Below are 72089 nucleotides of genomic sequence, written 5' to 3' on the forward strand. Positions count from 1 at the left end.
TTTGGCAAAACAAAAAATGGTGAGTGAGAAGCAATCATATGTTCTGATCACCAACCCATTGAAGTTAAGTAGGGAATTTATCTCAAGTCCTACAAAAAGCCCTAATCTTATTTTTATGCAACAAAACGTAAGAAATGACTGTTTTGATGAAAATGCACTGGTCCATCAACTTTGGAGGCTTGGTGTGACCAAAAGATGAGAAATTTTACAAGTTTCTTATTTTTTCCATGTGTAGTAGGACTTGAACTATAACCTCATGAGAGGATTTTACAAAATGAGTGGATCTACTATGGTTTTGGAGGTTTTTTTCAAAACCCTGAAAGGACACTTTTATGTCCTGTTAGGTTACCAACCTAGTGTTAAGGGCTACCAGGATGAAACTGCAATTGGCAGATGGGTTCATGGAGAAGCCTCTAGGACTCTTAGAGAAAGTGATTGTCACTTCGTGCGGAATCGAGTATAGCATACATTTGCAATAGTCGATTTCGACAAAAAGAACAATTATCATATCATCTTGGGACGACCATTCATGCGACAATTGAAGATGGTCCAAGATTGGGGTTATGACCACATATACCTCAAACATGGCGAGAGAACAACTAAAATACACCTGAAAGACCATAGTTACAAAGATGTGAAGCAAACACCTGTGGAAGAGTTTTATTCAGCTATAGTAGCAGGATCAGAACTCCCAGCATGGTTAGGGCAACCAAAAGAGCTATGGATGTGCAAAGCTTCACATTGTGGAAGCGTAAAAAGAGAGGAATGCATCTTAGAAAGAGAGATAGAGGACAAGGAGTATATTCTGGAACCTTTCCCTGAAGATGCCTTGGAACCTCTAGATGGGAACACATACTAGCAACACTGGATGTCTGTACCATTACAGATAGTCCAACAACAAAATTTTGCGATAAGGATGGCTATGATGTGTTACCCTATAACATGGTAAGCGTTATACCAAGAGAAAAAGAGACGGTAGAACCACCAGAACAAGAAGAGTTTTACAACTCCTCTGAACATTTGGAAGTAAATGATGATGTAGATAACGAGTGTTCAGACACCTCAAGTGAGCGTGGAAATGAAACCGACAATATCAAGTTTTATGATTTTGCTAATCAACACCCTAGACGCCAGGAACGCTATAGGAGGAAACGGACAGGAAACAAAGCGAGAGAGAACCGGAAAGGTAAAACTCACTATTTGATGCTTGTAAAAGTATCCTCTATACCAAAGCAAAAGCAAAAGGAACTCCCTTCAGTACAAGCAACAACGGAAGGCAGACAACTGCATTTCAAAAAGGAAAACCAACTTATGTGGATGCCAATCAACAACAAACCAGTGGGAAACAAGAAAGTGCCAAACCATCTACAAAAACCGGTAGCAACAAAGTACCAATGGAAAGCAAAGGCAATACGGCCCAACCAATTCTCTCCTTAGACACAACTACGGCTCTATCAACAGTGTCGGCAAAGCCAGTGCCTTTTGCAAAAAAGACAATTAAACAGAGAGCAGTAGAGTTACAACTGTTACTTGCAAAGAAAACAGGAAACCTCGACGACGAATGCCAATAAGCATCTTGCTTATTCCCTTCTCTTGCACATCATTAATTTTTCCATGCATTGACCGAGTATGCATAAAGTAGGGCCACATTAATCGGCCAAGCATTAGCACATCTTTTCAACTTATGCACGACACATACTCCGAGGCGATACCTTGTCGTCCGGGAGGACTCCGGCTAGGAGGGGGGGAGGCATTCTCAAATGCGGAACCAATAACAGAAACAAAAAAAAAGGGCATGATTTTCGACTATTTTAAGGGTTGTTCTTTGATTGCAAACTTTTTTGGAGTAACCCAAGTATAGATGCCCTTATATAGCATGTATCTGCAGGTATATGGGGCCAAAATCCAAATCAAGCCCCTAGGTGTGTGTATATAAGTAGAAATAGCCATTTTTCGAGCAAAATATTGGTAAAACAGAGAAATCCGGCCATAAAATTTCATGTGAGTGTATATAATGTTTTGCGGTGATGTTTGTGATGTATTATGATTTTTGGGAATTTTTTGGGTTCGATTTTCTATTTTCCTTTTAATTTTGCTAATTTTCGGCAGAGAAACTTCAAAAATACAAAAAACAGGTGAAAAACAGTCGTAATGAAAAAAAAATGGGGATGATCAGTGACTATAGGACAACTTATAGTACAATGGGGGTGCAATTATGAGACTGGAGCGGAAAGCGTGTTCTGGCAAGGTTTTGACCGAAATGCAAAATTTCTAGTAAACAGAGCAAATGGAGTCCAAATCAAGAAATTTTTGAGCCTAAACCGCATCTCGCAAGAAGAAAGGATCACATGTCAAATTTCATGAAAAGTGGTTTGGGGACCTCCATTATAGGAAATTTTCACCTCATTTTTAGCTCATTCTCACTATTGACTTTGTGGAGAGAGCTTCTGCCACCTAGAGCGGATCGACCTTCCAGCAACTTCTACGACGCGCACGACTACCCGACGATCTCCAGACATGAGAGGTAGGCTCACCACCTTGAGCTTTTCGCGCATGTTTGTCATTATGTCGCGAAAACTAGCGTAGGGTTCACCACAAGGCGGGCGGTAGAGACCTACAAGTAGAGACGGCGGCCTAACGGCTAACCCGAAAGCAACAAGACTTCATCGGCGGCTTACCCTAGTCTAGGAGACCAGTTCTAGATGTCCAAAGGCAGTAGGAAACCATCGGAAAAAACCCTAATTCCCAGAAACCCGCAAGAGGCCACCAAATGGGAAATCGGTGAAACGGCGACCAAATGCTACCAAAATTCATGGGTAGGAGCATCTCGACATGCTCGACAAGTCTATATGACCCTCATGACCAAAAAGTGACCCGAAGCGGCACTAAACTTCAGAAACGGCATCAGACACACAAAGCGTCAAATTGCTCTTGCGGCCAAACCGCAAGCCCGTTTGCCACCAAACTTCACGAGCGGCTTTCCTAGACCATCAAAAACCAAGTCCTATGGTGGTAGACCACCACAAATCATCGAAGGTATGTAAACGCAACCACGGGTGCTTCTAGAGCGACAAATTGCCAAATGAAGCTCCGGTGAAGCCAAAGTCGACAAAAACCATACGGCAAGGATCCCCAAGGGATCGGGAAGCTATGGAGACCAACATCAGGAAATTTCATCGCCAAAAAGCACTCCAAAAGTCAGAAAATGGCTCGGAGGCTCTGAAGTCCACACAGGGAGTTATTCTCTATCCATCTGACTTTTTTGTTGAAATTAGGCTCAAAAGGGACTCAGGGGGGCCTGCATGAAAAAATCACCAGGAGACATTCTACGTGTAGGATGTCTCAAGGGCACTGCTGGGCACAAACTCCAACATTTTTCATCATGCAATTTTTCTGAATGACATTTACAAGCTATCACCAAGTCTCATCACATTTGGACCAAAATTGACCTCATATGCATGAAAAAACGCAAAGTTAGGGCATAGAGGCAATAATGGACCATAGACCTACCAAATCTGGTCCAAATCCAATGAAACTTGCACAACACATTCACCAACACATCAACAACCAATCTGTGTGGTCGGAAGGAAAAAATAATGAAATAGACATCTTACGCGTAGGATGTCTATTTGACTTTTTTGACATGCAGGGGATGTTTGATCATTCCATCCAATCACCTCATCATCAAGAGCTCATATATCATGTTTGAAGCCATTCTAATCATTTTTGACCCCCAAGATCTTCAAGATACACTTTTTGAGCCCAAAAACACCACACAGGCCCTTACAAGCATCAAATCTTATCCAAATCCAAATCCAAGAACATGGCCAAGTTCCATAAGCCAAAGACTACCCACAGGACAAGTTTCATGTCATTTTGATGAAAAAGACATCCTACGCGTAGGATGTCTCCAGCATAAATTAAGCGTTATGTGCAAAGAGTGACATCATGGGAGCCAATACCATGGTGCAATAAGCCCATATACCAATTTTCAACCCATTTGGACATCAATTGCTACCTATGATGGACTTTCTCCCCAAATTGTGACCTAAAGCCTGAATCAGCCCAAAAATCCACTTTTTGACATCCAAATCCAAATCCAAGAATATAGCCATGTTCCATGAGCCTTACACTACTAGCATGGCAAGTATGAACCAATTCTGATGAAAAAGACATCCTACGCGTAGGATGTCTAGATGAAATTTTTTTGCCAGATTTGCACTATGAGCACATGCACAGCTTCACAAGTTCCTTTTAAGCTTTATTTTCAATTTTCAAGTCATTTGGATAGTTAAAACTCAGTTTCGCAGCTAATATGGAAAAATGCTAACTTCGGACTACTGAGTGCAACAGGATCTATGGCAACCTCGAAGTCACCCGAAAAGAAGAAAAGAATGACCATCAAGGATTATCTGGAAGAAGTGGAACCCTTCGTCATTCCAGAAGGAACACTAAAGCCCACTAGCACATGGATACAAGAGGATCTGTTAGAGTCCAATGACCTAAAGATCTACCAAGGAGTGTTCAAAGACACTGAAGGCAATGTTATAGAGCTACCAATGCTGCCGCGAGAACTCAATGAGTTCGTACGAAGCAAGATGGCCGGATACTTGGAGAAGATTGATCTCCATAATTACTTTGAAGCAATACCGGCAGGGGTGGACATCAAAAGAGTCTAGGAGTTTGTGACAACCATCAAAGAGGATGGAGTGGCCAAAGTAACAGATCTACAAGGCAGGCCAAAAACAGAGATAATAATCACTAAGCGGGTTGTAGCAGATGCACTAGACCTCTCCAACGAGGGGGATAGTGTAGCAAAAAGAAGGGATGAGGTAAAGGTGTACCATGAGAAAAAGGGGAATTACACCTTTGAAGACATTGCCAACCCAAGAGTGGCAATCATGAGCCATCTATACAACCAGTACTTCCACATGTGCACGAAGAGGCCACAGAAGTACAGAATGCCGCCAGGTGTAATTTCCACTACATTCACTTGGGCAATGACGAAAAGGCACCCCAAAGATAATCAACTATGTGGCATATATACATGACAACCTAGTAAAGATGGGTAACAAGAAGTCGACCTATATAGTGCCAGGAGAACTAATCACCGAGGTGATTTATGGGGCACTACACGCAAAAGGAAGGTGGCCTGACCCCCCGTCTCAGAATGATTGGCTGAGGCTAAAAGAAGACAAGAAAGATGAGCCGCAAAGAGCACCAAGGGTGGCAACAAGATTGAAAAGAAGACTAGAGACAGTTCAAGAGGAGCAACCCGAGCAGAAGAAAGGGAAGAAGGAATTTGCTCAAGTGCCGGCCAAAGAAACAAGGTCACAGAAAGCGGCAAGACTAGAGAGACTGATGGAGAGCTTCCGAGCAAAGAGAGCCCTCAAGGGTGATTTAAGTGAACTCTAAAAGCCTTCTCTAGAGTCTATGCCAGGATCATCCAGAAGAGTGCAAAGGGACCGATTTGAAGACTATATCAAGAATTTTGAGATTCTTGATGCTGCATCAGAGAACATTCCACATGTCCCTTTCACAGAGGAGGAAGTACAGCAAATAAGGCAGAAACTGCTAGATGAGCAAGAGAGCCAAGAAAGAGAAAGAAAAACTAAAGCAGACAGGGATTTAAAGGGCAAGCCAACATCTCTACCGGCCAGCCCTAAACCCAGCCCACAGCCCTCACCACCACCCTCCCCACCTCCTAGCAGCCCTCCACAAGAAGATAAGGAGGCTGAGGACAAACATGAAGAAAGGCAAGGAGATGAGCAGGAGCAGAGACAAGAGCCGAAGCCAAAAGAAGAGGCTAAGCCTCAAAGTGAGCAAAAGGAATTAGAAGATTCTTATTATGCATTTTTGGACCTGCTAGCTGCAGGATATACAAAGGAAGAAGCCGCCACAGTCGCATTTGACTTGGCGAGGAAAGGGCCTAAAGAACAGATGCAAGGCATCAGGCTAGTGGAGTTAAAGGAAATTGCCACAGATACAGTGGACCTGCACCCGCCCTCCAACGACTGGGACGTGGTGATGACAAAGCTAACAGGATTGAGAGCGCAATCCATGGCTTCAGAGAAAGAGATGACAGCTCTCAAGGCCACTGAAGAAAAGATCAAAATGGAAGTAGATGCTCTGCAAGGACAAAGCCAGAGGCAAAAGGAGAGAGAAGCTGAGCTACAGGCCAGCCTAGCAAGGGCACTACAAAACTACCAAGCAATGGAGGAAGCCAATCAAGCAACCGCTTAAGAAGAGTGTCAGAAGCTCAGCAAGTCATTGCTAGATGCCGAGAAGGAAAGAGATAATCTGACACTACAGCTGGCAGAAGAATCTAAAGAAGTAGAATCCATGAGGAACGCCAAGGAAAGAGCAGAGATAGATCAAGAAGCAAGCCAAGATGAGGTCCTTGAGCTCAAGGACCAACTCAAAGTAAAAGACCAGACCATCCAGAGGCTGCGAGCATCACCTGCTAGAGTCAGAGCTACTAGCTCGACTCAAGTCACGATTGAGGGTCAACTCTATGAAGAGCAAATGCAAGAACTTCAGAAAGAGCTGACTCTAGAGAAAAAGCAGAGATTGATGATGGCAGAAGGATCTATAGTCATGCAAATGAGAATGGAAGAGGGCCAAAAAGCCCTGCAAGAGGAAGTGGAAAGCATGAAGAGAAATCTCGAGGAGGCAGAAAGAATAAACACCGAACTTAGTAACCTCCTCGTGAATATGGGCGAAGAAGCTGAAACGGAAAAGCAAAAACTCATCAGGCAAATTGAGGAGTTGAAAGGATAGCAAGGAGGAGAGCCAGAGAGCACACCAGCAGCCAATGAGGGCATTGACCTAGAAAATGTGGCAGATCTTGTGGACACGACTATGCAAGAGGAAATCCTAGAAGGATCCTCTCAAGAGCCACATGATCTAACACAAGAAGAGGAAGAAAAATTGTGTAAAGCAATAGAGGTGGAGCTCAGAGAAACCACAAAGGAAGCCTTGGAGTGGGAGTAGAGGGTCTTCAAGTCTATGACTATTCAGAAGATCGACGCCAACAACCTTAGGCGCGAGTGGATTCTACCCTCTCTCCCATATCCATTGCTGAAATATGAAGGAGCTACCATAAACAAGCGGATCAGAGAAGAGCCAACCGTACCCCTTTACAATGCAGATACCTCAAAACCAGAAGGGGTCAAGCTCATTGCGGATTCTCAGCCAAAGTGGAGGAAAGCCTGGCTTACAAAGTACCCACAATACCTAATCCACTTGGTAGAGGCACCGAAAAATATCAAAGACAACCTCAGCTTTTGTCCTCTACCAAGGATTAGGACGTGGAAGGCGCAGGAAATATTGCAAAGAAGCCAACCCACTTGGCTGAACTACCCTAAGCTGCCAGGCTTGAAGGCAGGTGAGAGAATAAGTGTCCAATACATGGTGAAAACCCTAACGGGCGCCATAAATTTGTTCACTGGCTCACCTGACCTTACATGCATTATGATGAGGAAAATCTCAGAACCCTCTTAGCACTGTTCGAGACTTTCAAGCCAGTCCAGGTGACTGGCAGCATCTTCTTCTTCCAGGATACATACAGATGCGCTTATGATCTGTCTGGTCAACCTTCCAAGGAGGTGATACATGCGCTGTATCAAAGGATAATGTTTCTACCATCCTATCACCTCGAGGCTTTTGAAGAAGCATTCTACACAAGCTTCTTCACCATAAACACTGACTTTTTTGGCCCGACAATGATGAACCTGCATGCTAGATACGAATCTCTGCTAAAGATGTGAGAAACGATACGATAAAGAAGCAGATCAACGGCCATGTCGGGGACGACATGAGCAAGGAGGGGGGGAGTGTTAGAAGCTAGACACACCCCACGGCATCTAACTATTCGGAAGATTATTATTTTTTGTAATTATTCATTCATTGAGGAAAACCTGATTTTTCACCTTGTAAATATTGGGACTTACAGAAGTTTCGAGATTGTATCCCAGTTTTGATAGTTAGATTGAGTAGATGGTTGATTTTGGAACTTTAGGGTTTGAGAAATTGTAAGGTATATATACCACTTTTTGACCTTAATGAAAAAACCTTTTGTCATTTTAAAAACAAAGTTTTGAATTTTGTGAGTGAGTGTACTGTGTACGAGAGAGAGAGTGTGAGCTTCATCTTGACGCTATGTGTGCTCCGGTGGTCAGAATCGAGTGCGGAGAAGTGCAGCGTGTTGCCCCCGACGAGAGCTACGCGCCGATACCTACATTGCGCGTATACGGTCCGGTTTTGCGAGATCCTTCTACGAGCTTCATCTGGTGTTTGGGTGAGCATACGTTGTCCGATTTTGCATTGCAGCATATCCATGCGTTCACATTGAGTAGAACTATACATCAGGCACTTTAGATTTTTGAAACGAAGACCTGCAGATTTCGGCCAGACATCCTACGTGTTTTTGCACCAGGTGTTTTGGGTTGGGATTTTGGTTCATAGACCTTAGGGAGAGTGACCTATCGGTATTAGTAGGGTCTCCTTCAAGTTCTATGGTGTTTCGAGATTGTTTGATGGGTGTTCGGATCTAAAAAGCGTTGTAGGAAGTTTCCTCTTATGCACTCTTGAAGGCTGTGACTTAGACAATTGGTAGAGACCTTTGTAGTAATTAGTTAGGAGTCGGTTGAGTGTAGGTTGACGCCTTATGCTTGCTTCCACACACCTGCGGGTCGAGCTTCGTCCTTAACTGACATTACATGTTAGGTGAGTTCTCGTTGTGCTGACGTCCGTCGCGGCGTATCCGTCCAACACCTCCTCAATGTTTTCTATTGAAAACAATACTCTCTAGAACTTTAAGGTCTCTTTCTATAGTTTCCTACAACGTTAAAACTCTCTTCTTCTTCTTCTTCTTCTTCTTCTTCTCTCTCTCTCTCTCTCTCTCTCTCTCTCTCTCTCTCTCTCTCTCTCTCTCACACACACACACACACACACACACGCATATACATACATATACATAAAGAGAGAGATATATTTATTCATTTATTGATTAAAAAAAATTATATATATATACATATAAAAAAATATATATATATACATACAAATATATAAATATAAATAAATATATATATATTTAGTAGACATATATATATATATACACATATTTATTTATATATATACACATACACACACACATATACATACACATATACATATATATACATACATTTATATATATACACATACACACACACACATATACATCGTGTGTGATAAACAGTGAATCTCTCTCTCTCTCTCTCTCTCTCTCTCTCTCTCTCTCTCTCTCTCTCTCTCTCTCTCTCTCTCTCTCTCTCTCTCTCTCTCTCTCTCTCTCTCTCTCTCTCTCCTTTTCCAACTACAACGCATGCCAGTTTTGTTGGGGAGAGTTTTAATGTGTGCATGCCAGTTTGGCGGGGGAGAGCATAGGGAGGGCGAGTTGTCGTTGACTGCTAGCGGTCTAACGATGCCTGGATTAACGTGGGCTTCATGCAGCAAAAAAAGGAGCAATAGCGATATCTCTATTGCTGCCTCTTTTTGGCTTTTTTTAAGACAAAAATAAAGGAAGCAATAGCAATATCGCTATTGCTCCTTTTTTCTTTTTGTCTTCTCTGAGCCCTTCTCGCACGCCTCCGTCGGCCATCACCTTCGCCCGCTGGTGAGCCGTTTCCTTCGACCGGTGCTCCGCCATTACCTTCGCCCGATGCTTTGCTCCGCCAAGCCCTTGCATGTTTAGAATAAGCAATAATATTGCCTGTTCCATTTACATTCTCCAACCCTCTGAAAAGGTTTCATTTCCATCTCTATAGAGAAGTTGAATCCCAACTTGTAGACTAACTTCTTTTTGAACTGGCAGATACCGTTGGCAACAACCACCCCAAAATGAATGTACTTACTGCAGACACCGTACCGTGTCATGGCCGTCAAAAAGCAATGGTTGTCATATGAAGCGTCTCTTTCAATCCGCTAAGAAGACCACCTCAATTTAGTGTTAAGTGAAGCCTCTTTATAGGAAGTGAAGGTGCCAAGAGAAGATCACGTGCTGGGTGAGACAGATGGGGGAGGTGATAGTGTGTGTGTGTGTGTGTGTGTTTGTGTGTGTTTTATATGTGTGTCTCTCTCTCTCCCCTCTCTACAGTATAAAAAGAGGAGTAAAGATTGGGAGGACCATTTGATGTTGTTGCTGCAGACAGGTATGGTACTCCCTTCTTTCCTCCTCCTCTCCCTCTATCCCCTTCCTTCTCACCCTATCCTCCCCTCTTAGCTATCCTCTCTCTATCTCTCACCCCCTCTACCTCTCTCCTTTTCCCTCCTCTTGTATCCCTCCCACCAATTTTCCTCTCTCCTCTCTCTCCTCCCTTCTTTCTTCCTCTTCTTGTCCCTCACCTCCCCTCCTAGTCCTCTATCTCCCTCCCTGTCTCCATCCCTGTCCTCTCCGTCAGCCATCCTCTCTCTCTCTCTCTCTCTCTCTCTCTCTCTCTCTCTCTCTCTCTCTCTCTCTCTCTCTCTCTCTCTCTCTCTCTCCATCCATGTCCTCTCCGTCGACCATCCTCTCGATCTCTCCCTCTCTCTCTCTCTCTCTCTCTCTCTCTCTCTCTCTCTCTCTCTCTCTCTCTCTCTCTCTCTATGTTGATGTAAGTCTAAACAAAACCCATGTTAATGTGTTGAAGGTGTTGGAGGATTGGAGAATATCTCATCTAGAGGACATTTAACCGCATTCAGCTGTACAAGTCATCCCTTTGAACAAATGCCGAAGCATTCTATTTTTATGGGATTTATTATTCACATGCAATCTAGTATAGTAGTGTTGGTACAGTTAATATCTCCCTTTCTCTCTCTATGAATAAATGATTTATTTCATATATCTCCATTGCTTCATAGGATATGTGCACTTATGACATTTTATGATTAGAATGTAGCTAACCATGATCTCTCTCTCTCTCTCTCTTTTCGCAAGGCTTTCATCTGTGAAAATGAAACTTATGTGAGTATCAAGAAGAACATCACAACCTAAGGGATGTATGTGTAATAGTATTGAGATATTAAGATTTCATTTCAATTTCTTGCGCGAAACAAATGGCTACAAAAAATTTGTCTTTTAGCAAGAATGAGCACGTGGTGCTCTTAAGAAAGGGCAAGGAAGTTGGGAAAGGAATCGTGATCCAGTCTCTACCCCACGAAAAGCTACATGGAAGAGAGTTGCCTAGAGGCACATTGGGAGTAGCCGTCCAATCGGCATTGAGGCGGTCCGGGCTGGGCAACAAGAAGAGTGGCCTCTAAGCACTCTTCTAGGCTCCCGTGCTGCTCAATTGGGTTGGGGTTGGAAAAAAACAACAACACACACACAAACCCGCAACCTAACCCTACACAAATTTGGGGCACCACTTAGTTTTGGATGCGAACTAGGACGCGTAAAGAGAGAGAGAGAGAGAGAGAGAGAGAGAGAGAGAGAGAGAGAGAGAGAGAGAGAGAGAGAGAGAGAGAGAGAGAGAGAGAGAGATAGTGCTCGGGCTGCTTTGAAATGTATCGGCAGTGAGATCAAGCAAACACAATTATATATGTAAGAAAGAGAGAGATGAGGGAGGGGAAGCTTGTTGCATTAATACCTTCTTACAAATCTGTCATGACCAATCAAAGTGAGATTAGTATTTGTTCAACATAGCTTGAGTAAATTACACCACAACACATCACAAGAAAAGACACCCCAATCACTGTCTTAAGGCTAGGGGAGTCCTCTCCACCCTGTCGCCCTCTTACAGTATGTGGAATGTATGGCTAAATTGATGACAACACCCAGAGACAAGCTATCAAGAACTTTAAAAAATTCACCAAGACACTTACACATCATTGTTGTCCATTACTTCACATTGGAAGAGAGACAAAGTGTCCAAGCTTAGTCCAAATCCACCCTCCTTGATTCAGCAAATGTTGGGCTTACACTAGTAGGAGAAATGATAGATTTCCTACTCTCAATTGATCATCACTCTCTCTTACAATGTCATAGAGCTCCCTTGCTCATCACCCCTATTACAACACATGCACATGCATAGAAAATGAGCTTCCACTCAAGAGCTCCTTCTAGAGAGGTTGAGCTTGCCTTCTCAAGCTATAGCATAGTGCTCTTGCTTATGGCTCCCCCTTTTTTGTGCTAGCTACACTCTCCTTTTATAGAAATTTTGAGGGCTACGGTTACTCCTCTAACCATGGTTGGGTTAGATTTTGAACACTTATCTAATTTCTTTGGCTTGGAATTATCAAGAAATTGGTGTGGATAGATGAAGAAGAGAGAGAGGAGAGAATTGGAGGTGATAGGACTTTTCATAGTAGGTTAGTGTTAGTAAGTTAGTAGAGTTAGTATTTTTATTGATTTACAAATGGAATTGGATATTTACAATGGGAGTATCTATGTAGGATACAAATAAGGAAGAAAAAACTCTTAAGGTAAGAAAATATGGATTTCTTACAATGTTGATGCTCCAAGTGTCTTGAGTAGGGTCAATTTTGACGCTTGTTGACGGTCCACTAGCTTTGACGGTACGTTTTTTCTCCATTCTTGACCTTCCTTGGGAGTCAAAGTAAGTGAACATGAGTAATCAATCACTATGATGTTGTCTTTCAAGACAAGAGGCTGAATTTTGTGGTTTTTTTAATAGATATGGATAATATGGATGAGGAAAAATGAGACTAGGTGGTCAATTTTGGAATGGAAGTGTGTGTAGGAGACATGTGTTCACCATGGTTTCTCTTATTCTTCAAGGTTGGGAAGAAGGTGAGTAGGGTGCAAAGAGGAGTGGTGAGAGAGGTGGGGATGATGATTGGAGAAGTGTGTGTGAAAGAGGAAAATGATAAAGTGGAAGAGGGAGTGTGGCTGCATAGCATGGGCAAACTGGGGTCCACCAATAAAATCATAGCTCACTGTTCTTAGCTCAAAAAAATATAAAAAAATTTGAGGTAAAATTTTAGCTCATGAGCTACAACTTTTGTTTGTATCACCTTTTCGAATTCAGGGAGCATGTGATCTTTAAAAATTCAGCAAAACCGACTGTGTTTTCCACTGCACAATGTCCTTGTGAGGTCCTTCTTTGGATGATTCTTTTGAATACTTCCAAGAGTGAGCCCCCCATGGTGCATGTATGCATTCCACATATCCTTGACCTTATTTGGTAGGTCTATAATTGAAGATATTATTGAGATCATGATATAAGTGAATAGTACAACTAAGAAAATCAAATATTGAGGGGTCTAAAAAAAATATGTACATGTCAAATATAAATAATATAGGTGGAAAAAATATAAAGGTGTCAAAATAAATCTCTCTCATTATAAGTCTACCATAAAAAGATGAATATTTTTTGTGGTCTAATTTATGAGAGTAATAGAGAATAGATGTAGGAAGGAAAAAAATCACAATAGTGAAAAAATATACACATAAATAAAACTAGTTTTTTTGGATTTTTATTGGGATGGAGTTTCACCAAAAATAAGAGAAGCTTGCATGAAATTATTTTTATATGGAATAAAGAGTACGCAAAATGGTAAGAAAAAATACGGTAATGTTGAGTCAATGTACATAGCATAAATAACACACCATAGGTAGAAATATTTAAATAAATACCAAAATAATTATGAAAAATCCTTTTATTTAGGCCCTATATACAATGAAATATTTACACACAAATGGGCCATAATATACTTATATTTTTTATTTTTTTGGCTCAACTAGCCCAGTGACTAGCTAATTAAGGGTTTTTAAGAAGATATGGGAAAAGTCCCCTAACTCACACACACCTATATACAGTGAAATGGTAGGGATAGCTACAGTGTTTGGATGATTTTGGTAGGGTGGGTTAACTCACTATGGCAATTACAGAGAGCCGAAAAACGGCTATCATTAGCCCTTCCCCAAGATGATGGTATATTCATGTACCATCATAAAGCATCTTTTCCAAAGAAAGTGCTTCAGAGTCCTTGACGAGATCTTCATTGTTTGGCCCCTCAGAATGTTGGCTGGAGTTACACTCATGCTTCATGTAACAATACTTACATGAGACAACTGCCCTTTGACAGATCTTTGGTAGATCCTTTGGTAGAAGGCGACTCAAATAAGGCTTCAAGCGATACCCGTTTACCTTCCTGGAGTGCTCTTTCCCATTCAAGTCCATAAGTTGATAGTAACTTGAATTGAAAGCCTTCTTGACTATGTATGGCCCCTGCCATCTAGTTTCAAACTTGGCATCAATATGATTATCGAGTCGATTGTCATACCTTAGCACAAGATCTCCTTCATTGATGTCTTTGTCCTTTAGTTTCTTGTCGAGCTTCTCCTTCGCCTATGTGGCTTTCCTCTTGTAGCACTCTTATGCTGCTTCTCTTTTCCACTCAAGCTCAGCTAAGGTAAGAAGTCGATCCATCCATGCTTCTTGATCATCTTGTACTGCTTTGCCATGAAGTTGCATTGTTGGAATGTTGAGCTCAATTGGTTGTAAAGCCTCTTGACCATAGACCAAGTGAAATGGTGTGAACTCCATGGCTTCCCTATATGTGGTTCGATATGCCCACAAGGCACCATCCAAGAAGTCATCCCATAACTTTGTTTTGTTTTTTACCATCTTTCGGATGATTCCTGCAATGATGCCATTATCCTTCTCTAGCAAACCATTTGACTGAGGGTAGTAGGGTGTGCTATGCTGATGTAGAATGTGAAGCTCATCGCAAACTTCCGTGAGCAAGCGCTTTCTAAACCCTGGACCATTATCAGAAACAATCTTCAAAGGTGTGCCCAATCTGCAACAAATGTGAGTGTACAAAAACTTTCTAACTATCCTCTCATTTACTCTTGCCACACTTTGAGCTTCTACCCATCTCGTCATGTAGTCTATGGCCACCAAGATATACAATTTCCCATTTTTACTCCTAGGCAGAGGACCCATAGCATCAATGCCCCACTTTTCAAGGGGTCCATTTGCAAGCACGATTTGCCTTGGACCATAAACCAATCTTCTATTTCCACTTACCTGACAATTATGACAACTTTTACAACAATGTTGGACATCCACATGCAGACTTGGCCAAACATACCCCGCAAGCAAAATCTTCTTCACAGTTAACTCTTTGGGCAAAATGACCACCACATGCCTCTTCATGCAAACCTTTTAGAATGGCTGGAATCTCCTTGATAGTTGGTACTCTTCAGCACACTTGATCCTTCCCTCTTTGATAGATGGATCCTTCTAGAAAGAGATACGCGCTTGCCTTTTTCATGAGTCTCCTCTTCTGAGCCTTCGTGAAGTCTTGTGGAAACTCACCCTCCAAAATGTAGCTAATAATGGGAGTCAATGACTCCAATCCCTGGTATCTTGATTTCTTGATAGTTGCTGCCACCATGATGACCTGCACTTCTTTCTCAACACATGTAACTGCTTGTTGTGCAAGTAAATCGTCATCTTCATTTTGTTTCCTAGGAATATGATATAGTTGCACTTCTTCAAACTGATTAAACATCCTACGAATGGCATGAACTTTTGTCCTTAAGCTTTCATTCTTGCATGCCCAAATGCCTAAAATTTGCTTCACAATGAGAAGTGCATCCCCTTTTACCATGAGACGTTGTATACCTTGGCCAATGCATATCTTTAAACCATGAAGTAGTGTGTCGTATTCTGCTTCATTGTTGCTAGTTGAACCTGGTAGCTTGACCTTCTCTTTCATGACCACCTCCCCGCTTGGGTTGAGCAACACTAGCCCTCCCCCTGCTTTTCCTGTGACTCGTCGAAAAGCTCCATCAAAGAACAAGGTAAAAGCATTAGGAATACTTTTAGGTGGTGGCAATGGTAGGGTCTTTACTTCAGGCACCTTAATCTCCTTCTCATGTACCCTATAAGTAAGGATACCTGCCAATTGTGCACACACACTATCTTCTACCTTGAAAGAGTATTGGAACTCTTGCAATTCCATAATCCACTTTGAGATCCTAGTGCTAAGATTCATTTGAGATAACACCCAAGGAAACAAATTTTCTGCAGTGAGAATTAAAAAAGGTTTTGGTAGCAAGTAGGATCTAAACTTTCTCACCGCAAACATGAGAGAAAGCATCATGAGTTCTGCCTCCGTGTAGCCTCTCTCCAAAGAATTCATGACCCTACTAGCAAAGTAGATGGGTCGCATCCTGGTACTGTCGGGATCTTGTTGTAATAAAACTACACCAATTGCTTCCTTCCCAACACTAGAGCTAACAAAGAATGTGTACTCCCAACAAGGAGGCATGAGTGGTGGTAGCTCTAACAAAATGACCTTAATGTTACAAAAGTACTCTTCAAGCTCATAAGACCATGCAAATTCTACTTGTTGTGTCAACTTTTGCAAAGGATGAAGCAACTCCGAAGCTGAGTGAATAAAGCGTGACATATACTTCACCTTTTGAATGAATGAGATGACCTCTTTGAGATTCTTGGGTGATGGGAGCTCAATAAGAGCCTTTGCCTTTGAAGGATCCACCTCAATGCCTTTATAGGAAACCTTGTGACCAAGCAAGATCACTTCATCCTCACCTATGTGACACTTGTCGGGGTTGAGTTGACCTCCCATGTCGTAGAGCTTCTTTAAACCTTCTTCTACCCTTTTTAGATGCAATGATTTTGAGCTATAAATGCAGAAATCATCAATGAACACCCTGATTGACTTTCCAAAGAATGCTTGAAACACCATGTTCATGAAACGTTGGAAAGTTGCAGGAGAATTTGTCAGTCCAAATGGCATGACTCTAAAAGCATAACAACCCCAAGGAGTGATGAAGGTTGTTTTCAACTAATCTTCCAATGCGATAGCTATTTGAAAGTAACCCGAGTAGCCATCACACACAGTGTACTTCTCATGACCAGCTACCTCATTTAGTATCTCATCTTGAAATGGGAGGGAAAAGTGATCTCTTTTTGTTGCCTCATTGAGTGGACGATAATCCACACACACCCTCCACTTGCCGTTTTTCTTAGGAGTGACAACAACGGGAGAGACCCACTCTGAATTCTCCACCGGATAAATGAAACATGTTGCTAGAATCTTTCTTACCTCCTTGAGTAAAGACTGCTCCTTGATGACTCCTAGCCTTCGTAGCTTCTGAGCCTTAGGTGTGGCCTCTGGCTTCAACTCAATTTTGTGTTGAACAACATCTACTCCACGCACATCGGTGTAGTCTTTAGCAAAAAGCCTAGGAAATTTCCTTAGTACACATTTGAACTCCTCTCTTTTGTTCTTTGTAAGTGTTGTAGACAACATACCTTCTAACATTCCTTCATCTTGCACAGTTTGGTTCTCTTGGGAACCTACCTCTTCCAAACCTGTGCAAGAGGTCTCTTGGTTGTTTGGATTAAACCTTATCCCCATGAATTCAATGGAAGACTCCTCTTCAGTAATGCTACCGCTACTTTCTCCTTCTGAAGTGCTATCGGTCTAGCCTTCCTCCGTCTCACTTTGAGATGATTCTTCATGGAGCTCCTCTTGGCGTTGCTCCTTCATGTCAAAGACAACCTTCTTATGATTGTCATTCTTGCAAATTAGCTTTCCACTCTCCCAATCCTGCAAAGCTCGCATTTTCATTAGCCATGGTCTCCCTAGGATAAATGGATAACCATTTCCTTTCGTAGACATAACATAAAAATCCACTTCCTTCTTAATGTCAAAGGCCTCTACAAAAACATTTTTACAAATGCCTACACACCTAGCTTTACTATTGTTTGTCATCTTGACTTTAATTTCAGGTGTCTCATGGATGTGCATGCCTAGTTTTTGCATGAGTCCCTCTGTCATGATGCAAATTTGTGCACCCCCATCCACTAGACCTTTCCTAACCAATCTTCCTTTGATGTAACAATCTAGCACATGTGTAATATCCTCATTCATTTCAGCATGTGCAATTTTTACAACAGGCACACTCTCTTTTACCTTTCTCCCAGTGCTAACTGCCTTTGTTAAATCCCTCCTAACTTGTGGGCATAATGCAAGAAACTGAGTCCATGAGATATCAGGACCCTTACCTCTCATGTCTTCTAATAGGTTGTATGGAGCCATACCATGTCCAAGAGGTAAGTCTTGGAGATTGATACGACGTCGAGTCCTCTTAGTTTCCTTGGTCTCCTTTGCCTTCTTTTCTTGTCCATGATCACTTTGTGAAGTGACTCCTTCTTTCTCCTTTCCTTTTCCACGGCCACGCTTAATGCCATTTGCTTCCATGTCAACCTCATTTGAGTTTGTCACCTCTACCACATGCACATTTGGATCTGGCAAAGGTGGAACTCCTTCTACCCGTTGTGGAGGTGGTCTTGGTCCACTTGGTCTTTGTAGAAGCCCTGGTTGTTGACCAGTTCCTTCACCTGCATTCATCACTGGGTAATTCAAGTTAGGTCTCCCTGGCTCCCCATGGGGCCAAGGACAATTATACATCCCATGTCCAAACTCACCGCAATTCCAACATTGCAAGACTCTCCTAGGTCGTGGATCTCGCTCTTCAGACTTCTTTGCTTATCCCTTTGGACCTACAACTTGTGCAAGGTGAATTGACAGGCTGCTTAAAGATTCATTTAACTTCTCAATCACTTCCGTCGTTACCTCAGGAATCTCCCTAGATGTTGATGCTTGTGACTTACCTTTGGGTCTAAGACCTTCTATTGGAACCTCCCCCCTTAAGCACTTGAGTTTCCTATATTTATCAGCAACCCTAGTTTCAGATGCATCAAAGGTAGTAGGTGCACCGGCCTCAACTCTTACCTTAAGGTCAGGAAAGAGTTCGGATATGAACCTCTCCTTCTTTAGAAATTATGCACCATCACCAGGGTTAGCAACATTTCGTATCCATAGAGCCCAAAGATGTAGAAACTCTTGCTTGTACAAGTAGTAGTCGTCTAAGTCTTTTTTCTTATGAGAAACAATGTCTTGCCATAGTTTTTGAGTGTTTTGAGGATCAAAGAAGTATTTTTTGAAACGATTCAAAACTTCTATGTAATTCCTCTTAACTTCCTCAGGCAAAGAGTCAAACCAAGTGCTAGAATCTTTCCTAAGGACCACCTCAAACATTTCTACACGTTCTTGATCAGTTACTATCCTCTTGATACGGCAAGACATCTTGAAATTCGCCAAAAATAATTCTGCATCCTCTCCAGGCTCTCCAAAGAAAAGAGGATATCCAGACATTTGGCATTGGCTTTCCATTGAATTGATTCCAAAATGACGCACGTTTTTGTTTTTTTCAATAATATTTTCTAAATTGCAATCTATTCTACAACAAAAAAAAATATTCACATCAAATGACCTATGATAATCAATTAGAGGTAGGATCACAGGGTTTGGTGATGCGAGAATTTCTCTTACTCTTAGGGCACCAAACATGAACACCATACGTTGTTGAAAATGGATTTTTCTACTAATTGCAATGTTTATTCTAATGTGTGGAGTGAAATGAAAGGGGAAAACCTCTATTCTTGGGCCATTATCCATGGTCTATGCATGGCCTAATGCTTAAAACAAAACAAAAATATAGACGTCTAAACTAAGGTCGTGAAACTAAGGTCGTACCTAATGAGAGGCAAAATAAAGGGATTTATTGATGCGTTTATCTCCGCCAACCTAAGGGGACCTAAAATTCTACGAATTACACGTTGAAATTGCAACTTAGTACTAATAATTATGTGTACCTTTTGCCTTGCAATCAGAATGAAAGGATCATACAAATTCTCGTGATTCATGCAAACTACTTGACTATTCTAAAGATTGATCCTACACAAAAACATACACAAGTCGTCCTCAGTGGGCGCACAATTTTGAGGCGGTCCGGGGCGGGCAACAAGAAGAGTGGCCTCTAAGGACTCTTCTAGGCTCCCGTGCTGCTCAATTGGGTTGGGGTTGGAAAAAAACAACAACACACACACAAACCCGCAACCTAACTCTACACAAATTTGGGGCACCACCCAGTTTTGGATGCGAACTAGGACGCGTAAAGAGAGAGAGAGAGAGAGAGAGAGAGAGAGAGAGAGAGAGAGAGAGAGAGAGAGAGAGAGAGAGAGAGAGAGAGAGAGAGAGAGAGAGAGATAGTGCTCGGGCTGCTTTGAAATGTATTGGCAGTGAGATCAAGCAAACACAATTATATATGTAAGAAAGAGAGAGAAGGGGGAGGGGAAGCTTGTTGCATTAATACCTTCTTACAAATCTGTCATGACCAATCAAAGTGAGATTAGTATTTGTTCAACATAGCTTCAGTAAATTACACCACAACATATCACAAGAAAAGCCACCCCAATCACTGTCTTAAGGCCAGGGGAGTCCTCTCCACCCTGTCTCCCTCTTACAGTATGTGGAATTTATGGCTAAATTGATGACAACACCCAGAGACAAGCTATCAAGAACTTTAAAAAAACACCAAGACACTTACACATAATTCTTGTCCATTACTTCACGTTGGAAGAGAGACAAAGTGTCCAAGCTTAGTCCAAATCCACCCTCCTTGATTCAACAAATATTGGGCTTACACTAGTAGGAGAAATGATAGATTTCCTACTCTCAATTGATGATCACTCTCTCTTACAATGTCATAGAGCTCCCTTGCTAATCACCCCTATTACAACACATGCACATGCATAGACAATGAGCTTCCACTCAAGAGCTCCTTCTAGAGAGGTTGAGCTTGCCTTCTCAAGCTATAGCATAGTGCTCTTGCTTATGGCTCCCCCTTTTTTGTGCTAGCTACACTCTCCTTTTATAGAAATTTTGAGGGCTACGGTTACTCCTCTAACCATGGTTGGGTTAGATTTTGAACACTTATCTAATTTCTTTGGCTTGGAATTATCAAGAAATTGGTGTGGATAGATGAAGAAGAGAGAGAGGAGAGAATTGGAGGTGATAGGACTTTTCATAGTAGGTTAGTGTTAGTAAGTTAGTAGAGTTAGTATTTTTATTGATTTACAAATGGAATTGGATATTTACAATGGGAGTATCTATCTAGGATACAAATAAGGAAGAAAAAACTCTTAAGGTAAGAAAATATGGATTTCTTACAATGTTGATGCTCCAAGTGTCTTGAGTAGGGTCAATTTTGACGCTTGTTGACGGTCCACTAGCTTTGACGGTACGTTTTTTCTCCATTCTTGACCTTCCTTGGGAGTCAAAGTAAGTGAACATGAGTAATCAATCACTATGATGTTGTCTTTCAAGACAAGAGGCTGAATTTTGTGGTTTTTTAAATAGATATGGGTAATATGGATGAGGAAAAATGAGACTAGGTGGTCAATTTTGGAATGGAAGTGTGTGTAGGAGACATGTGTTCACCATGGTTTCTCTTATTCTTCAAGGTTGGGAAGAAGGTGAGTAGGGTGCAAAGAGGAGTGGTGAGAGAGGTGCGGATGATGATTGGAGAAGTGTGTGTGAAAGAGGAAAATGATAAAGTGGAAGAGGGAGTGTGGCTGCATAGCATGGGCAAACTGGGGTCCACCAATAAAATCATAGCTCACTGTTCTTAGCTCAAAAAAATATAAAAAAATTTGAGGTAAAATTTTAGCTCATGAGCTACAACTTTTGTTTGTATCACCTTTTCGAATTCAGGGAGTATGTGATCTTTAAAAATTTAGCAAAACCGACTGTTTTTTCCACTGCACAAAGTCCTTGTGAGTTCCTTCTTTGGATGATTCTTTTGAATACCTCCAAGAGTGAGCCCCCCATGGTGCATGCATGCATTCCACATACCCTTGACCTTGTTTGGTAGGTCTATAATTGAAGATATTATTGAGATCATGATATACGCGAATAGTACAACTAAGAAAATCAAATATTGAGGGGTCTAAAAAAAATATGTACATGTCAAATATAAATAATATAGGTGGAAAAAATATAAAGGGGTCAAAATAAATCTCTCTCATTATAAGTCTACCATAAAAAGATGAATATTTTTTGTGGTCTAATTTATGAGAGTAATAGAGAATAGATGTAGGAAGGAAAAAAATCACAATAGTGAAAAATATACACATAAATAAAACTAGTTTTTTTGGATTTTTATTGGGATGGAGTTTCACCAAAAATAAGAGAAGCTTGCATGAAATTATTTTTATATTGAATAAAGAGTACGCAAAATGGTAAGAAAAAATATGGTAATGTTGAGTCAATGTACATAGCATAAATAACACACCATAGGTAGAAATATTTAAATAAATACCAAAATAATTATAAAAAATCCTTTTATTTAGGCCCTATATACAATGAAATATTTACACACAAATGGGCCATAATATACTTTTATTTTTTATTTTTTTGGCTCAACTAGCCCAGTGACTAGCTAATTAAGGGTTTTTAAGAAGATATGGAAAAAGTTCCCTAACTCACACACACCTATATATGGTGAAATGGTAGGGATAGCTACAGTGTCTGGATGATTTTGGTAGGGTGGGTTAATTCACTATGGCAATTACAAAGAGCCGAAAAACGGCTATCAACATCATCTCCCGGTCTCATGTTGCCACATGTTCCACCCATTGACAATGATGTGTGCACCTTAGGTGCAACAGTGGGTACAGTTGTGGCGTGGACGATAAGAGAATTGGTAATGAGACCTCCAAATTTTATTGAGTCTTACATGCTCTCTTTTGCAAGTTATATCTAACATTTTGTGTCCAGGCAAAAGGACAACAAACTGTATCGCCTGGAGGCAAAGGTTCAGTACCTATCGCTCCACGAGCCACTAGCATAGCATCGGGTGCTCCACCCAAACCAAGCGTTTCAAATCCTCCTCCAAAGACTCTTGGTGTAGAGATAAGCCACTAGAGTGTAGTGCACTAGTTACTCATAAAATTAATCGTTGTTTGCCAGTAACCTAGGCTAATAATTATTTTCATAAGACCAAGTAGTCAACGGGTGTCAAGAAAAGAAGTGCAGATCAAGCAAGTGAAGTTGTTGAAAGCAAGCGGGTCACACGAGCCCAGAAAGAAGAGGACCCTAGCTGGGAGGCCCCAAACAAAAAAGGTAGAATTGCTTTGAAAGAGGATGCAGCTAGCACAAAGAAAGAAGTCACCAAAGCGAAAGAAGTGGAGAAGCCAGTGAAAGCCAGTGTAGAGGGCACTACACAATCCGAGGTACTAGCACCATCAAAGGACCAGGTCCCTATTGCGAACTACTCAAGTGAAGAAGATGACGAAAGAGAGGATGTGAAGGATGAAGATCGCAGTCTTTTTACTATTACCGAGAAATCCACGCTGAAATGGGATTTGCTCGAAGACACTTTGCACCGCCTTCAGGTTGGTAATTTCTAATATGGTATGCTCATTTAACATTCCTGACACAAACTACAAGATTGAAAACTTTTCAAATATGGTTCTACAGGATACTCGCAAGGTACCATTTCCACCAGTGCCATTGTGCCGCTTGTTATACCACATCCAGCGGTACGGCCAGTGCAAGATCGAGTAAACAATCTAGCATTGGAGTTCTCTAGAAATGGATATGTTCCACATCGTGCCAGGTTCATGCTTTCAATAATTACTCTAGATCTAGATCCAGTAGAAGTTAGTCATGTTATTCGGAAAACCTAGGATCCAATCTGGATGCAACTTAATGAGGATTTTGAGAAACAATTGCATAAATCTGGGTGGGGGGATGTGAAAGGAAAAATGTTGTACACATGGGATGGGAATCGCCGTCTTCGGCCATGGAATGCACAAATTGATACAGGTACACTTTTTACACTATTGTTCCTGACTCAATATCAAGATGAGATGAATTTTGTGAAACTATGCAAGATGATTTTGTTAAGCATCTCACAAAGAGGAGCCTAAGTATCATTGATGTGTGGAAGCCTGCATGGTTAAGGTCACTAAAGAGAACGAGGGAGAAGTTCTCACTGTGGTGGCATGCTTGAATCGGTAAGCTTAGCTACATAATTAACACATCCTAGTGGAATCGATAAGCTTAGCTATAGCATGATTATTGCTTCCTAGTCAATTCAATAAGATTAGCTATAGCATGATTATCGCTTCCTAGTCTTTTAATGGTGTAAGTTTTTTTGGCACAGGATTAATGACAAAGGATACGTAAAAACTTCCTTCATAGATATGCTATGTATGGTAAGAGCAATGGGCACAGCCAACATGGATACATTGCTTAAGGGTTTGGAGGAAGATGTTCCAGGCTGGTTGCCACGAGAATTAGATGCTAAAATGAATAAGCGTGGGCGCTTGTGAAGACACTGGTACAAGGTTCCTCTTATTGTGCTATCCCGACTTCTATATCCAATGAGTTTCATTGTCCTTTTGGTTATTCTCACCATGAGATGTAGTGGATCAAATAAAGAATGAACTAATGTCACGATTCAGGTAAAGTATACAAAGGCTTTGCAATCTGTGAGTAATAAGCAAAATGAGCTCTCAACAGAGGATTTCACTACCCATTACCGCAACGCATTCTATAAGGCTGACAAGAAAGGCCGAAAAAATATGCAATGGGCATCCGCAATTGCGGATCCTAACTTAGAAGAAGAGTGGTGGAGGTAAGACTAATAGGGATTTCTTTCATAGGGAGCTAAGTTTACATTCACGTGCTGCTTAAAAAATGTTAAAGTTTGTTTCTAGATTACTTATGGACATAGACTGGAGCAGGAGACCAAAGTGGTTGACAGATGATCGAATATATAGTCTTGCATGCGCCGACCTACCAGTCGATCATCGTAGCAATGTGCTAAGGGCCTTGGTTAGCGATGACCCAACCACGTTATATCCAAGCCTAAAATCTGCACTAAGTAAGATCATTTTGTGATAAATGTTTCACAAAAAAAGAATATAGTATTCTATAACGTAGTTGTGTGATAATGTAGATGATCACTCCGTGTTTCGCACTTGGTTACGTTGAGAGACATGGTGGAATCGACTTGTGAACAAGGCTACGAGACAGTATGCACTACTGAAGAAATCGTCCCGTCTCTCTAAAAACGACACCCTTGTGACAACTATACGAGAGTGGCAATCGAGGTACAGTGGCAAATTGTATGAAGCAGAGTGCAAGAGATTGAAAGATGGACTCAAGCTAACAAGAAAAAACAGAAGGAGAGTGTAACATTTAATGGCCTAAAAACTTGTGTGTAGTGGAAATTAGCATGAACATAGTGGGCATTTCATTAGAATAGATTCCTAATGAGAATTACAAGAGTGCTTGGGTGGAGAGAGCAACAAAAAGCATAACACCTAGTTAGATAGCATGAAAAATACTTTCAAAAGAGAGAGAAATTAAGCTATTGACAACAGTTGAGGACCGGATTTGCATGGAGTCGGTCCCCCCTCCAAAAGGCTTTGTATTATGGTTTCTCCCATCAAGAGAGACATTGTACAATACAATTCTTTGTGTTCCTTCAATACTATCTAGTGCAATGAAGATGAAAGCTTCATGCACTAAGCAAAACACTTAGCAAACACAACATTAATTATCCCCGGTCTCAGACCCAAGACCTCACACACCTTCGAAGATGGTGAGAGCTAGCAGGGTATGAGAGTAGATTGAGAGGAAGAAGGAGTATCTTACGAGAAAGATGTACATCTCCTCACATAATCACTCATATTAGCATAGCTTAGCTTAGTAATTAGCATGGTAGAGGAGATGAGCATGCATTGAAGCTTGGCTCTTGGTTGGATTTGCATCCACATGCCAAGAGTGTGTCGATGTAGGCTTCTATCTCACAAGCTTGGAGTAGGTGATGAGCTCTCCATTAAAGCTTGGGAAGAGATAGTCTTCTTTACTTCTCACATAGACCGTGTGAGAGTGTGTGTGTGTGATTATGCCTTGCAAAAATCAGCCCCCTCTCTCTCTTGGGCGAGCCCTCTTGCTATTTGCTCTTGCTCTACCCTCATTGGACCTCCCTAGGTCAAGCCAATGACTATTAAGCAGCATAAGTGATAGCCTTCTGACATGTGTCCCCCTTTCCCCTTTTGTGAGAGCTTTAGGTAATTTAATAATTCAACTAAACTCTCATTGGACCCCTTTACCTCATGGACAATAGGAATCAGGCAAGCCATTGGGCTGTTGAATGCTCATTGGACCCCTTGGGAGACTGTCCAATAGTCTTCTAGAGGACTTAATTCTTTTAAATTAATTAAAATAGATTTACTCTAGCGTAATTCTCATTGGTCCACCTCCAAGGCCATCCAATAGGAATTGGGTACACCCTGTGGGCATTTGGCCTAGGGAGTTGACATGTGTCCCCCATTCCCTTTTTGTAAAGGGAGCTTGTGTGTGTGTGTGTGTGTGTGTGTGTGTGTGTGTGTGTGTGTGTGTGTGTGTGGCTTTTTCTCTCATCCCCTACATGCAAGGCTCGCCCCCTCCCAAGTAGGGATTGCAAAGAATTTTTTGTACACACACAAAGCATCCAATTCCCTTAAGGTTGACCTTTGGACACAACCTTTGAATTTTGGAACCTTAGCATTTTGGAAGTCTTAATGGGCTGAACCTTAGGGTCTTTTTAGCCCATTGTTGCACATGGCTCTTTTGCAGATGGCCCCCCCTTTGGATCCCTATTTTCCCTCCTTTGGATCCCTACTGTGGCCGGTCTGCTAGCTTAACCAATATTCTAGCTTTTTCTCCCTTGGCACTTCCCCACATTAAATGATCAGTTTAATATGAGAAAATCATTTAGGAGAATTAGATATTGATTATTATGACATTACCTCTCTCTTGAAATCATAGTCGTCCTCGACTATGGTGTAGAGAAGATAAAGCATATGCATGAGTCCTTTTCTTAGCGGGTAGAGGATCCCTATGTTACCCTACGACATCATTCCATAATGGATGACTAGTCCATTTGGCGCTTGAGAGCCTGAGGCTGCCACAAGCATGTCTGCACATTAGTCCTATCAGTCTTCCATAGTAGAGTGACAAGCTCTACTTGGTGTTTGGGAGACGTCGTCTCCACAAACTTGATCTAAGCATGCATACTACTTCATTTTTGTGCACAAATAAAGAAAAAGAGAGTCTTATAAGACAAAAGAAACTTTGTTCATTTTTAACATTTTGTACATTTGCTTACTCTTGGGAAGCATTGTAAGCATTGACAAGGTTTAAGCATTGTAAGCATTGACAAGGTTTAGGTTATCCTTTAATTGTATGTCTTGCATCCATCTAGCATCGTCAAAAGGATAATTCTTAAACTTAATAAGATATCGTCGGATAGTCTTACCACCTCTTAGTACCTTGCCTTCATGTCGGAGAATGGACTCGGGCTGCAACACCTCTTCTTGGTCCTCGATCTCCGGTGGGTCTTCAATAGTTGGTTCTTGAGGTGGTTCTCCTTTGTAAGGCTTTAATAGGCTCACATGGAAAGCATTGTGTATGAGCCAATGATTGGGCAACTTGAGTTGATAGGCCATCTCATTGATTGGCCTAAGAATCTGGAAGGGACCATAGTACCTGTTTGCTAGTTTAGCATAGTACTTTTGGTGTCCCGTAGGATTCTTGCCCGTCGTGTGCCTTAATCGAGCCTTGGGAAACTTTAATAAGACCCAATCATTTTCTTTAAAGGCTTGGGCTCTTTTGTGCTTGTCAGCAGCAGCCTTTTGCCTTTGCTGTGAGATAGAGATAGCATCCTTAATCTTTTGAAAAGATTCTTGTGCGTCTCAGCTATACTCATCTGCAGCGAAGATCTTCCCATGTACCTTAAGTAGCAAGGGACTTTTTGATCTTTCCTCAATTACCTCGAAAGGTGCTTTTCGCGTGGAAGTATGTACAGTGTTATTGTAAGCATACTCCACTAAGGGTAAGTACTTCTCCCGTTGGGATCTTTGATCTACTTCCGTTACATAGGCTTTTAGTAGATCAAGAATTGTTAGGTTAGCTATTTCACTTTGGCCATCCGTTGTGGATGATAGGCCGAAGAGAAGTTTAGCCTTGTCCCTAAATTCTCAAAGAGACCCTTCCAGAAATTACTGGTCATTCTAGGATCTCTATCCAACACTATGGACATTGGAAAGCCATGGTACTTGAAAATTTGTGAAATGGAGAGGGTTGCCATTTGATGGGCTTTGATAGTCTTGACAGGTATAAAATGAGCTTGTTTACTGAACCTGTCTACTATCGTCCATATTCCCGTATTCCCATGGATAGACTTAGGAAATCCATGGATATGCTCTCCCATGGTGAATTAGGGATTGGCAAAGGTTGAAGCAATCCAAGTTGCTTCCCTATATCAAATTTTGTCTTTTGGCATACCACACATTTAGAAACATACTCTTGTATGTTCACTTTCATGGTAGGCCAATAAAAATATGTTTCAATTCCCTTTAAGGTAGACTGAATCCCTCTATGCCCCGCATAAGGTGGAGCATGAGATTCATACATTACTTTCTCACGTAGTGAGTTAGTAACACATAGTATATTGCCGTAGAGAAGATAACCATCTTGTAAAGTAAATGGTTCTTCTTTCTTCCCTAATGCAAGGGCTGAAATCACATCTCTAAAATCGGGATCAATAGCATACTCATCTATCATTGAAGATAGATCATTGTGAGTTGCTATGGAAACCGCATTCACTCTCGGCCGTCTTGAGAGTGCATCAGCTACTTGATTATGCTTGCCAGCAATGTGAGCAATATGAAAATGAAATTGCGAAAGTAAATTTGCCCACCTCATTTTTTTGTCGGAGAGCTTGGTCTGCGTCATGAAGTACTTAAGACTTTGGTGAGTACTTTGTCTTTGGCATCGGTGGCCAAAAACTGCTTCATAATGGAAGCTCTTAAAGCTTTCCATGTTCGTGGAGCTTCACCGTTGGCTCGTAGGCTAGACCACCATTGCCTGGCGGACTTTTGAAAGTGCATAGCTACATGGCGTAGCTTAGAGGACTCCGTGAAGCCCTCATCTCCAAACGCCGCATCGAACTGTTGGATAAAGGCCAAGACTTTGTCCGTAGCACCAAAGGTACCATCATAGGTAAGGAAAGAGATGCTTTTCCCTCCCTCTTTGAATTTCTTCAACACCATCACTTTCTTCAGAAGGTGAAGAATTTGAAGAAGGTGGAGAAGAGGGTGACCTCTTTCTCGCCTTTTTCTTGTCTTGATCTTCGTCGTCTTCACCATCACTTTCATAAGAGGAAGAGGATGAAGAAGATGGAGAAGAGGGTGTCATCTTTCTCGCCTTTTTCTTCTCTTGATTTTTATCATCCCTCTTTGAATTATGATGTTGAGAAGAGTGCGATGGTCTTCTCCGCTTTGGTGGTGATGGAGAGAGTTTAGCCCGCCGTCTTCGTGGAGCCATCTCCGCCGAGGTGGCGGGAGACTCACTTATTTCTCGTCCTTTGATGGAGGCTCTTGAGTTCTCCTTTGGGAAGGAGATGCATCATCAAGAAGTAAATTCTTGAGCCCTTCATATGGATTCTCTTCTTCTTCCCGAATCGGAGAGAGACCTCTTTTGGGAGTCTCGCAAGGAGGCTTCCTAGGTGTTCTCTCATCATGGTGGTGAGCTTGGAGAATCCCGTGAGCATGGAGCTGCCGTTGCACTTCACTTTGGAGAGGTGGATTTCCCATGGCTTGTTGAAGCCTAGAAACAAGATAGTTAACAAGCATCGGAGCATCATTAGTAGCTTGCTCATTAGCAAAATCAAAGTTATCAACATTAATTTCACTCTCTTTACTATTGTTAGCCATTCTAACAACTTTTATGTGTAAACTTTTTAGGTGTACTTGGGCACGTCAAGCCCTAGTTGCTACTCCTCTTTACCCCTTTAGAAACTTACCCTGGCAAAATTTATTTCACCGGTTGCAGTTAAATCCTTACATGACTTGAAAATAGTTTAACTATGTCTTTGTATGATTTTACCTCTTCTTGCTGTCTTTGAACTCTGCCAGTCTCTGCCTCCCTGAACTGCTCCCGCTCGTTGGGTGGGAATGTGTCCTTTGCAAAGTCAATGCGAAGAGGACACTCAACAGAGACTTTTTTTTGCCACAATGTTGCACGTTGTTCTTCCGTATACATGCATGCAGTGTGCTTCACATTGAGCCACTCTTTTGTAATTCAAACTCTATCTGTCCAACCCATGTTCCGCACCCATCTGGTATATGTTTGCCAAAATATACTTATTGTCAACCACCCAAATTGTTTAGGGTTTAGGAATCAATTAGGACAAGATTACATACCTGTAAAATGCCTGTTTGGTGGCCATGTTAGTACCCTCTGTCATAATAATCAATATCTAATTCTCCTAAATGATTTTCTCATGTTAAATTGATCATTTAATATGGGGAAGTGCCAGGGGAGAAAAAGCTAGAATATTGGTTAAGCTAGCAGACCAGCCACAATAGGGATCCAAAGGAGGGAAAATAGGGATCCAAAGAGGGGGCCATCTGCAAAAGAGCCATGTGCAACAATGGGCTAAAAAGACCCTAAGGTTCAGCCCATTAAGACTTCCAAAATGCCAAGGTTCCAAAATTCAAAGGTTGTGTCCAAAGGTCAACCTTAAGGGAATTGGATGCTTTGTGTGTGTACAAAAAAGTCTTTGCAATCCCTACTTGGGAGGGGGCAAGGCTTGCATATAGGGGATGAGAGAGAAAGCGACACACACACACAAGCTCCCTTTACACAAAGTGAATGAGGGACACATGTCAGCTCCCTAGGCCAGATGCCCACAAGGTGTACCCAATTCCTATTGGATGGCCTTGGAGGTGGACCAATGAGAATTAGGCTAGAGTAAATCTAGCTTAATTAATTTAAAAACACTTAATAGAAGAACCAATGAGAATTAAGTCCTCGAGAAGACTATTGGACAGTCTCCCAAGGGGTCCAATGAGCATTCAACAGCCCAATGGCTTGCCTGATTCCTATTGTCCATGAGGTAAAGGGGTCCAATGAGAGTTTAGTTGAATTATTAAATTACCTAAAGCTCTCACAAAAGGGGAAAGGGGGACACATGTCAGAAGGCTATCACTTATGCTGCTTAATAGTCATTGGCTTGACCTAGGGAGGTCCAATGAGGGTAGAGCAAGAGCAAATAGCAAGAGGGCTCGCCCAAGAGAGAGAGGGGGCTGATTTTTCAAGGCATAATCACACACACTCTCTCACACAGTCTATGTGAGAAGTAAAGAAGACTATCTCTTCCCAAGCTTTAATGGAGAGCTCATCACCTACTCCAAGCTTGTGAAATAGAAGCCTGCATCGACACACTCTTGGCATGTGGATGCAAATCCAACCAAGAGCCAAGCTTCAATGCATGCTCATCTCCTCTACCATGCTAATTACTAAGCTAAGTTATGCTAATATAAGTGATTATGTGAGGAGATGTACATATTTCTCGTAATACACTCCTTATTCCTCTCAATCTACTCTCATACCCTGCTAGCTCTCACCATCTTCGAAGGTGTGTGAGGTCTTGGGTCTGAGACCGGGGATAATTGATGTTGTGTTTGCTAAGTGTTTTGCTTAGTGCATGAAGCTTTCATCTTCATTGCACTAGCTAGTCTTGAAGGAACACAAAGAATTGTATTGTACAATGTCTCTCTTGATGGGAGAAACCATAATACAAAGCCTTTTGGAGGGGGGACCGGCTCCTTGCAAATCTGGTCCTCAAATGTTTTCAATAACTTAATTTCTCTCTCTTTTGAAAGTATTGTTCATGCTATCTAACTAGGTGTTATGCTTTTTGTTGCTCTCTCCACCCAAGCACTCTTGTAATTCTCATTAGGAATCTATTCTAATGAAATGCCCACTATCTTCATGCTAATTTCCGCTACACACAAGTTTTTAGGCCATTAAATGTTACATTGGTATCAAAGCACAAGGTTTCTCTTTTCTTGCTCAAGAAGGGAGGTCCTCAAGCTAGCTATAAATGGTTGGTATTATTAATTGTCTGTGAGTAAATAGAATAGGGATTTTTCAGCCTTGCAGTGCGCCTGCCTTCGTGCAGTTAACGGGGCATCACCGTCGAGAGCTATGGTCTTAATAGTGGAGTCCTACGGGGCTTTCCTACGGCTTAACCACTATTGAGCTGTTAGAAGCTTGACAAGAGCCGGTGTTGTTTTGGTGTTGAAACACCCTCTCTTCTATTCCTTGCAATTAATGGTATTCGAGCCATGGGTACAGTAGCTGAAGCCACCAAGAAGCCTAGAGAACCAAGGCACATTAATCGAGCCACCTCATTTTCCAACCCAAGTACCCATGGAATCTGTGGGTATACAGGGGAACATTCAAGCTCCTAATAGTTCCACAACATATCAAGAGTCTGAACCATCCAAATACTCCTCGATACCTCCCCAACAACAACAAGAACCATTGCCATCAGAAGCTCATAGTCATGTCCCAGAGCCTGAACAAGCGCCACTAGCATCTCATACCACTTCAGAGCCTCATGTTCTTCCTCCGCATGACGAGGCACATGAGCAGGCACAAAGACAGTGCACAGAGATTGGAATTAATATAGGTCCTGCTCATATACACCGCCAGGCGTCCACTAAAAGTGAAGGATTGCAGGATGCCATACGCTCTAAGGAAATGCCAACAATTATCGGTCTACCTAATAAGTATAGAATGATTGATTGTGGTATATGTTGTGCAGTAAGCAAGGTATTTATTCTAGTGGGTGGATACAGATGATGCGAATGGCACATTAACCGAAGTTTCAACAATATTGTCTACTGTAGCAGAGACTGATCACCGTGGAGAGCCTGCTCTTCTTGTTGGAGGTGAGCAGGTGTCTAGCAACAAAGAGAAGATATGTTTAAGTATATAAAATACAATCACTTACCTGTTTGTTATATCCAGATGTCATGGTGCAATGCAACACTCCACCTCACGATGAAGTGCATAATTCAATGGCACATAGTTCTGGTATGCTAACAACCTGAGGTACTCCTGGTATTACTATCTCACCTTACTAACTGGATATTCATTTCTTTAAAATCATATCCTGTGGTTTTAGCTATTGATCCTATGGGAGCAGCTGACGAGACGGGCAAGGGAGATGTAGGTGCCCTACTCACAAATATTGCTATAGTAGCTAGGCGAAGCTTTCGGGTGCGAGGCGGGACAAAAAATGCAGGTTGCAATGCAATATTTTGTCATCTACCAACCAACAAAAGTGTCGTCGGGATAGTATTACCCAGTATCCCCAAATGGAACCATTTCGAACTCAATCAAATCTAGAATGTCTTTGGTATTGCCAGGCAGTATCTTGATGAGAAGGGAAATCTGGTGTTGTTATGCGGTCGAGAACATGCATGTGCATTAATGAGCTTAGCAAATCAAAATGGGTACTATCTTGACCAAACAACTATCGTCCTGTGTGCTACTCCATTCAGCCTTCATGGTGGTGTTGCGGTAGGTAAAACTACTTGCTTGGTTTGGAAAATTAGTGTGTGATAGAGTGTGTCCTCATTATGACTCTTAAGTCCCACAGATGCGATGCTTGAAAATCGTTGTATTCCACAAAATTGGTGCCTACAGATTGAATCGAAAGCCTGATTCGGACATTATCTGTGATTACTACAACGCCAGTCATTGGCAACTCAAAACGGATGGCTCTCCTTGGCGAGGTGTGCCGTGAGTTCTCAAGAATTTCACCTCCATTGTATTTGCTTATCTAAATTTCCAGACATGCATTTAGAATGATGATATCTCTGCAGGGGGCATGGAGAGAAGTCCAACTTTACACGAGAAGATACTCTCTTTCTATACAGAGGAGGGTAATGTAGTATTACAAATGTATGCTGGTTGCGGTCTTCTTGCACGTCCGAGGCTGCGAATGGGTACTATTGCTAGATAGACAAGAGTCAATGGAAGAATTACAACATCTATGTAATAATAAGTGTCTTTTTTCCTCGAGTAGTGTGAAATGGGAATTATGTATCCCTCCTAATATGATGCTAAGTAAGATCCATTTGATAATTGATCGTCGTGAAGGCACAGGCACACTTCCTTCTTGCCATGCCAAAACGAAACTCATAGTGTTCGATTTTAACGGTGTCCTATTGAAACGATGGCGGTGGGAAAGTGCTCCTTCCCACGCTGCGTATTCATAATGTAGGGCGAATGGGTGTGTCATTGCGAGCTGGGATATTGCTATTGCTGAGGGTGATGTTTGAGCTTTTCGATGTAGGGGTTTGGAGCTCCATGCAAGAGCAAAATCTCACCCCCATTATCAATCTAATTAAGAGTAAGTACAAAGAGGCTGGGTATGGTGAGACATTTTTCAAGTTTCGCATGCATCAAGGACATTGTGAAGAGAGGAAATGCGAAGACAAGCACACAAAATTCAATTTGTTGTTTGTGAAGAACTTTAGATCTAAATTGGTTGCCTCATACATCACGGACCCTTTGGACACCATTCTAGTAGATGACAATCCTCAGAAGGCAATCGAAAACCCATCATATACGCTTGTCACAATAAGGAGTTACGATGGAGCGAGCAACGACAATGTGCTCCTCATGAATTTACTCCCATATCTAGAAGGTCTTCATGCATATCCTGGGTTAGCATCGGATTATATCAAGAACACGCCTTTCAAATAGGGTACGCAATGTATCTCATCGGCTTCATTTAATAAGTGATTGGTTTCAAATACTGTCTTCTAAGACTTCTTAGTAAACTTTCAGTATTAATGTAGTTTTTGCTAAGAGCATTGTCCCTAACCAAAGTTTGATTGTAGTTTCTGCAACGCATGGTGGGGAAGTTGAGCACACAACGGAGGCGACACATGGTCTTGGAGGAGATTGCGGTCATGGCACATCCTAAAAAGTGATGAGGAAACCAAGATAATTGTGTACACATCAATGTTTAGCTGTTATATTGTAAGTCAACATCATCAAATAAATAAAGATATTTGGGTCATTTATTAGTCGCCACTCTATATCTTTGTTTTAATCTATTTGGATTTAGATCTGTACATGTGATGAGGGGACCAAGACTATTGTGTACACAACAATGTTTAGCTGTTATATTATGTAACTCAACGTCATCAAATAAATAAAGTTATTTGGGTCATTTATTAGTCTCCACTCTCTATCTTTGTTTTAATCTATTGGTTTTAGATATGCACACGAGAGAGAGAGAGAGAGAGAGAGAGAGAGAGAGAGCGAACATTGTAGCCTAAATGATTTTAGCATGCGATAGCATGAACATGCACCAACTCAGAGTAATTGTTTTCTTTTGGTTCAATTTGATTGAAAACCACATCGCAATGTGGGAGAAGGGATAGGGATTAGTGGGGCAGAGGAGAAGAGAGAGGGTAGGAGGAGCAGATGGAGAGATGGAGAGAGAGAGAGGGGGGGGGGGGGTAGGGTTTAGAAAACCATATTGCAATGTGGGGGGAGGTATGGGGATTAGTGTGGTAAAGGAGAGAGAGAGAGAGAGAGAGAGAGATAGAGAGAGAGAGAGAGAGAGAGAGAGAGAGAGAGAGAGAGAGAGAGAGAGAGAGAGAGAGAGGTAAGGGGTTAGTAGAGGAGTGGGTAACAGAGAGGGTAATAGGAGCAGGAGAGAGAGAAAAAGAGAGAGAGGGAGGGAGAGAGAGAGAGAGAGAGCAAGCACGATTTAGTGGGAGAGAGGGAAAGAGAGAGGACACATGAGGCAGATTGAGGGAGATGGAGAAAGGGAGAGAGAGAGAGAGAGAGAGAGAGAGAGAGAGAGAGAGAGAAGAGAGAGGGAGGAATGAATTATAGGAGAGGGATGAGTAAGGAGGAGGCGGATGGCGGCTAGAGGAGGAGATGGAGGAAGAAGGTGGAGGGGAGGGAGGATGTTGGAGGAGGAGGCTAAGGAGGAGAAGCAAGTGGAGGGAGGAGGCACATGGGCGGCAAGAGGAGGAAGGAGGAGGAGGAAGGAGAGCTAGGGAGGGTGGCCAAAAAAAAAAGCTCGCTCCATTGAGCTCGCTCGAAGCCCGGGGCGGTCACTTTTTAGAATGTGTATGCTATCACGTGAGTTAACCGGAGAGGATTATTAAAAGATCAAAATGTATCAAAATGTATACATACAGAGGGGGGTGGGGTTTTTTTAAATAGGCACGTAGTGTAAATATAGTACATATATTGAGGTATTATTAATAACCTCTTGAACGCACGTGATATAGGAAGCTTTTGATAAGTGACCGCCCCGGGGCTCGAAGACCTAACTCTGTGTGGGTGCATCTTAGGGCCACTTAGTCTTTGCCTTACTCGTTGCCTTGAGCAATATGACTTGGGGTAGCTTCTTCCTTGAAGTGTATGCTTGTGTTGTTTATAAATCCTAGAGACAACTTGAATTGATCAATATAAATTGCAACATCAATCAGCCCCTCAACCTCGAGGACACTATTAAGATACATCGCCAAATAAGTTATCTATCAGCCTATGACTAGGCTAAAATAGTTAAGCATGCCTGCCCACAGGCCCTCAAATAGTGGTTTTGAATGGCGATCCAAAACCACTTTTAGCCAAAAGTGGTTTTGGCTAAAAACTGGTGAGCTTGATAATGCATGCAACACAATGATTAGACTTAGGGCATTGGATGGGTAGGCGCTCTTAGAGTGCTTCCTTTGTCTTATTTGCTCGACAAAGGCTGCAAGTGCTTATGTCGCTCATCGTGTTCCTAGAAACGAAGCTCTTCGAGAGGCTACTCTGCCAAAAATGGCGGAGTTGGGCTTGAAGGGCAGCATTTAGACATAGGCGACATATTTGTTGAGGTAAGAGAAACGAGGCAAGCCCTTGCGTACTAAAATTCCACTCAAAGATTGAAGGGATTTGGGGGAATTTGAATTTTCAATTGTGGAATTGAAAAAGTGGAATTCCACTTTTTCAATGCATAGAATGTGATAAAATCGAAAGCAAGGGCATTTTATTAAGGACTGCCCTGACCTCATCCCCCAGCCAGCTCAAGCCTCTCAACCCCCTCAGGAGAAAAATGATTTTCAGCCAGTCCCTAAGAGAAATAACATGAGGAATCACAAGCCCAGTAAACCTATCTCTTCCAGGAACAAAAACAGTTTCAGCCCACTTTTGGAGGACGTATTTGACCCTTTCAGTTATGAATTGAATGCAGAGGTTCTTGAAAACCTGAAGACAACAGAAAATAAAGGCAAGGAACACTTTCAGCAGAAACAGGGAGTCAATCCGGACTCTACTTCTTATCCATTGCATAAGGTATTATCTCCTCCAGACAGTCCTATGAAAGAGGACAAAGATCTCCACTCCACTATCTCTTCAGATTCAAATGACATGGCCATTCGTAACACTCAAGTCAGGGAGAATCAAGAGGATGATGACACTCTCTTTGAAGCTCAGCTTCTAGAGCATGATCTGAGATTAAAAGGACAATTGGAGGTGACATCTATCAATACATTAGACCCTCATTTGTCACTCATGGAAGTGGAGAGGCTGCCTATCCCTCCCAATGTTTCAATCAAAAGAAAGAAGGAAGTGTCTAAGGATCCCACCAGGGCCTCTCTGACTCTGGCCAAGCCAAACAAAAATAGCAAGAAATGAAGTGCCCAAATATCAAAATTGTCTCCTTGAACTGTAAAGGGCTCATTGATCCCACCAGAGCTCAAGCTATCAAAAACTGGTTCTTGGACACAAGCCTTAAACCTGACTTTATTTGTCTGCAGGAAGTCAAGGTCTCTGGCCAGGCTCTGATTTCTAACCTTCAGAGGTTGGGTGCAGGATATAAATGGTACTCCACTTCACATTCTCATGGTAAGGGTGGAGCAACTATTGGAGTGTCTGGTAAGTATGCTAACCTGGTTCTGAATGTCAAATCATATGCTAAAGGTAGCTGGGTTCCTATTTCTCTTGATAAACCTTTTGATTTTACTGTTATTTCCATCTATGCTTCTAATTCCACATTAGAAAGAGCTGGAATGTGGGACGAGCTCTCCACTATGACTGGACATGTGATGTGGGCTGGGGATTTTAATATGGTAGAATATGTGCAGGACAGGTGGCAACAATTGGGACAAGCAGTACAGGGGAATGAAAAAGACAAATGGGATAATGCAGCCACTAAACTTAAACTTGTTGATGTATCAGAAGAGACTGGTATGACCTGGTCTAACAGGCAGCATGGCAATTGTTTCAGAGCAGCTAGGTTGGACAGATGCTACCTAATCTCTGAGCTCCTTGATTCTATATGGCAGGTAAACTGCAGTAAGGACAGTTCTTTGTTATTGTCTGATCATGCACCTGTTATTGTAGAGATCCAGAAAGAAATATGCATGTATAGGGCAGGTTGGCCTCATCTTGATCAAACTCTATTGGGCATTGATGTTATTAGAGATAAAATCACAAGGTACTTTGACCATGCTTTTGCTGTTAACTCTTCTGCTTTCAAAGCCTGGGATCAAGCAGTGAAACTTTCTCAAAAACTGCTAACTGAGTACAAAAAGAAAGCTAGAGTCCTTAGAGAAAACAGAAGGATGATGATAAGGAGGCACATTGAGACCTTAGAAATTGGTCTAAACCCAGGGATTCCTTCTAGTCCCTTTTTGACTGAGCTTAAAGAAAAACTTAAGACAGAAGAGCTCCTAGCTGCCAAGGCCTCACTCCATTGGACAAGGGACTTTTGGGCAGGAAAGATTGACAGACCAGATAAAAGTATGTTTAATTTGTTAAAAAAGATAAAATCTAAGGACTATCCCTTTTCTCAAGAATGCTGAAGGTTGTGTGGTGGATTCTCATGAGCAGAATCTTCAAGTGGCCAAGGACTTCTACTCTGACATTTTTTCTTCTCCCCCTAAAAGAGGGGCTGTCCAGTCTAATGCAAGGGCTACAAATTGCTGGCATTAGGAAAAAAATTGTTCCTATGCAGCTAGCCAAGCAGATGGACCAACCTCTATCTGAGGGGGAGATCATTGAGGCTATTGATTCTCTTAAGGATGGTAAATCACCTGGTTCTGATGGTATTCCCAATGAGTTTTTCAAAGTTTACAAGAACTTCTTGGTCCCACACCTTTTGTCCATATGGAGTGAGGCCAACAGAATAGGAGCTCTGTCTACCACCATGAATACTGGCATCATCAGGCTCATTCACAAAAGGGGACACAAGGAAGACCTGGGGAACTGGAGGCCTATTTCCTGTCTGACTTCTGTTTATAAAGTGTTTTCATTAACTCTTGCTAGGAGATTGAGTAACTTTATGCATCAGATAATCCTTCCTGAGAAAAAGGGTTTTATCAAGGGTAGATTTATTCTTGATGCCATCATCACCTTGTGGGAGGCCATAGATTTCTTGCAGAACAGTGAGTTGGATTACATCTTTTTCAAAATTGACTTTGATAAGGCCTATGACAAGATGGAATGGGACTTCATATTCCAATCTCTGCATGACATTGGGTTTGACAAGAAGTTCATTAAATTTGTTTAGATTTTATTTGGTAATGCCTTTGCCAGGGTTTCAATTAATGGGGATCTTTCTGAATCCTTCCCTCTGCAGAGATCCATCAGACAGGGTTGCCCAATTTCTCCATTGCTGTATGCTATTTGTTCTGACTCTTTGGGATGGTTAGTACAGGATGCCTTGGATAAGGGGCACATCAAGGGCATAAAAATTCCTGGAGCTCAAAAGGATCTGTTCCTTCAGCAATTTGCAGATGACACTAACTCTATCATGGCCAATGACAAGGAATCAGTTGAGAAATTTTGGAACTGCTTGGACACTTTCTGCCAAGCCAGTGGGTCTCAAATAAACCATGCTAAAAATGGGTTTAAATGCTCCAGTGATCAGATCCCTCAGATCATTTTAGATGCTGGGTGCATGCAAATAAGGGAAGGACATGTCTTCAGGCTGCTTGGCATCCCTATGGGGTTCAAAGTCACTTATGCTCAGAGATGGGAGTGGGTTGTCCACAAATTCAAGCAAAAAATGCAATACTGGCAATTTCACCATTCTTCAATTTCATCCAGGGCCTTTGTGTTAAATCATTACTTGCTCCCCTCACTGATTTTTTTTCTGTCTTGCTGGTTCCCAGCTCAATTCCAACTGAACAAGGTTATCAGTTTAGCCAGGAACTTTTTGTGGGGTGGAGGTATTGATCATCCCAGGATCTCCAAAGTGTCATGGGACACATGCTGTCTGCCAAAAGAGAAAGGAGGGCTGGGTATTTTAAACATTAAAATGCTTGCTGTAAAAATGGCTGCTTAATGGATTTGGAGAGCTTCTGATTCTGAAGATTATTGGGCCTCACTTCTGAAAAGGGACATCCACAGGTTCAAGCTGAAGCACTATAAGGCTTGGAGCAATCTTCAGCTAAGGGACATCCTCCTGGCCCCAGTGGAGTGTGTACCTTATGGGTCCAAGTTGGTATGCAGAATGTGGAATGCCTGAAATGTTGTTAAAGCTTGTTGGAAACCTAAAAAGGAAATCTTGTCTAACTATTGCTCCTTCCTGCTAGACTCCTTCTGGTTTGGTTTTTTTGTAGGTAAAGCTGATGCTGTTGCTGACAGAAGAGGGCACAAACTCTTTAAAGCTGGAATTAAGAACTGGCAAGACTTGCTAGAAAATGGGGTTTTGAAGCCTCCTCACTTGCTACAAAGAGATTTTCACATTTCTGAAGCAGATGCCAAAACTGGTGTAGACTGAGGGCAGAGATGTGTATGGCACGCCGTGCTGTACCAATCAGAGTGTAACATTTAATGGCCTAAAATCTTATGTGTAGCGGAAATTAGCATGAACATAGTGGGCATTTCATTAGAGTTGATTCCTAATGAGAATTACAAGAGTGCTTGGGTGGAGAGAGCAACAAAAAAAGCATAACACCTAGTTAGATAGCATCGACAATACTTTCAAAAGAGAGAGAGAGCAATTAAGCTATTGACAACAGTTGAGGACCGGATTTGCATGGAGCCGGTCCCCCCCCCAAAAGGCTTTGTATTATGGTTTCTCCCATCAAGAGAGACATTGTACAATACAATTCTTTGTGTTCCTTCAAGACTAGCTAGTGCAATGAAGATGGAAGCTTCATACACCAAGCAAAACACTTAATCAAACACAACTTGAATTATCCCCGTTCTCAGACCCAAGACCTCACACACCTTCGAAGATGGTGAGAGCTAGCAGGGTATGAGAGTAGATTGAGAGGAAAAAGAAGTATCTTACGAGAAAGAAGTACATCTCCTCACATAATCACTCATATTAGCATAGCTTAGCTTAGTAATTAGCTTGGTAGAGAAGATGAGCATGCATTGAAGCTTGGCTCTTGGTTGGATTTGCATCCACATGCCAAGAGAGTGTTGATGTAGGCTTCTATCTCACAAGCTTGGAGTAGGTGATGAGCTCTCCATTAAAGCTTGGGAGGAGATAGAGTATTTTCCCTTCACACATGGTCAAGTGTGAGAGTGTGTGTGTCAATGCCAAGCAAAAATCAGCCCCCCCTCTCTCTTGGGTGAGCCCTAGCTGCTAAATAAGTCTGGCCTTTGCCTCATTGGACCTCCCCAGGTCAGGCCAATAGGGATTAAGCAGCATAAGTGATAGCCTTTAGACATGTGTCCCCCTTTCCCCTTTTGTGAGAGCTTGAGGTAATTAAATAATTAAACTAAACTCTCATTGGACCCCTTTGCCTCCTGGCCAATAGGAATCAGGCAAGCCATGGGGCTCCTGAATGCTCATTGGACTCCTTGGGAGACTGCCCAATAGTCTTCTAGGAGACTTAATTCTCATTGGTTTCTTTTATTAAATGTTTTTAAATTAATTAAACTAGATTTAATCTACCTTAATTCTCATTGGTCCACTTCAAGGGTCTTCCAATAGGAACTGGGCACACCTTGTGGGCATCTGGCCTAGGGAGCTGACATGTGTCCCTCATTCCCTTTGTGTAAAGGGAGCCTGTGTGTGTGTGTGTGGCTTTCTCTCTCATCCCCTAGCTTTGGGGCTCGCCCCCTCCCATGTAGGGATGTAGAAAGACTTTTAGGGCACACACTAAGCATCCAATTTTTCCTAGGGTTGACCTTTGGCCACAACCTTTGAATTTTGGAACCTTAGCATTTTGGAAGTCTTAATGGGCTGAACCTTAGGGTCTTTTTGGCCCATTGTTTCACATGGCTCTTTTGCAGATGGCCCCCCCTTTGGATCCCTATTTTCCCTCCTTTGGATCCCTACTGTGGCCGGTCTGCTAGCTTAACCAATATTCTAGCTTTTTCTCCCTTGGCACTTCCCCACATTAAATGATCAGTTTAATATGAGAAAATCATTTAGGAGAATTAGATATTGATTATTATGACATTACCTCTCTCTTGAAATCATAGTCGTCCTCGACTATGGTGTAGAGAAGATAAAGCATATCCATGAGTCCCTTTCTTAGCGGGTAGAGGATCCCTATGTTACCCTACGACATCATTCCATAATGGATGACTAGTCCATTTGGCGCTTGAGAGCCTGAGGCTGCCACAAGCATGTCTGCACATTAGTCCTATCAGTCTTCCATAGTAGAGTGACAAGCTCTACTTGGTGTTTGGGAGACGTCGTCTCCACAAACATGATCTAAGCATGCATACTACTTCATTTTTGTGCACAAATAAAGAAAAAGAGAGTCTTATAAGACAAAAATTTTTGTTCATTTTTAACATTTTGTACATTTGCTTACTCTTGGGAAGCATTGTAAGCATTGACAAGGTTTAGGTTATCCTTTAATTGTATGCCTTGCATCCATCTAGCATCTTCAAAAGGATAATTCTTAAACTTAATAAGATATCGTCCGATAGTCTTACCGCCTCTTAATACCTTGTCTTCATGTCGGAGAATGGACTCGGGCTGCAGCACCTCCTCGTGGTCCTCGATCTCCGGTGGGTCTTCAATAGTTGGTTCTTGAGGTGGCTCTCCTTTGTAAGGCTTTAAGAGGCTCACATGAAAAGCATTGTGTATGAGCCAATGATTGGGCAACTTAAGTTGATAGGCCATCTCATTGATTGGCATAAGAATCTAGAAGGGACCATAGTACCTTTTTGCTAGTTTAGCATAGTACTTTTGGTGGCCCGTAGGATTCTTGCCCGTCGTGTGCCTTAATCGAGCCTTGGGAAACTTTAACAAGACCCAATCGTTTTCTTTAAAGGCTTGGGCTCTTCTGTGCTTGTCAGCAGCAGCTTTTTGCCTTTGCTGTGAGATAGAGATAGCATCCTTAATCTTTTGGAAAGATTCTTGTAGGTCTCGGCTATACTCATCTGCAGCGAAGATCTTCCCATGTACCTTAAGTAGCAAGGGACTTTTTGATCTTCCCTCAATTACCTCGAAAGGTGCTTTTCCTGTGGAAGTATGTACAGTGTTATTGTAAGCATACTCTACTAAAGGTAAGTACTTCTCCCATTGGGATCTTTGATCTACTTTCGTTACATAGGCTTTTAGTAGATCGAGAATGGTTAGGTTAGCTATTTCACTTTGGCCATCAGTTTGTGGATGATAGGCCGAAGAGAAGTTTAGCCTTGTTCCTAAATTCTCAAAGAGACCCTTCCAGAAATTACTGGTCATTCTAGGATCTCTATCCGACACTATGGACATTGGCAAGCCATGGTACTTGAAAATTTGTGAAATGAAGAGGGTTGCCATTTGATGGGCTTTGATAGTCTTTTTGACAGGTATAAAATGAGCTTGTTTACTAAACCTGTCTACTATCGTCCATATTCCCGTATTCCCATGGATAGACTTAGGCAATCCAAAGATAAAATCCATGGATATGCTCTCCCACGGTGAATTAGGGATTGGCAAGGGTTGAAGCAATCCAAGTTGCTTCCCTCTATCAAATTTTGTCTTTTGACATACCACACATTTGGAAACATACTCATGTATGTTCACTTTCATGGTAGGCCAATAGAAATATGTTTCAATTCCCTTTAGGGTAGACTGAATCCCTCTATGCCCTGCATATGGGGGAGCATGAGATTCATACATTACTTTCTCACGTAGTGAGTTAGTAACGCATAGTCTATTGCCATAGAGAAGATAACCATCTTGTAAAGTAAATGGTTCTTCTTTCTTCCCTAATGCAAGGGCTGAAATCACATTTCTATAATCGGGATCAATAGCATACTCATCTATCATTGAAGATAGATCATTGTGAGTTGCTATGGAAACCGCATTCACTCTCGGTCGTCTTGAGAGTGCATCAGCTACTTGATTATGCTTGCCAGCAATGTGAGCAATATGAAAATGAAATTGCGAAAGGAAATTTGCCCACCTCATTTGTTTGTCGGAGAGCTTGGTCTGCGTCATGAAGTACTTAAGACTTTGGTGATCCGTTCGCAGAATGAAAGGAGTCCCCAATAAATAGTGCTTCCATGAGTCTAAGGCATGTAGAACTGCAAGGAGTTCTTTTTCGTATATGCCTAGAGCTTGCTCAACAGGATCGAGCCTTCGACTCTCATAGCCTATGGCGTGCCCTTCTTGGAGTAGAACAGCCCCAAGGCAATCACCACAAGCATCACATTGGACCTCAAATGGTTTTGAGAGATCCGGTAGTGTAAGCACAGGTTGAGAGATAAGCTTTTCTTTAAGCTTTTCGAAAGCATTGTTCTCCTTAGCAGACCATGTATACCTAACATTTTTCTTTGTTAGGTCATGTAATGGTCCCGCAATTTGTGAGAACTTTTCTATGAAGCGTCTATAGTATGCACACATACCTATAAAGCTTCTTAGTTCATGAAGATTCCTTGGTTTAGGCCATCCTTTTATTACCTCTAACTTGGATGGATCCATTTGGATTCCATCTTGAGAGATAATGTGACCTAAATATTGAATCTCTTGCAAGAAAAATTCACTTTTCTTTCGATTAACATAAAGTTTATTCTCTCTTAAAACTTGAAATATTACCTGGAGGTGTTGCTTGTGTTCCTCCAATGAATTAGAGTAGATGATAATATCATCAAAGAACACTCCAGTGAAGGTTCGATGAGGCCTGAACAGCTTCTCCATCAAGCGGTTGAATGTGGCTGGTGCATTGGTCAAGCCAAAAGGCATGACAATGTATTCGTAAAGACCAAATGTAGTACGAAATGCGGTCTTTACAATGTCTTGATCAACTATCCTTATTTGATGATAGCCACTTTTTAGGTCAATCCTACTGAAGTAGGTCGATCCTTGTAGCTTATCAAATAGGTCTTCTACCCGTGGAACGGGAAACCTATTCTTGATAGTGATCCTATTTAGTGCTCTATAGTCGACACACATACGATATGTGCCGTCTTTCTTTTGCACTAATAGCACAGGTGAGCAAAATGGAGATGAGCTAGGCCTAACCATGCCCTTCTCAATTAACTCATGCACTTGCCGCATAATCTCCTCTTGTTGAGCTTGAGAAACTCTATAAGGAGGTTTGTTAGGCGGTGAACTTCCTGGAAGAAGTTCAATTGCATGGTCGTCATTACCTCGTTTAGGAGGTAGCTCACAAGGGATGTCGTCAATAAAGACATCTTGAAACCCCTTGAGAAAATTGGATAACTCTAATTCCTTTTGGTTGCTTTTATTTTCTTTTGCTAAAGCATTAGGTTCATTTTGAGAATCTTTAACAAAAATCATGTACACGGAAATAGAGCTCTTTATTGACTTGTTGAAAGCTGGTGTATGTACAATGGGGATGGTGTTACCCATCTCCTTAGCATCTATATACATGTCCTTTTCCCTGAACTTAAAGGAGATTCTCCTTTCAGGAAATTTAACATGGGCAGCCAGGCGGTCAAACCATGGTGCCCCTAGGATTACATCCTCATGCTTGAGAGGAGAGATAAAGAAGTCCTCTTTGTCCACATAGCCTTGGACATGAAGCCTCAATTTCCTGATTAAGGGAGTGACTGAAGCTTCTTGCCCCTTGAAGGCACTGTCTGCGGGTAGGATATCTCCCATCTCATAGGATTGTATGCCTAGCTTGGTGGCTAACTCCATAGATATGAAATTGTGAGTAGAACCAGGGTCAAAGAGAATAAAAGCATCATGTTCTCTTACCTTTCCCCAAGCATGGCATAGAGGAGATCCTTTGTGGTGAGTTTGATGAATCTCCTCCTCTTGGATTTCAACCAAAGAAGCTCTAGGAGGATCTTGGCGGTTGTTCTTTTGGGGACAAGCGCGGTACGCATGCCCTTGTTCGCCGCACTTGAAACACCGGTTATCTTTACGATAACGCTCAAGCTCTTCAGGAGAGAGTTTATTCTTTCCTTTGTAAACTCCCTTCTCTTTAGCTTTGTTGGAATTGCCCTTAGGAGACTTTTGGACATTGTCCTTCCCCTTAGGCTCATTGGAACCCTTGTTTTCCGGGGGCTTATTATTTCTTTTACCCCCCGTTTGGAAATTGATTCGCGAGGCCACCATAGTATGGTGTATTACCGCCGATATGGTACGTGGCCTTTGGGAGTTGACATACTCCGCCATTTCTTCGGTTAAGCCCGCACAAAATTGTTGCTTTTGCTCTCCAAAATCCAACTTTTTGAAGACAGTGGCTTTGAGTTGTAGGTCCCAAAACTTGTCTACATATTTGTGGATGGATTCATTGGGAGAGAGCTTTAAGCTTCGCCATTCGGTGAGTACTTTATCTTTGGCATCGGTGGCCAAAAACTGCTTCATAATGGAAGCTCTTAAAGCCTTCCATGTTCGTGGAGCTTCACCGTTGGCTCGTAGGCTAGACCACCATTGTCTGGCGGACTTTTGAAAGTGCATAGCTACATGGCGTAGCTTAGAGGACTCCGTGAAGCCCTCATCTCCAAACGCTGCATCGAATTGCTGGATAAAGGCCAAAACTTTGTCTGTAGCACCGAAGGTGCCATCATAGGTAAGGAAAGAGATGCTCTTCCCTCCCTCTTTGAATTTCTTCAGTTTGGACGACCTCTTCCATGCGGCATAGGATTTCCTATGGCCTCTTCTTTTTGATGGTTCAAAAGTTGCACCATCACTTTCTTCAGAAGATGAAGAATTTGAAGAAGGTGGAGAAGAGGGTGACCTCTTTCTCGCCTTTTTCTTGTCTTGATCTTTGTCGTCTTCACCATAGCTTTCATAAGAGGAAGAGGATGAAGAAGATGGAGAAGAGGGTGTCCTCTTTCTCGCCTTTTTCTTCTCTTGCTTTTTATCATCCCCCTTTGAATTATGGCGTGGAGAAGAGTGTGATGGTCTTCTCCGCTTTGGTGGTGATGGAGAGCGTTTAGCCCACCGTCTTCGTGGAGCCATCTCCGCCGAGGTGGCGGGAGACTCGCTTCTTTCTCGTTCCTTCGGTGGAGGCTCTTGAATTCTCCTTTGGGAAGGAGATGCATCATCCAGAAGTAAGTTCTTGAGCCCTTCATATGGATTCTCTTCTTCTTCCCGAATCGGAGAGAGACCTCTTTTGGTAGTCTCACAAGGAGGCTTCCTAGGTGTTCTCTCGTCATGGTGATGAGCTTGGAGAATCCCGTGAGCACGGAGCTGCCGTTGCACTTCACTTTGGAGAGATGGATTGCCCATGGCTTGTTGAAGCCTAGAAACAAGATAGTTAACAAGCATTGAAGCATCATTAGTAGCTTGCTCATGAGCAAAATCAAAGTTATCAACATTAATTTCACTCTCTTTACTATTGTCAGCCATTCTAACAACTTTTAGGTGTACTTTGGCACTTCAAGCCCTAGTTGCTACTCCTCTTTACCCCTTTAGAAAAAGCACTCAAGCTACTGTACCCGCGGCTCGAATACCATTAATTGCAAGGAATAGAAGAGAGGGTCTTTCGACACCAAGACAGCACCGGCTCCTGTCAAGCTTCTAATAGCTCAATAGTGGTTAAGCCGTAGGCAAGCCCCGTAGGACTCCACTATTAAGACCATAGCTCTCGACGGTGATGCCCCGTTAACTGCACAAAGGCAGGCGCACTGCAAGGCTGAAAAATCCCTATTCTACTTACTCACAGGCAATTAATAATACCAACCATTTGTAGCTAGCTTGAGGACCTCCCTTCTTGAGCAAGAAAAGAGAAACCTTGAGCTCTGATACCAATGTAACATTTAATGGCCTAAAATCTTATGTGTAGCGGAAATTAGCATGAACATAGTGGGCATTTCATTAGAGTTGATTCCTAATGAGAATTACAAGAGTGCTTGGGTGGAGAGAGCAACAAAAAAAGCATAACACCTAGTTAGATAGCATCGACAATACTTTCAAAAGAGAGAGAGAGCAATTAAGCTATTGACAACAGTTGAGGACCGGATTTGCATGGAGCCGGTCCCCCCCCCAAAAGGCTTTGTATTATGGTTTCTCCCATCAAGAGAGACATTGTACAATACAATTCTTTGTGTTCCTTCAAGACTAGCTAGTGCAATGAAGATGGAAGCAAAAACACTTAATCAAACACAACTTGAATTATCCCCGTTCTCAGACCCAAGACCTCACACACCTTCGAAGATGGTGAGAGCTAGCAGGGTATGAGAGTAGATTGAGAGGAAAAAGAAGTATCTTACGAGAAAGAAGTACATCTCCTCACATAATCACTCATATTAGCATAGCTTAGCTTAGTAATTAGCTTGGTAGAGAAGATGAGCATGCATTGAAGCTTGGCTCTTGGTTGGATTTGCATCCACATGCCAAGAGAGTGTTGATGTAGGCTTCTATCTCACAAGCTTGGAGTAGGTGATGAGCTCTCCATTAAAGCTTGGGAGGAGATAGAGTATTTTCCCTTCACACATGGTCAAGTGTGAGAGTGTGTGTGTCAATGCCAAGCAAAAATCAGCCCCCCCTCTCTCTTGGGTGAGCCCTAGCTGCTAAATAAGTCTGGCCTTTGCCTCATTGGACCTCCCCAGGTCAGGCCAATAGGGATTAAGCAGCATAAGTGATAGCCTTTAGACATGTGTCCCCCTTTCCCCTTTTGTGAGAGCTTGAGGTAATTAAATAATTAAACTAAACTCTCATTGGACCCCTTTGCCTCCTAGCCAATAGGAATCAGGCAAGCCATGGGGCTCCTGAATGCTCATTGGACTCCTTGGGAGACTGCCCAATAGTCTTCTAGGAGACTTAATTCTCATTGGTTTCTTTTATTAAATGTTTTTAAATTAATTAAACTAGATTTACTCTAGCTTAATTCTCATTGGTCCACTTCAAGGGTCTTCCAATAGGAACTGGGCACACCTTGTGGGCATCTGGCCTAGGGAGCTGACATGTGTCCCTCATTCCCTTTGTGTAAAGGGAGCCTGTGTGTGTGTGTGTGTGGCTTTCTCTCTCATCCCCTAGCTTTGGGGCTCGCCCCCTCCCATGTAGGGATGTAGAAAGACTTTTAGGGCACACACTAAGCATCCAATTTTTCCTAGGGTTGACCTTTGGCCACAACCTTTGAATTTTGGAACCTTAGCATTTTGGAAGTCTTAATGGGCTGAACCTTAGGGTCTTTTTGGCCCATTGTTTCACATGGCTCTTTTGCAGATGGCCCCCCCTTTGGATCCCTATTTTCCCTCCTTTGGATCCCTACTGTGGCCGGTCTGCTAGCTTAACCAATATTCTAGCTTTTTCTCCCTTGGCACTTCCCCACATTAAATGATCAGTTTAATATGAGAAAATCATTTAGGAGAATTAGATATTGATTATTATGACACAGAGTCTCTCATACCACCTACAAACTGTCTCATATTACTCAGTTGATGATAAAGCAATTCGAAGTCAAAGATATAGTTGAGCACTCTCTCAAGCAAAAGCTCAACAGACTGTGAAAGGTGTGCTGGAGCAGCAAGCAATGGACATATAGATTCAAGTGTCTATGGGCATTCCCAAGCTCTAACAAGCATAGTACTTTATTATGGCTTCTCATGCATCAGGGAATCTGGACAGCCAAAAGAGCTCTGAAGGCTGGTCTTGGAAATGGGAAATGTAGCAGATGCAAGGTGGAGTTGGAAGACTGCTGTAATCTTTGGTTTAATTGCAAAGAAAATAAACCCATCATCAAACTGGTGCAGAATGCTATCTCTCAAGTCTAGCTGAAAGTAATGGATTACAAAGACCTGTTGCTGGGTAACTGCAAAGGGTTGGATGTACCTTTATGGAACCTGTGGAGAGGACACATCCTCTGCCACATTTGGTTGAAGAGGAATGCTTTTGTTTTCCAACAGCCTGTCTCCCATCCCCTATCTATTCTCTTTAATGACCTTAAGTCTTCGGCCACTCAGCTATGTAATAAAGCTTGTTATCTGTTGTATGAGGATGAAACCATCGCTTCTGTTCAGCTCAATTTGAGGTGGCAGCAATGGAATGTATGCTTGGCCAAAGTCTTTCAAGATACAAGACTCAAGATGAAAGAAGCCTTAGCTTTCTGATCTCTTGCTTGGGGCTAACTCACCCCCTTCCTGGGGGTTCATTGTAATGTTTTATTTCAGCATCTTTTAATACAATTCAACTTTTCTCAAAAAAAAAAAAAAAAGTTTGGGGCTGCTTGGAATGTGGAGTTGTGGACTCCTAAAGGCGATTTGGTCTCAAATATGGGCAACTTTCATAAAAGTAGCGGTTGAAAAGAGGGGAATTGATGAAGGAGCATGTGCATTATATTAGGGCCCCACCAAGTTGGGCCCATTTTCTCTTATTTTTGATCCTCACCACATGCTGCTCTCCTCCTGTGGGGTCGCCAGTTTCACCACCCACCCCTTTGCAGATAACCGCTAGATTTGGAGGCGACTCTTGTCAGCAGGGGTGGCGCAGTTAAAACACTAGCCGGCAAATTACGAGCCGCCACTTGTAGTGAAGTGTCGTGCTTGAGATCGACGAGTCGTTAGTTTCCACGTGGCATCGAGCTTTCCTACGTGGGCTGTGCTGGTTGCACCGTTGCGCCACTTGACTGCACGTTATTACATTCTCATTTTCATATGCCACTTTTCTCTAAAATTTTATTTATTAGCGGTGTGAAAATACAGCTAGAGAGAGAAGAAGGTGTGTATATCCAGTCTCTCTCTCTCTCTCTCTCGCTAGGAGCTGGGAAAAACAGTGAAAATATACACTGTTTTTATGCTCGAAGCAAGGACTGTCATCATTTTGTCTTTCTTATTATTTGGATAGACCGTAGTATGCTAGAGTTTGTTTTCTACTTCATCAGTCTCTCTCATCATCAAACTACAGAGGAGATGGATGACACATGACAAATTTACAAGTCAAAATAGAGACGAGAATCCTGCTCTCCGCTATGCACAAACAGAGACTTGCGAGAGAGAGAGAGAGCAGCAGGAGCTGAGAGTAGGACCTTGATCAACATCAGAAGAGAGAGACTTGTGTGTGTGTGTGTGTGTGTGTGTGTGTGTGTGTGAGAGAGAGAGAGAGAGAGAGAGAGAGGGAGAGAGAGACCTGCGAGTAGGCGCTTGATCAACATCAGAAGAGCACGCTGCAGTGTGCGCACCCATCACGCCTTTGCACAGAGAGAGAGAGAGAGAGAGAGAGAGAGAGAGAGAGAGACGGCCCATTGTGCCATTGCGGGAGATGTGGGTAGGTCCTTCCCTGTCCCAAACGTTATAACAGTACTAGGCATCGCACGTTGGGTGGAGAAAATGACCCATGAAGCTCTTCAACACACCCACAAACACGCACACTCATTGCTTTGACTCTATTTGAATGCACACACACATAGTAACGACTCTCCTCACACTTACTGTGCCCCCCACTTCTACACCACCCACTCAGCTACGAGTCCATCCAGCCATAATGAGCGCAGCTGCAGAGGAGCCAACCGCGGCAGGGCCTTCTCCTGCATCCATCTCCTGCTCTCCCAAAACCTCCAGCTCTTTCTGCTCTTTTGACGTTAGAATATGGGAGGAGCTCCACCTGCAAAGCCTCCTCTCAAGCTCCATCAACGATGCGCATGCAGATACGTCAGGGGCAGGGCAGCTATGGAAAGCTGAGAAAGTCAAGGAGCCCAAATGCCAATCCCACTCACAGGGCTTCTCATTTTTCTCTTCATCATCAGCGCGGGGCGCAAGTTTCTCCGGCTTCTCGTCCCCGCACAGACTCAGCAATGCCAGCAGCCAATCAGGGCTCCCTTTACTACCTTCCAGCAGCAGGAGGGATAGCACTCTCCTGGTGAATTCTCCTCTTCACTACAAGGTAGAGGAGCCCCCTGTTGTGCAGGTTATTCAGACAGGGAGCATGAGCTTTACAAGTGATGAGCTTGTGATAAGACAAACTCCAATGTGTAGCGGAGATGCGGGGCTTCCGGTGGAAAATCATATGTTAGCAGAATGCAAGGCTAATATACCTTCTCCAGAGCTAGAAGAGTTCTCTTCTAACTGTCATGCAAACCGGAGTGAAAACAGTATTTTACTAGGGACTCTTTCAAATGCAAAGTTTTTGCAAATATCTGCTCCTGATGTCTACTCTGCCCCCATCTCTCCCCTCAAGTCTGCAGGCTCCATCCCATTTAAGTGGGAAGAAATGCCCGGAAAGCCGAAATCCAACACAGACCACCGGCAATTGTCAAAGCCCTCTACCCCCTCCCTGCAATTGCCTCCAAAACTCCTCTACTCTTCGCTCCCATCATCAAATTGTTCTAGTCCATACAGCAGGAGCCGTTCCAAGCACATCATAGGTAGCTCCTCGCCCTCCTCCGGTGATGGTATAATATCAAAATCAGGCTCTGTCAAGAGTCTCTGGCAAAGCTTTATGCAAAGTGGGCGCAGGTCATACCGCGAAGGTGGAGGAAGATCTCTGTCAAAAGGTTTATTGAGCAGTGATGACGACCCTAGTTCGCCCACAAGTACTTTGATTGGTCCTGATGCAGGGTTGTCTTCGTCATCGTCGACATCCTCGACTCTCGATGCCATGTGCGCAAGTCCAGGTCGAATTCCCGAAGTGCAGTCCACAGTCGGTAGAGTGTGGGCTTCCAGTTTGGATGATGTAGCATCATCCTCACAAATGACAGCTCTCATGCCAACTTTATCGTCATCCTCTCTTTGTGAGGCATCTGCATACATAGGGAATGGTTTGCCTAACCTTGCACCATCCATGGAGCGCAAGATAGAAAAGACAGTTCGCTGCAAGGCGACTGACAAGCTGAAGGGCTTGTTGAAGTCATATCAGAGATGGAAAGGCTTGGGTGCGCATCGCAAAAGGAATCATGAGGAGGCAGAGATGTGGGAGCCAACATTGGCTACCTATTTCCATAGCATGGAGCTTGAGAGAACCTCAGGTATGAGTGGCCAGCCTTTTCTTCACGAGAAGAGAGCTAGCTCAGAGAATTGCCGGGACGAAGGCTATTTGGCACCAGCTGCAATTGTAGCTTCTTGTTCTTCTGTGGAAACTGAATCTTACAATGCTTGCATGAAAGGATCAGCTCACCACGACGTCTTGAAAGAGGACGTGATGATTTTCTTTGGGAAGCCCACTTGTATTGAGAAGAGCTCGATGGGTATGAAAGGCAAGAATGCGAAAGTGAGAAGGAAGGGAGGAGGCTGGGTGCTTAGGAAGCTCAAGAAAAGCTCAAAAGTCTTGGTGAGTGAGTGCGTATGGTACTGACATTCATTCTAGGCTTGCTGTATGCATGTATAATGAATAGAGCAAAAAAATTCGACTGTTAAGAGTTTTGGGTCTCTTATGATATTCCTTTGAAGGTTCTGATATGCTAATGGGTATTATGTGTGATTCAGGATGCTTTGTTGAGAGCAATTTCAAGGAGCACAACTAGAGGTGGTGAGTCTAACAAGAAGTGCAAGAGGAGAAGACTACCTTATCAGCCTATTGCCTGCTGAAGAAACTATCTGGCAACTGTTATATTGCTTGCTTACAACCTTCGCCGCCGTGAATGACATCTCTCTTTGCGCACTCTTGGTGCGTTGATGATGCATATACCTGCACTATCAAATAAGCCTGAGTTAGGTAACGAAAGAAGGTAAAGGACTATTCTTACTAGTTGAATGTGCCAGGTATTTGTTGTCTCAAATCATACCACGATGTGTGCTCATGTGCCTCTTAAATGTCTCCTCGTGATTGATCCTGCCTGGATCGATCGGAGATTGCAGAAATTATGTTGTGCCTGACATCAGAATGTGACCTTTATATCAAAGCCTCATTGAGATTGAATGTCTAGCTGTGTTCTTATTGCAAGATTTGGACCTAATGGGGATTTGTCCTTGTAAAATTATGCATGATACAAAGGCAACGAGTTGATCTTCGTTGTAGAGTTCGCTTTCTAAGTGCATTTTTCAAAGTTTGCCACTCTAATTTCACTTGTAAACAGGGTAATAAACATCTCGTTTATGATAGAGAGATACAGTCCTTGTATATATTTGTAAGGCTCAAGACCACTGCCCGAAGGACGACCTTCCATATTGATGGGCTCTCGCTTATAGACATTTACTCGTAAGCGTTTAATGGTCATGTATTTAATGGTCATCAAAATATGCCATTTGATATTTGAGTCCTTTCGACGCAAGCTACAAACCCTAGCTCGGGAGATTCAAGGGGCAGCCTCACCTCAATACACGCACATTGGGTTGGAAGGCCCTCTCGGTGGTTGATCTGGGGGCTCGGTGGCTCCGTCGAGCGTGCTGCAGGGTGTCCTACAGACCCTGTGGCTTCCCGGGGGAGGTGGTGTATGGCCTGCAGACAGGGGACGCCCTGGAGTGTGGGTTCCGATTGCCTGCTCTCTCCTCGACGGTGTCTGAGTCTCGGGGTTGGGCCTGTTTTTGTCTGTAGAACTTGGCGGTTGCCCTCTTTCCTACGGAAGGAAGGGAACTCGCTCGCCAGTCTCTTGTTGGTTCACAATGGGAGCTTCTGTGGTCGAAGCTTGGCGGCGGACGGTGGAGGACCTGGCGTTTCTGCTACTGAGTCCGGTTGGCTTGCAGGGTTTGTTTGGCTCAGCTGCGATCGTTGTCTGATTTGCGAAGGGTAGAGTTCTCTGGCTTTAATGGGGAGGGGTGAAACATTCGACTGACAGGTTCCTTTTTGTGGTGCTTGGAGGCTTCGGCTCTTAGAGCGCCTTCCCATAATCCTGCCAATGGCGCCGCTCAGAAGGCCTTTTGCAAAAAGTAAAGCCCCCATATGCCTGCCAAAACTGCCTCCCACGTTGGATTTGCTGTTGGGATAGAGGGAGGTTGAACCACCCTCTGAATCCACCTCTCTCAGCTTGATCGGCACAATGAACACTCCCAATAAGATATCACCTATGGGGATGAAGCCTGGCTATGGGACCACTGCGCCTTTCCAAAGCGCCTCCAAGTTTTAAGAGGTCTTTCGTGAAAAGGTTCCTTTAACAGGTTTATGAGAAGGCGGTCTTATTATTCTTCGGGACTACTGCGTTGGCTCTCTCGAGATTCCCCCAACGAGTCCCCATCTGTCGATCCCACCGTCCGCACTTCATTTAATTTGCGTGTTAGTTAGTGTTGTGGTGAAGTAGGGAAAGTCAATGATAGCAAACTTTCCTTTTTTGTTTCTAAAAATCCGTCAGCGTAGTGTGAATATATTAGAGAGAAACTGATTTTAAATCTGAGTGTTTTTTTTTTTGGAGATAACAGTAAATTTGATTAAAAAAGAGAAAGAAAAGAGGTTACATCAGGTCTCTCAGTCTGGGTGAGAGACAACCCAAAGGAAACTATCACTTTCCTAGAGAGTTGGAGGTCATACTAATCTAGCACCAGAATAGACCTTGAGCATCATTGAATCCCATGTTTGCCACCTACAGGTCTTCTGAATAAGATACAAGGGATGAGAGATAGACTCTTTCATGGGCTTTATACAAGCAAGTGATATAAGTTGTAGTTGAGAGAGCCAGCCATATACATTTTCAGACCATTGATTATTAAAGATGGCAGAGTTCCTCTGGATCCAGCAGTCCCAAAGATATGACAATCTCCACTTGTTCCATAAAGGAATGTCCAAATGACTACAAATTCCCAATAGAATTTCATGAGGCTGAAGAGGTTGGGGATGCAGAGGTTGACATAGCTGGTACAAGAGTCTTTAAATCTGAGTGTTAGCATGGGATGGCCTCAACACTATCTCACACGAGCACGGGCGGGAGGGGATCAGTGGCCCACACCTTTTTCGGGGAGCGTGGGCATCGTGGCCCAAATTTACATGTTTGTCCCAATTCACCTATTTTCCCCAATTTATGCAGCGGATCGGATGGCTCAAATCACACCCGATCTCCGAAATGGGCGTCTGCCATTGATCCCCTCGTGCCCATGCCCGTGTGAGATAGTGAGGAGATTGGGATGACCGGTAGTAGATATCGATAAACATATTAAATAGTACATCCATCAATACATTTTTACAAAACAAGGGGATGGCCTGGTGCATAGGAATGTGATCTATCACTACTCTTCTGAATCCCGTCCATTTCAACAACAAGGTCCAAAGATACTGAATTGTTGGTAGTGTGTGGTCATGTCAAGGTCCTTTAAGACAACCATTCTCTTTCTCCACCGAGTTAGTTGAAAGTGATAATTCTTAAATTGGGACAAAAACATTCTTAATAGATTGGGAATCTGGTAAGGTGCCTTAAACATTACTCATTCCTAATTTGCACATTATCCATGTTGGGTACAAGCACTACACTCCCCTAGCTAGTTCGTTGTTGTGGAGGACAAGATCAGTTTCAACTTCCCCTAATGAAGTTAGGCGGTGGGCAAGTGGAGGTTTGCCCATCCCCCTAGTATAACTGTTGGGACTCCTTGAGTTTCAAAGTAGCAAGATTGATCACTCTCTTTGGGGAGCCAAACGTCCCCAAGAGGAGTCCAACATACATGTTTTCAACGATCAATCTCAACTAACTTTCGGAGCTTAATTATGGGTCAAAGGAGCACCTGTCTATAGGAGATGAATACCATCATAGCGCTCTGGAGCTCTATTTACTTGTTGCAATGCCTGCTCGCATGCAGGGAGTGATATAGGCGTGGTGCCTATGACATGTTGTACACAATTTTTAGGCTTTTTGAAGCTATTTTAAGATGTTATTTTTCAGTGTGTCCTTGGAGCCATGCTTGCAATAAAAATAGTGCTCGCTTTAAAAAAGCCGACAGCAGCAGTGTCAAAGAGACACTCGCAGAGACGAGAGCAAGGAGTGCAAGGTATGCTGCTACAACTTTCTCTCTCTCTCTCTCTCTCTCTCTCTCTCTCTCTCTCTCTCTCTCTCTCTCAGTGCAGCCGTTTTTTGACCTAGTAGACAGCAGTCCACTCTCTTGATCATAACTTCTTCATCCGAACTCCGATTTGGGTGATCTATAGCCTCAATCGAAGAGCACGAAGTCCTCTACGCATTGATGTAAAGACAGAAATTTTTAGAGTTATGGAAGGCGTTTCTGTAACAGCATTTTCGAAGTGAACAGGTTCAACAAAATTGATTCTCATCTCCTATTTTACATACAATGTCTTCCGGCACTCGCAAGGGTTCTTCTTCTTCAACAAGGTCCACAACCATTGTGGAAAATGATCCAAAATCTCCTAAGTGTGGAGATAGCAACACAACCACCCAACCAACGACATCGGAAACCATGATCATGGCGTACTTGGTATCATTGCAAGAGACCGTAAACAAACAAGGCGAAGACTTACGAGCACTTGCAATGGAGAATGGCACACTAAGGGTACTTGTGGTTGAGAATGAGAATCTCAAGAGGACACTTGAGATGCAAACAACACATTTGATGCAACTTGAAGAGGAAGTCAAGGAATGTAAACGCTCTCTTGTGGACTTGAATGCTTTGAAGGAGCGGATGAGCAAAGTAGAGTATGACCATGTATTGAAAGAGGAGAAATTTGACACTATGAGCCGGGATGTATGCGACATGAAAAATGTATGCACAAACAAGTCTTGGGCTGATGTATGTGGTAGCAATGTGGTTTCTAATTCCTCACTCATGCAAGCTATGGTTCAAACAAAGAATGTTGAGAATGTGGATGTGGAGGAGTTAAAGGAACGGGAGCGACGTTCCAAGAACATTGTTATTCGTGGAATTCCCGAAGAGAAGTTAGAGACACCTCCTTCTCTTGCCATTGTTATTGAAGATTTCTTCAAAACCCACTTTGGCATGTCCGGAGTTATGGTCTATGGAGCACATAGAGTGGGGAAGCAAGGAGCTCCTCGCTCGGGAGAACGGCCAATTGTATGCACCATGCCGGATGAGACCAAGCGAAAGATTATGCTTGATAATAGTTGGATCTATTTGAGGGATACAAAATGTTTTGTATATGAAGATCGCACTATTAAGCAACAAAATATGCGTCGCAAGGCATATGAGGAAAAGAATAATAAAAACAAGGAGATCTCTCATGAAGAAAATGTGCCCAAGGAGGAGGCAAGTCTCTCAAGCAAATAGGGATGCGTGACCTATGAGACCGAGTTACAATTGAAAATATGCTATTGGAATTGTAATGGATACCCATGGAATGCGGGGGTTGGCATTGATGAACTAACAAGCAAAGCCGATGTTGTACTTCTTGTTGAAACTTGGGAGCATGATACACAAAGGATTAACGGCTTGGAGGATTACAATGTACATTCATTGATGTGGTCAAAGAATCTCAAGCAACGAAGAGGACAAGGAGGATTAGCATGTATGGTTAAGAAAGGATTGGAGGATTTTGTATCAATTGTGAAAGATGACAAGTACAAACGTTATGTATGGCTGAAAATTATGACACCAAAAAGAGCACCCATTTTTGTAGCCGGTTGCTACATTCCTCATCATGATTCTCCCTTTTATGCTTGCATGGATAGAGATCAACCATTTTTTGATTTGGAAGAGGACATTGCTTATTTCAAAGGTGAAGGTGATGTTATTGTATTTGGGGATATGAATGCTCGCACAAAAACATTGCAACATGATACTCAACAATTTGATATGCCATACATTTCAAGGGAGTTGGAGGAAGTTCACTTGTATGATCGTACTTCAATGGATGAGAAAGAGCCGGATCACTATGGAAAGTTACTTTTACACATGTGTAATAGCACGGGTATGCTCATTGCCAATGGTGTATCTTTGTGGAGTGGAACCAATGGATTTACATGTAGAAGACATAATGGGGATAGTGTGATTGACTATATGCTACTCTCTGAAGCCATCATGTATCGCATAAAGAGTTTTATGTTTGGTCAATGGACCCCGGAATCCGACCATCGCACCTTATGTATTGACCTTTCATGTGGAGAAGCAACTAAGCATGATAATCTCAGCCAAAGCAAAGAGAAGTTATCACTATGTATGGATTTCAAACGGGCACCAATGTACATTGAAATGGTTGAGCAAAAATTATGGATGACAAAGCTTCAATGTGATGCACCATTGGAAACTAAATGGGAAGCTTTCAAGAAAGCTATTTGTTCTTGTGCAGAAGAATGCTTTGCCATAAAGCATCTCCATGGTATTAACAAAGATAGATCACGCAAAAGGTGGTTTGATAAAGAATGTCAAGATGCTCGAAAGTCCTTGATAAAGCTTGATGCAACTATGGACAAAGACAACTATCAATGTCATTTGCATATATACAAGGCATTGATTCAAAAGAAGAGAAGAAGATGGGAAGTAAAGCAACAAGAATTTCAAGTCCAAGAAAAGGCACATGCATGTGGAAGATTTTGGAGAAACTTGAGAGGCAAGCGGGTTGAGAATTTTGGTAACTTGAGTATAGTGGATATGTACACACATTGTAGGCAATTGTATGAGCAAGAAAATACTGAAAAAATGCCATTTTATGGTTCACTCCTATGTATGCCGTCTTTTTTTACTATTGAGGATGTATGCGGTGGGCTTGAAAAGTTGGCCACTCGCAAAGCGGGAGATCTTCAAGGTATCAAGCCGGAGATGATCAAATGGACGGGAGATTTTACCCATGCGTGGATGTGTGATATGTTCAACCTTGCACTTCAACATGGTATGCCTTATGATTGGAGTACTAATTGGGTTAAGCCTTTGCATAAAGGAGGGGATGTAAAGAATGTAAGCAACTACCGGACTATAATGATTGGGTCTCTTATGGCAAAGTTGTTTGGGTGCATAATGGAGATGAAATTGAGTGATTGGGCTGAAGGGAATGACAAGCGTGCAAAGGGACAAGCGGGTTTTCGTCGATGCCATAGCACCATTGATCATCTTGTCACTCTTCGTGTTCTCATGGAGGAAAGTCGGTTGAAAGGCAAGCGATTGTATTGTTGTTTTGTGGACTTTAAGAAAGCCTTTGATATGATTCCACGTAACAATTTGTGGAGAAGGATGGAAGAACTCCAAGTGCCAAGTGAGTTTATGCTTGCGGTTTCTCGAATCTATGAGAAGGTGATTTGTCAATTGCGCATGGGAAGAGAAATTTCAGAAATTTTTGTAAGCACTATTGGGGTTAAACAAGGATGTCCATTGTCACCAACTCTCTTTGGTCTATGCATCGATCAATTGGAACAAATGGTACTTGACTTTATGCAAGAAGAAGGCATTGAAGAGGTCACTATTTGCAATGCGGTAATCATGCTTTTGTTGTATGCGGATGATGTAGTGCTTCTAGCACACACTTTAGAAGATGCACAAAAGCTTATGGTTGTCCTTGAGAACTTTTGCTTGCATAGTGGGCTGATTGTAAATGAATCCAAATCAAAGGTTATGCTTGTGAAAACCAACCATAAGGAGAAGCCATGCATTGTGTACAACAACGAGACACTTGAAGTTGTTGAGAGCTTTAAGTACCTTGGCCTTGAGGTTCCATCCAATCACAAGTGGCATGACTGTGCTATGCGTCGTTTGGAAGCGGGAAAGAGAGCATATTATGCATTTGAGAACATGTGTAATGTGGGAAACATCAAGTGTTGGATTCTCAAGAAGTATCTTTTTGATGCATTGGTGACACCGGTTCTTCTTTATGGAGTTGAAGTGTGGGGCGGGAGCATCTCAAAGTCTATTTGGAAAGAGTTTGAGAATGCCCAAAAGCGTTTTCTTACAAACTTTCTCCAAGTTAAGACACAAACACCATATATGCTCCTACTTCTTGAGTCGGGATCTCTTCCAATTGAAGTTATGGGCATGGAAAGGGTTGTGGAGTACATGATAAAGATGCGTCAAAACCCCTCACATCGACTTCCTACAATTGCATGGGAAGCAAGCAAAAAAGTTCAAAAGACGCATAAAAGCAAGATCTTGAGCACGGGATGGATGCAAGACATAAAGAAGTGGTTTGGGAGATGGGATGCATTACACTTGCTACATGATGCTTCAATTGACTCTCAAGTGAATGAAGCTTTTCTACAACGCCAATGTATTACGGCTTGGGAGAAATCCGGTGGGTCACGCTTCATACATTACACCACCTATATTGCCCCCAACTACAAAACCATGTTCTTCGCTGAGAGAGGAAACCGTACTCACACTTACATGCTTGAGCCTATTCCCTTGTCCGCGATACGCACTATCGCAGCAATTCGGCTTAGCTCCCATTTCCTTCGATGCGAGATAGGGCGTTGGGGCAATGGAGAAGAGTCAAATCGATTGTGCACATTATGCTCACTGCAAGTTCGAGAGTCTGAGTACCACACACTACTAGAGTGCTCAGCTTTTGATCACATCCGAACTTGCTTCTCTCACATTTTCAGCCATAACTTAGACCTACACACTTTCCTCTCCCAGCCAAAGTGTGGGCTCTCCATTGCGACTCTCATCACTACAATTTTGGAGCATCGAGAGGCACTCATCAGCCATACACATACTACATCACATGTAACTTTGGTCCCATAGGTCATATTTGACCTCCGAGGACGATAATAAAATCTATCTATCTATCTATCTATCTATCTCTCTCTCTCTCTCTCTTTTATATTCGTCACTTCAACTCTCTCTTTCTTTGAGTGTGTGTAAGCAACTCTCTCTCTCTCTCTCTCTCTCTCTCTCTCTCTCTCTCTCTTGCACGCAGTGCCGCCAAATTTTTCACACACCCAATTCCACCTTTGTCGGCATTGCCTTTGGGGAGTTTTAGCCCATGTTAAGTTTAACCCCAAATTTTTCACACCCAATCCCACCTTTGGTTGCACTGCCTTTCGACGGAAAGGAAGGGTGTATGCAGAGGGAGTTGTAGCCCGTGTACAACGGAACCACCTTTAAATTTTCAAGGCATGTTATATTTTTCGTCTCTTTAATCTAGTCTTTGTTGTTCTTCTTCTTCTTCTTCTTGTTTCTCTCTCTCTCTCTCTCTCTCTCTCTCTCTCTCCACACACACACAATCAAAGTGAAAGGCTGCAATGCGTTATTTTCAGACGCCTTGTTTGAGAGAGACCTCAAACCCATGGGAATACCAAATAATCTCAATATTTGTCTCTCTTGGATAACTTTTCAATTAGCCTTGCAATCCATGCAGGCAAAGGAAATCTTTCATTCTTCCTATTTCTTGTAAGATTGTAAGGGCCCATGTTATGCCTAGTGTTGTGTTGTTGATTATCTCTCGTGGTCTGGTCTTTGAGGGTGGCTCCCTTATCAGCCAGTATTGTTTTGGTTTCCCCATCTTGAGGTTGATCTTGGTAGAGGTGCCACTTCAGGCAGGGTTAGTGGCAACCTCTAGGTGTTCATGCTCATTGGTTTGATGTTGTATGTGGGTGGCTCCTTGATAAGCCTGCCATTGTGCATCTGTGGCTTGAGTTTTTAATGTAAATTTGCAACAAAAAGAAAAAGATTGTAAGAGGCCAATTAACTAGAGATTGTCTTATTTAGGCCAATGTTCCTTATACTATACACATGTTATACTAAAGAGATGTTGTACTTTGTTGGCTATTTTGTCCCGCATTTTGAAATAGTCACAGAGTGATCGAGTGACACTTGAGGTTCTAATTGTTGATGGGAGTAAATGAGGAACTCTTAGGAACATGCGGCATGAGCACGCTTCACTTCCGATTTTCTAGCAATTTTCACCCTCTACATGTTGCATATATGTATATATAAGCTAGCCCCACCAATGGATAAAGGGAGTAGGGTTGCACGCATGTTTGATTAAAGGGAATCACGCAGGATCCTTCAATTGGGTTTGAGAAGCAAAAGAAAGAGATTGACAGGTGGCACGAGGTGGAGTAGGAGAAAAGAAAGATCTCTCTCTCTCTCTCTCTCTCTCTCTCTCTCTCTCTCCGTCTCAAGGTCACTCCCTCCCGGTGTAGATATATGTATATCTCTCGACGCTGCAGGGCCTGATGATGGGGGACAGGCTACAAGCTGCAGCTTGCGCACATGGAGATAGCCGCCACGAGCAAGAGGGGCAAGGGCAGCATCGCAGTACAGAGAGTTGAAGCTCGCTCTCTCTCTCTCTCTCTCTCTGTCTCTCTCTCTCTCTCTCTCTCTCTGTCTATCTATTGATTTGAGCTGCAAATGACCTCGCTCTCTCGCACGGCAGGGGAGGGACTGCTGCACATCGTCTTGTTGGAGGGAAAGTGTGTGCACAGTAGAGGGGATGGAAGGACAACAGAGATCATCTCTCTTCGAATAGATCTTTGAGGCCTGTTGGGCGTAGCGTACATCATCAGGAGAAGGCATGGAGGGACAATAGAGTAGAGCAGGATGGGCAGACCTGCGTGGTCTCAAGCTATGGCATCGCGACAGGAAGGGGGGTAGAATTTTCCTTTTGGTAAAGTTGGGATGAGGATGGTATCTTATTAGATTCCATCTAATAAGTGGGGTAGAGCCAGTAGGAATAAATCAATTGTACGAAGCTCTTGTCACATTTTGGAATATACTATAGTGGGATTAAGGAGAAAAGTCCCTTAGAAAGTATGTCCTCTCTGTCTTTTTTTGGCATGTGGAAGGCCATAGGGTTCATTGTGCAAAGTTGTTGCAACACTGAGGCCGTTGGATTCTTTGGTTGGATGAACGCCACATGGCAAGGGTATTTGTAAAATAACTTTGTTGTCCCTTTTGTTTCGTTACATCACCTTCTTTGAGAGACAAGTGTCCCTAAGGGATTCAAAAGTCTTGCGAATAGACTTTAGAGATCAAGACATTGAACAAAATATTCATAGGAGTTTGATCTTATGATGCAGTCCTCGAAAAAGTCTTTTTGTCTAAGCAGCAAGTTTCCTTCTTATACATATACAAAATGGAAATACTAGTAGAAATTTTTAAATTTGTTAAATATTCGAATTATTTTCTAGTATATTTTATCGGGTTTTTCTCCTTTGCTATCCTTTGCAACCGGCTAATCTCGATTTTCAATTGTCTTAAGCCTAAGCTCAGACACACCGTTTTCAAACACTGAGGTATTGGTAAACGATTCTCTCATTTGAGGATTAGGACTGATTAGGACTTACCTTAAATGTTATTTAAATTTTATAATATTGAATGGATTTTTTTATTTCACATGTATATGGACAATACAATTTTATATTAAAACAATATGACTGCAACACTGATTAAGACCTACTTTCGATAAATATTTCCTCCCTCTTTACCTTCAACATGCCATTGTGAGTCCTTACCTTGTTTCATTTGTTTTAATAGGAATATGTGGAGATGCTAGAGGAAGAAAATTGGTAGGGATGGCACGTGGAGAGAAGAAGAGATATGACATGTGTTAGGTTGTTTGTGGGGAGAGGCGATTTTTTGTCTTGAGAAGGTGTTGGATTTGCTCGTGACTGCAGGTGGAAGGGCGAACAAGAGACGCATGCCGAGTAGAGACAGAGGCCGACAAGGGGCGAGAGCAAGAGAGAGATGGCACAGGTGCAAGGATGCAGGCCATAGCAGGAGAGGGTGTGTGTGTGTGTGGGTGCGGCGAGGCGACAGCCCCATTGCGTGCATATCTGTTGCTTGCGAGAGCTGGACGGGGATGAAGCAGGCATAGAGGAGGATCTGCAGAATAGTTCTGCGCAACTGGGACAGAGAATGGAGACGTCATCGACATTAACGACAAGCGCTACAGAAGCGTTCATGCACGTGAACCTACCCGCAATGCCTTTTCCTATTAGGTTTGCCAAATTCGAGTGGAATCTTAGTGGCTAATTAACTAATAGAGGTTGATTGGACCTAGAGGCTAGTATGTCCACTATTATGAAGGGAATTCTTTGTGATAAGATGGTGCTAACATGGTAATTTGGGGTGCTCTACCAACGAGGGTGAAGATTCAGGAAAGAGGGATTGGGTCAGATCGATGCTTGGGATGCAGGTTGGCTAGTGAAGATCTGACTCACCTCTTCATGGATTGCCCAACTATCAAAGGCCTTGCAGGGAAAATATGTAAGTGGATCCAAAGAACATGGAAAATTGGTTTTTACAAGACTGATCTTTTCCTTGGATGGAAGAATTCAGACGGTCCTGCCATCCTCATCAGCACTCAAATCGTCAGGTACGTCTTCTTACATAATGTATGGAAGACAAGGAACTGTCGTGTGTTTGAAGGAGGTCTTGAGGTGGCAAGCTTCACAGAAATTATACAAGAGAGCAAAGTGCTAGTATGGATGCTCGGACGTAAGCAACACTCGGAGGATTGGTCTATGACTACTTGTGCCTTGTTGACAGCAGAGGGCATACCTAGGACGGGGGAAAATCTTGGCTATCGGTAATTAAAAGATCTCAAAAGAACATGATAAGGGACCCTATGTATCAAGGATAAGGGGGCGAGTTGGGTGGGATGGCTTCCCTGATAGCCGATGTAATTATGGTCCTTGGATGACGTCATAGCTCAACACGAGCATAACAAGACCTTGTAATTATTTGGGTTGATAAATATAATTCACTCACATTTGTGTGTTTTGCTATATATATAAAAAAAGATGGTGCTAACATGGCAATCAACATGGAATTGAGACTTCAAAGAAAAGCGATTGATTTAGTACACAAACGAAGTAACCTAGCTCTGTGAGCCGACAGGAGGGGACAAAGGACTCTGTTGTGGGGATGGTCTGCGACAGCTTTGGCGGCTGCCCTATATGCGGTATGGGAGGATGTGGATGCGTGGCATTGTGTCGGTGGACAGGGGTGGCCCCACGGGCAGGGGGGGGGCGGGGGGGGGGGGGGGCTGTCCTGGCCTCCATTTTCGTCTTTTTTTCTTCTCAGGGGTGGCTATCCATTTTGGAAACAGGATTTCGGGCGGCGACCCTGTTCCGTTTTGGAGCGAACCTGCTCGCCCTGCCGGTTCGTGAGTATGCTGGGTGTCTCGTCTTCGAATCTATGGTAGGGATTCTGGTTGTGTGTTGTTTTCTCTTTTAATTTAATCTCTCTCACATAACGTGAAATTTGCAAAAAAGAAAAAGAAAAAAAAAACGATTGATTTAAAACAAGTGATAAAATCAGAAGGCCTGCCAAATTAAGGAAACTAATAAAGAACATGAAAGTGAAACAAAAAACTACTAGGATGGTAATCATATTGATCCATAGAGAAAGTGATTTACAGATAACATCATAAATGTTGACCGTGATGAAGGATTGAAGAGTATCAAAGTGGTGTTTTGATAGGATAAACACAAACATAATGTATGGAATCATGCCAGGCCTGATAAAATTTTCTTCTTGAGATGCAATTTTTCAAGTACCCTTTCGTATGCTTTGTGTAATGCAATCAATTTATATAATTTTCCATATATATCGTTAACTTAAAGATATAAACACAAAAAATGATAGGCAATTTTGAGATTCTAGCATGTCAAATGACATGAGTTTTTTTAAAGCACATGTTTTGATAGGCAAAATAGCCCTTGACAAAAAAAAGCGTCAGTTTTAGGCCTTGATCTAAGGCTAGATCCCATTTTAAAATCTCTACGACTTTAAGCTTTAAAAAAAAACATAAGCATAGTGAATTGAATTAAAAAAGCACTCTTAATCTCTACACCCTAAGCTTTAGATCCCTATGCTCTACACTCCACTTTAAAAATTCTACATTTTTAAGCTCTAAAACGCCTTTTACAAATTAAAACTGTAGATCCCTAAGTTGTAAATCCCACTTTAAAAGCTTTAAAGTTCTAAGTTAGTAAGCCCTAAAACTCTAACGTCTTGGGGTGACCCTCCCCCTACCTGTGGATCCATGTAACATTTTCACTTTCTTTAATTCAAATTTTTACCTTCTAATTAAAAAAAATTCTAGTTTCTCATTGGATTAGCTTTAAAATCTCCAAAAAAAAAATCTTTAAAGATTAAAGCTCTAAAGCATAAATTCCTTTCCATAAAGTTTTAACCAACAAAAATGACAACTTTAGTTATTACCTAACCCTTGACAAAAAAAAAGCGTCAATTTTAGGCCTTGATCCGAAGCTAGATCCCACTTTAAAATCTCTACATCTCTAAGCTTTAAAAAAAAACATAAGCACAGTGAATTGAATTAAAAGAGCACCCTTAAGCTCTACACCCTAAGCTTTAGATCCCTACGCTCTACACCCCAGTTTAAAAATTGTACATTTTTAAGCTCTAGGGCGCCTTTTACAAATTAAAACTATAGATCCCTAAGTTATAAATCCCACTTTAAAAGCTTTAAAGTTCTAAGTTAGTAAGCCCTAAAACTCTAACGTCTCGGGGTGACCCTCCCCCTACCTGTGGATCCATGTAACATTTTCACTTTCTTTAATTCAAATTTGTACCTTCTAATAAAAAAAAACTCTAGTTCCTCATTGGATCAGCTTTAAAATCTCAAAAAAATATATCTTTAAAAATTAAAGCTCTAAAGGATAAATTCCTTCCATAAAGTTTTAACCAACAAAAATGACAACTTTAGTTATTACCTAACCTTTGATAAATAAAAAACTTCAATTTTAGGCCTTGATCTGAAGCTAGATCCCACTTTAAAATCTCTATATCTCTAAGTTTAAAAAAAAAACATAAGTATAGTGAATTGAATTAAAAAAGCACCCCTAAGCTCTACACCCTAAGCTTTAGATCCCTATGCCCCACACCCCACTTTAAAAATTCTACATTTTTAAGCTTTAGAGCGCCTTTTACAAATTAAAACTGTAGATTGCTAAGTTGTAAATCCCACTTTAAAAGCTTTAAAGTTCTAAGTTAGTAAGTTCTAAAACTCTAACGTCTCGAGGTGACCCTCCCCCTACTTGTGGATCCATGTAACATTTTTACTTTCTTTAATTCAAATTTTTACCTTCTAATAATTTTTTTTAAAAGTTCCTCATTGGATTAGGTTTAAAATCTCAAAAAAAATAAATCTTTAAAGATTAAAGCTCTAAAGGATAAATTCCTTTCATAAAGTTTTAACCAACAAAAATGACAACTTTAGTTATTACCTCAAGTTTCAACCTTCAACTTCAACCGTGCATGAAATTCTCAAAATGAAAAGATGGGTAAAAGAACTTCTCAAATTTTAAAATGATAAAGTGACTCTTGGGATTTGTGGAGCCTCTAAGCTTTATCATTTAACATATAAGGCTGTCAACAAAGTTTCATGCTTTCTAAGGCATTGGGCAACACAAAATCTTTTCTTTGATATATGAGAGTTCATTTCATTTTTCAAAACTCAAGACATGTCCATCATTAGATTTACACACTCTTCATTTCAATGAGTGCCCACTATCTTATTTCAACCAATCAACATTTTAAGTCTATCAAAAAATACTTGAAAATACAACTCAATTTTATTCCTATTTTAGTCAGCAAAAAAGAGAAGTGATCTCTATAGCCTTTGCCCTTTGGACAGGCCAAAGAATTCTCTTTGAAGTAAATGCTCTAGGCAGGCCTAAATGGCACCTTATCGATCACCCAAGATTCATCAGCAAGAGCATGGGCAAGTTGTTGAGTGATTTTTCTTGAAAAATTCAATGCTATATTTTAGTTGAAGGTCGGATCTCTTTTTTGTTATGTTTGGAAATAAGTCAAGAAAAAGCTATTCCAAATGATTTTTCGCGAAAAAATTCAATGCCACACCTACATGGTCTATTTCTACACAAACTAATTAATTTGTATGATTCGATTCCTTTGGAATCTTTCAATCTGAAGCAAAAGCAATTTGGAGCCCATGCCTGCGTTAAGAGTGTATCTTTGCACCTCGTCTTGATGCATCGCTTTGTCTGCAATGTTCTCAATGATCGTCCTACCTCACCCATGCCCTCCCTCTTGCAATTTTCATTGCACCACGCTCACCACACCTCTCCCTCCCTCCCTCTCTCTCTCTCTCTCTCTCTCTCTCTCTCGTCCTTGCATCAGCACGCACTATAGACCCAATGATCTCTCTTGAGTATGCAACATATACCCAGCATCAAAAGACTCCCACCTCTATCTGATGCTTTGACGTCCTTCTTATAGTGATCTCTCTGTTGGCTTGCATGCCCATGCATCTCCTTGTCGCCACTCGGGGTCGAACACACTAGGCACTCTCTGTGCATCGCCTACCAATGCTTTGTTAAAGAATATGTCCATTGTGCTATGGGCGGCTGGACACTGACTATACTATGTTGTAAATATACTTTGGATAATAGTTCAAAAGAGAAGAAGAAGAGAAGAGCAGCTCGTTGAATGGCTGCTGCAGGGTAACGATTGTGTGTGTGTGTCTCGATGTGTGTTGGTGTGTGTGTAGTCTTCTTTCCTACCTTTTTCATCATCTGCGCACTCTACAAAGTGGTATCAGAGCTCAGTTTGAGGAGCTATAGTCAATACACAGGTTTCCGTAGCTCTGGAAAAACAGCAAAAAAGAGAGGTTTTTTTGTCATAACTCTCTCACCCGAACTCAGAATATAGTGATCCAGGAGTCTATCTTTATGTTTTTGGGCGTTCCGGACGCATTGGCATACTCAGATTTGCCAAAATTTGCAATTTTCTGCAGCAAACAGCCAGCTCACACAAGCATGGGAGATGTCCAGTTTTGCCTCGACAGTAGATTTACAGGTTAGAAGTGAAGAATTCAGCATTTACACAGGTTTTGGAGAGCGACATAGAGCTTTTGCATCATGATATTGTGTTATCGAAGATTATGTTTGGTTGTTGTGGGTCCGTTATGGACAACCGCCTATGTAAGAAAGGTTGTGAGAAGAAGTTGAGGCGGTTATATTGTCAGATTGAGTACTTTGTGGTTATGTATGGATATGCGGTCAATGTATTTTGGAAAACTGCAGCCTTTGTGAAGGTCGAGTGAGGTTTTTTGAAGCCTTGCCTTGGGAGCTTTGGTACCTTGGCAAGGTGGATTAGGTACTGGAGCGAACCCCTGACTAGCCCCGCGAAAGACCTCATATGTCGTTTACGACTATGGGAAGAAGGTGGATGTATGGATATGTGGTACAGGACAGCGTATGGATTGCATTTGCATACAGGTCCATGTGGACATTGTTTTAGAGTATTTATGCATAGTACTGAGTCAGTCTTTGGCAAAGTGAGTCAGTGGATTTTCCATTGGCAGTGAGAGATTTTCTGTCAGTGTTTATGAGCACTTTGGTTGAGATTGTCACTTGAGATATTGTCCAAATACAAACAAAACTCTGTCGAAATTTTATCAAAATCCTTTGAAAGAAATTGAGAGAGTGAAGATGGCAAAAAGTTCAACTTAAGTCACACAGATTGTTGGAGAGAAGCTGACCAGAGAGAACTACAGCATATGGTCTTACAGGATGGAGAACTTTATCATGGGCAAAGGTTTATGGGACTATATTACAAGTGAACAAGAGTGTCCCGAGGTTGGTTTGGAACCAAATAGAGAGAATGTTGAAACACATAAAACTTGGCAAGCAGGAGTAGAAGCTTACAAGAAGTGGATCGAGAATTCAAGGAAAGTGATGCATTGGATTTCACTATGCATTAGTGACTTCTTTATACCACATGTGAAGAAGGCTCAATCTCCAAAGGAAGCATGGGAGATACTAGCAAGAATGAATAGCTCCAATACAGAACCATGAAAAGTTCACTTGAAGCAAAGGTTACATTTTGTATGGCGAGGAAAAAGATCCATATCAGATTATGTGACAGAGATAAAGCAAATACAGGAAGATCTTGCGAGCATTAATGTTGAAGTTCTAGATGATGACTTAGTTTCAGTGACATTGAATGGTTTGGGACCGGAATACAAGTCATTGGATACATCTATATCTGTTCGAGGACACATGCCTGATTTTGAAGAGTTAGTAAACCTTTGTTTGCAAGAAGAGGTGAAGTTACGCAAGTCATGTCCTTCTACATCAAATAACAATTCTAGAGATCAGGTTTTTTACTCTAGAGGTCGTGGAAACAATAGAGGTGGAAGAGGAAACTATGGTCGTGGAAACAATGTTGGAAGAGGTCAATAGCAAAACCAACAAAGTCAAAGTTACAACGATTATAGCCAAAGAGGCAGGGGGAGAGCCCGAACTCGTGGACGTGGACAATTTGTACATCCTCAAAGAGATGGATATTGTAACAGATGTGGCATTTATGGTCACTTTGAAAGAGAATGTTACACAAGGCTAAATCAAAATCGTGATCGTGGTGGAAGAGGCCAAGGTTATGGCAGACATGGAGGAAAATTTGTTGGATACAATCCTCATGATCAAAATATATATGACAATAGGTCGAGTGGACATTTATTTCCTATGGAGCATGTTGTTGGAAGCATGGTGGAGCCACATCATACAGATGATTGGTATTTAGATAGTGGTGCCACAAATCATATGACATATCATGGTGAATGGTTTGACAGAAAAGAGAAGTTAGAAGAGGATGAGTTTGTTGCTACAAGTGATGATACTATGCATCGGATTACACATGTTGGTTCAGTTCCATTGCTAGAAAAAGACGGGACATACAACACATTGGGAGATGTTCTATATGTGCCTTCAATCACAAAGAATTTAGCATCAGTTGGACAAATGACAGATCAAGGGTTGCAAGTCCGTTTTAATCGTTATGGATGCTTCATAGAGGAGTTTCACAAAGGCAAACCAGGCAAGATATTGGCACGTGGAAGAAACAAAGGTCGCTTGTTCTCATTGGAAGCTGGAGATCCATGTTTACACAGTGGTATGTATACAAACAAATCAGCCACTCAAGATGATTGGGCAGAGTTATGGCATAAGAGGATTGGTCATGTCAATTTTAGAAGATTAAAGCATATGCAATCAAATCAAATTGTACGTGGATTACCAAAGTTTGGCAGATTGAATTTTGATCATGTTTGTGAAGCTTGTCAATTTGGAAAGCAATCTCGTTTACCATTTCCAAAGAGGGGAAGAATCAGCCAAAGTCCTTTGGAAATTGTTCATTCAGATATTTGGGGACCTTGTGATCATGCTACACCAAATGGTTGTCAATATTTTATCACATTTACGGATGATTACAGCAGAATGACATGGGTTTACTTTCTAAAGGCAAAATCAGAGGCATTTGAAGTATTTTTGGAGTTCAAAGTTATGGTTGAG

The 72089-nt window shown here is 42.2% G+C and overlaps 1 protein-coding gene and 1 pseudogene across 1 annotated transcript; both read left to right on the top strand.

The window, feature by feature from the left end:
• Window positions 1–11076: 11076 nt before the first annotated feature.
• On the top strand, window positions 11077–24206 carry LOC147444980 (uncharacterized; annotated as a pseudogene).
• Window positions 24207–51145: 26939 nt separating this feature from the next.
• LOC147444981 (uncharacterized) lies at window positions 51146–54019 on the top strand. Its single transcript, XM_086527977.1, has 2 exons — window positions 51146–53323; window positions 53479–54019. The coding sequence occupies exons 1-2, from the start codon at window positions 51452–51454 to the stop codon at window positions 53578–53580; spliced, it is 1974 nt and encodes a 657-aa protein (XP_086384103.1). The 5' UTR covers window positions 51146–51451; the 3' UTR covers window positions 53581–54019.
• Window positions 54020–72089: the final 18070 nt, after the last annotated feature.

Source organism: Adiantum capillus-veneris, chromosome 13, assembly GCF_014529385.1.
Source record: "Adiantum capillus-veneris isolate H3 chromosome 13, ASM1452938v2, whole genome shotgun sequence".
Classification (NCBI taxonomy): domain Eukaryota; kingdom Viridiplantae; phylum Streptophyta; class Polypodiopsida; order Polypodiales; family Pteridaceae; genus Adiantum; species Adiantum capillus-veneris.

Excerpts from the sequence above, each read along its gene's own strand:
- LOC147444981 (XM_086527977.1), top strand. The coding sequence starts at position 51,452 with ATGCACACACACATAGTAACGACTCTCCTCACACTTACTGTGCCCCCC. Across the intron at positions 53,324-53,478 it reads AGAAAAGCTCAAAAGTCTTG|GATGCTTTGTTGAGAGCAAT; the intron begins GTGAGTGAGTGC and ends TGTGTGATTCAG.